Source organism: Lathyrus oleraceus, chromosome 7 (genome assembly GCF_024323335.1).
Source record: "Lathyrus oleraceus cultivar Zhongwan6 chromosome 7, CAAS_Psat_ZW6_1.0, whole genome shotgun sequence".
Lineage (NCBI taxonomy): Eukaryota > Viridiplantae > Streptophyta > Magnoliopsida > Fabales > Fabaceae > Lathyrus > Lathyrus oleraceus.
The window spans coordinates 145,104,564-145,176,652 of record NC_066585.1 but is presented as its reverse complement, the minus strand read 5'-3'; the positions used below and the strand labels follow the sequence as shown (position 1 = coordinate 145,176,652).

Below are 72,089 nucleotides of genomic sequence, written 5' to 3'. Positions count from 1 at the left end.
ATGCTCCACAACGTTGTACTCGCTCCTCTTGATGTGCCTTAGCATCTCATCACCATCCTCTCTCAATATGCCAGACTGGCCAACTAGGATAGGAGCTTTATCAGTTTTGACAACAACAGGGTCAACACCCTTCACAGTAGGAATGGAATGATTTGAAGAAGAAGTCCCCACGGGACCGGCAGAACTAACAACATCCCTCTTCATGACGTTTTCGTGGAATTTCGGCTGAGTCGAGAAAACACGAACACTACGGGTCACTCCACTAACATCGGATATGCTTACAACAGAGGTTGAGGGCAACGATACCTCCTTCCCATCTTCAAGCATAACAGCATTGTAACAGTATGGGACGGCTTTATCTGACACATACGGGACAGAGCCCGCTGGCTTTATCACAAGAGTTGGCATCATCTTCCTTTGGCTTCCATAATACTTGATGACAACAGGATCAGGAATATTGAACACACGGGTAATAACATCAACTTCATCCTCATCACGATTTTGAAGAATCTCGATCATCCCTTGGTCTAGCATCTCTTGGATGTCCTTTCTTATCTTACGACATCCTCTTTCATTGACAGTGCACTCATGGCACCTATCGTGATCGTGCTCATAGTGACTATACTCACACAACCGCCTATGCATTTCCACCAGGGACTGCCTTATATCAGTCACATAAAGGACCTTATACTTGCCAAGGTAACCCTGGACCATGTTGACAGCCGCCTTCCCATGCTCGGGAAATGAGTTATTCTTAACATTAGGGCCTATATCCTCAAAGAATAGTATCCCACTCCTCACAAGGTCTTGCACCTTCGTCTTCAACGGAAAGCAGTTCTCCACATCATGTCTGGGCGCGCCGAAATGATACACACAATGAAGTTTAGGCTTGTACCACCATTGAGGGTTGGTTGGTACAACAGGAGGATCACGTGGAGTTACCAACTTCCTATCAATCAAGGAAGGGTACAGTTCAGTGTAAGTCATAGGAATCGGGTCAAAAGTCACCCTCTTCCTCTCATAATTGTTGGTGTTATTGTTGTTATTATTGCTACGAGGATGGTAAGCCTGTTGTTGTTGACGAGATTGTTGTTGTGGTTGTTGAGCTTCTCTAAAAACAGGTGCTATATGAGCCACCTGGTGCTGGTTGACGACTGGTCAAACTTCCTTCCTCCTCACAGAGGGCCTTATTTTAATATGGGAAGAAACAACACGAGTCTCCCCTTCCTTCTTTCTGGAAAATCCTCCATATTTCTTTGCCAAAGAATTATCATCACGGGACAGACGCCCTTCACGATCTCCCTCTTCTAGCCTCATCCTCATATTTACCATTTCGGTAAAGTCTGAGGGAGCACTAGCAATCATACGCTCATAATAGAAAGAGCTCAAAGTCTTCAAAAAGATCTTTTTCATCTCCTTCTCCTCCAATGGTGGCATTATCTGAGCTGCCAATTCCCTCCATCTCTGGGCATACTCCTTGAAGGTTTCCGTATCTTTTTGGGACATCGCCCTCAATTGATCACTGTCCGGAGCCATATCCATGTTGTACTTGTACTGCCTTACGAAAGCCTCACCGAGGTCATTGAAAGTGCACATAGAGCCACAGTCAAGACTCATATACCATTTCAAGGCAGCGCCAGACAGGTTGTCTTGAAAATAATGGATGAGCAGTTGGTCATTGTCGGTATGCGTAGACATTTTTCTAGCATACATGACCAAATGGCTGAGCGAACAACTATTCCCCTTGTATTTTTCAAAGTCAGGGACCTTGAACTTCATCAGAATCTTTACATTCGGGACAAAACAGAGCTCAGAGGCGCTTTTGCCAAACAAGTCTTTCCCTCGAAGGGCCTTCATTTCCTTCCTCAAGTCAGAGAACTGGTCTCTCATCTCGTCTATTTTTTCATACACATTCGGGTTCTCAAAGGCCTCGGAATGGTAGATAGTCTCGTCAACACGGACTTGAGGAATGGGAGCTGGAATAGGAACAGAATTAACCACCAGGGGTGGCACCACAGGGACCGGGCTAGATGCCGGCTGAGCTTGCACTTGCGGATGATGTCCTTCGGACATGAAATTATGGGGCATCCCCCAAGGGTAACCGGAAGGCATGACATTGACTGATCCCATAGCAGGGGCGAGTATAGAGGTAGGAGCTACTTCCTGTGCTTGATTGGACGCAGACGCTTGCACATTTACAGCTTACTTCTGAGCCTGGAGCAGAGACTCACTAGAGCAGATAACTGGCTGACTTCTTCTTTGAGTTCTCTGTTCTCGTTCTCTAGCTGTTCTGCCATTGCTTTGACGTTTGCGCGAGTGCGGTATGGATGCGTCAGCTTGTCTTCAAAATGGATGAAGAGCAAAGAGTTAGACCACTGTATCAAGAGCTCGGAACCAAAACCTGCTTATGCATATGATGCATGCAATGCTCGTGCATATGCTTTTGTTTTTTTATATCGAAGGAACTTTATAAGGATCTATTTGCAAATATTTTGAAAATATTGAACATTTTTTAGACATATGTGGAATACTCATAGCAATATAATATTTGGAAACTTTTTACACCAAAGAAGTAGTACAGTCTCGGTAACCAAATACAATACAAGAGAAAAGGAGAATAAACATCCTATGGAGCCCTAGAAGCAGTCGTCTAAAGCCTTCGAGATCGGAAAATACGTCTCACGAAGCTTCTTTACCTCTCTCTTATAAGTTGCTTCCATGCTGGCCTTCTCCTTGGCGAGCTGATCATATCTCTTCTTCCAAAACCTAGACGAGTGAGGCAGGAGAGAAGTAACCACATCATCGGGCTCATCAATAACCTGATGCTCTAGAAACTCGATCATTGTATCCTTATCCTTGAGTTGCTGAAGAATCTCCTCACACTCACGAACCCAAGCACGCGAACGGTCTTCGTCTCTCAACTCCTCTACTCCTTGATTAGGGAGGGTTGAAGGCCCAACCATAACCACAGGGGTAAGTCTCGGATACTCATTGACATGTGGTACTCGAGGGCTCTCTTCCTTACCCAAGAGGTGTAAGGCTCCAAAGCAACACAGTTCCTCGGATTAAGCTCATTCCTCCCTTTCCTATGAACCTTGCGCCAGGCGTGAACCATCCTATCCTTCAGGTTTTGGGGATCTTTACCCTCTTGAAAGAATAAGCCTTCCAATGAAATGTTGTTAGGTTTATACTTTAAGGGGAACCCAAGCTGACGGCGAGCCAAAGCAGGGTTGTAGTTAATTCCACCACACGTACCAAGAAGAGGTACATTGGAGATATCATCATTAGTGAGAGACATAAGTCTCGCGGACCACCGTAGACATCCCTTGTTTTCCTTGAAGGCAAGCGTCTGAGGCAAGTACGAAATAAACCACTCGTACAACAGAGGCAGACAACATACAATGGAACCACCACCCTTTGCATTCCTCATATGCAAAGAGAAATAAGTGTCACCCAACAGAGTCGGAACGGGATTAAGAGAAGAGAAAATCCTAATAGCGTTCACATCCACAAAGTTGTCGATGTTGGGAAATAACACTAGCCCATAGATGAGGAGTACAAATATGGCTTCAAAAGCTTCCTTACTCATGGCCTTCCCAAACAAGGTAGCTTTGGCAATCATAAAATTAGACGGGAGACCTTGAATTTCACCCTTGGTAGTCATATTGGCAACAATGTCGGATACCTCCACGTGAAGCATGTCACCAATCTCTTGAGAAGACGGAATCTTCTCCAAACCACTGAACGGTAATCAGTCAAGAATAGGTATATCCACATGATAAGCGTACTCCTCCAATGTAGGCAAAAGCTGGAAATCCGAAAAAGTGAAGCACCGATACAGAGGATCGTAGAACTGCACCAACACACTCATCAGACCCTCATCCACCTTGGTAGAGAGAATATCTAGAAGCTTCCCATGGCGAGCTTTGAACTCCAAGGGCTCTAATACATAAGATGTCAGACGCCTTAACTCTCTCAAGTCGGGTTGTCTGAAACTGTACTTCTTCGTATTCCTCATTTGCTTATCCATGTCTGAAAATTTGCAAATAGACCCTTTTAAGTTCCTTGCAAAAATCTTATTGTTGATGACATGAATTCGGATGAATGCATGGATGCATGGATACAACAAACACACTCAAGGATCAAGCAAGTCACACCACACAAAGGTCACGGGATGGCTCAAGTCATCGCCAATATCAATCATCTATCTTGGTGGATTATATTTTACACCATATCAACACCCAAGATCCATTGATTTTGACGATATACGAGAACGGATCGACCGCGAATCACGTGTTTGTTGTGAGTCACGAGCATGGAGTCTCGGTTAAGAACCACCCAACAGGAGTGTACTACGGTTAAACCTGACAATCATGTTCTAAAAGGTTCCCATAGTCATCATCCCATCTTTCGGATATTATCAGATAAAACGACTACTCGTCCTCCAAAAATATTCTCGAGAGGGACTCTTATGAGTGTAGTATTACGTAACAATCACATCAAGTCTTACACTTGAACGACCTTCACACTACGTCCTAAAATAGGCCAAGATGGGCTAGGTATCTAAGGTCCTTGGTTTCTAGGGTTCATATTGGAAAGAGTAATGCCTAACCACGACTACTCGTGTGACATTAGTGATCCCAATTAGACCTCCACCAAGTGAATGGACTTGCAAGTTAACTTGTTAAGGACTAACTCAACACAAGTCAATAAGACTATTCCATTCTCTTATCATAAGTGCACTCGAGTTTGGGTATAGAACTCATCTCACAAGAAACCATCAAGCATACAAGCAATTAATATATCAAGCAATTCATACATTACAAACAATACATTCATCCCAAATTTGCACAAAAATATGCCACAAACAACTATAAACATATAACACATACAAGCAAAAAGTAGGCTAAACCCACGGGGCTAAAGATCCCCAGCAGAGTTGCCACTTTTCTGTAGCGGGGTTTTCGTTACCTTTAGGTTTATTGACTAAACCAAAAGTCAACATACAATTCGAGTCGCCACCGCACTTTTATTTATCCAAAGGAAAGGCTAAAAAGCGAACAAAAGCCAAGTAAGAAGTTTTTCAAATCAAAAACTAATAAAAATGTCGGAGATCTAGGTAAGGGGGTTAGGTATGAAATGGGAACGTTTTACGCACCCAAAACATCCTTAGTACTCTAAGGGAACCCTTTTTACAAATATGTGTTGTAGGTTGGTATTTGTGAAAAGATTTGTGCAAAAGATTGGAGGGATGAGAAGAGAATAGATTATATTTACAAATTTTGTTGTTTGAATGGATGAACCCATTGTCTACGTACCATCACAAAGGAGGATCAAAACCTCGTAGTTCGTGGTAAAAATTTCAAAGATTGGTGAATTGATTTTAATCAAAAGCCTTAAGGTCTTTTATTATCAAAGGGAGAAAACTCAACCTAAACCAACAATCCACCATGTGAGGAAGACTTCAACATGCTAGTGAGGGGGTAACCCTATAATAAGCATGGAAGGCTTATAACACAACACTAAGGATGAGGTGAGATTTACATCAACCAGTATGATAACTCAAACCTATGACTAATGTTTTTGAAAAGAGTTTAACAAGTGGCCATTGGAACCACAAAATAACTTGAAATGGGTTATATTTACAAGTTAAATTTATTTACAAAATGAGGTCAAAGTTGGATTAAAGTTTATTTACAATGAGTATTTATGAAAATGATTTTGAAAAGTCAAAGGCCTAAGGCCTAGGTTTCTAATTTGAAATAAAGTCAAATTTTTGAAAATGATTTTTTGGCTTGGTTAGAGGGGGGAGAGGAGAGAAAGGCTATTCCTAAATCATACAAAGATAAAAGGGGAGAGATAACCCTTGGAGTTCCTTTTCTTGGAGTCATAGATATGACTCAAGATGCCCCTTTTCCTTTGGATTTAGCATACAAAGAAAGCAATCAATAATTTGAATTCAAGCCCCTAGGATCTCCATTTGGCTTGGCTCTTAACTTGGCTACTCATGGAAATGGTCCTCTTTTCCCAATCTTAAGATGAGATTCCTATCACACAAAAGCACACATTAACAAGCTCAACACATAATAAAGGGAATGGACAAAGAATAAGTTTGAGGAGAAGTCCTTTGAGGTCGACTTTGAATTTTAGCATTCTAAAGGCATGAGGCCTAGTTGCTCTTCAACACATTTTGCATTCTAAAGGCATGAGGCCTAGTTGCTCTTGAACTCCTTTAAGCATGGGTGAATCCTAATTCTAAGTCCTTTCTCCTTTTGTATTTTTGTTCACATCAAAACAAACACAAAAACAACACAAAATAACAATATATTTATATACAATAATGGGCTCAAATGAGCAAAAGAAAAATGACATAAGCATAAAATATGTGCTCATGTGAGCAAAAATGAAAATCAAGATGAATAATGAGCAAGAAATAAATGACATTAAAAGTAAATGACAAGAATTTAAAAGCTCAAAGTAAACTTAGTAGTTAGTAGAGTTATGTTAGCTTGTCATAAGACAATGTAGCGCTATGTTAAGCAATCGTAAGTGAACTAATATAGTAGCCACACCTATCTGAGGCCGGTCAATAAGAAGGTAGGCAAAGAACACAAGTTAGAGGTCATGACTAGTAAGCCAAGCTCCATAAACTTTCCATGCCAAACAAAAGGGGAAGGGCCTTGTATTGACTTTTGGTTATTTTCTTGACCAAGAAGTAACCTATCTTTGACACAAAATAACTCACTTGATCATGAATCAAGTTGAGTTTGGTTTGGATCAAAGAAGATTAAACTTCTCTTTGTCAAGACCAACCTCAAGACTTTAACTCATTGGCCATTGAGGGAAATAAAAGGATGAAGATGAAAGGGAGGGGGTAAGTACACAGAAACCAATCCCAATTGATCAAGGGATAACTCATCCTTGATCAAATTCATTCATCTCTCTAGGTGATGATCCTTAGGGATTCTCAAACCACAAGATCCAATGAATTTGATCAAAGTTGAGTCAATTCAACCTTGATCAACACCAAACAGAAGTGGAATGAATATAACAAGTCAAGAAGTCAATAATATTTTTTTGGTAATTTTTGAATTAAAAGAAAATACAAATAAAGAACAAACAAACAAAGTTTAACCTCAAATTCAATTCAAAGCAACTTCAATAAGTCCAATTAATTTTTCATAGGTTCAACATAGTCAAACAAACTTTGACTAACTTTCTCACAAATTTTTAAAACCAGAAAGCAATTAAAATCAATTAAAATCAACCAAAAATAGCATATTATGAATTAAAATCTCAAATAATTTACAAACAATCAGGAAATTGTTGAGACTATTTTTCATTGACTTATCATGATCCATAGATGCTATGAAAATATTTTTGTATTTTTCTAAAGTCATAAAGCATTTTAAAATGAATTAAAATCATTAAAAACCAAATAATTCATGAAAAATATCAAATGAGGTCACAAAAATAATTAAAAATCATAATATGAAACTAGATTTTTCAAGAAAATTTTTAAAGCTGGTCTCATATTTTCTGACCTCATATGAAGTTTTATGAATTATTGAAAATAGAATGAATTAAAAGAAAATAAAGAGAAAAATGAAATAAGCGAAAAAAGCAGAGCCACCGGATCCATTTCATTAATTGACGTGGCATGTTACACGACCTGGATCTGAGGATGCATGGTGTACTCAAGTCAACAGCGAAACACAATGAATTAAAAAAAGTAATTGGAATGGATGCACGAGATTAGATCGTGAGGGAGGGATCCAATGGTTGAGATCAGCACATGTGGTGGTGGTGGTGGAAACCACCATCTTCTCCGATCAACCAAACAGAATCCGGCCAGAATTGCAGCAAAATGAATCTCATCAAAAATGAAAAGCAAGGGTATGGAAATAAAGCTCATGTGATGTAGATCATCACTGTACCATTAGATTCCTCTCATTCTTCCTATATTGAGAGAAAGATGAAGGAGAAAATCATGGTGTCCACACAGGTTGATCTTGAAATGGAAAATTGAATGCACCAAAAGCTTGCCTCAAGTATGAGGACTTCAGAGAACCACAAAAACACAAGAATACTACATTGAATCATGAGTTTCAGATCCAAACAGTTTGAGCTTATACCTTCAAAATGGTGAGTTTCTGGCCACAAATTCTTCAAGCTTTTTGCTCCTTTTTGATCTCTGAATATAGGGAAGATGATTGGCTAAGGAATCTAGCTTTGAAACTCAACTATTGTTGCTGAATCTCAAGCTCAAAAATATTGAAAAATGGTGAATGATTCCTTTGGTGAGGGTTGTGGTTTCAGTTCATCAGCATGTGGGATCTCCAAAAGGTTATGAAATGAAGGAGAGGAAGCCCTTATTTATAGGTAAATGCATCTGATCATCACACTTTGCTCATGTGCATGGGAATTGTAATTTTGAATGCATGGGCCTTTGTGGACATATGAGAGGCCCATGAATGGTCGAAGGGACATGCTGAGCTCATATGGAAATCATGTGGTCGTGCACATGGAATGGAAAAGGCTTGCATCTCAAGTTTTAACATAAAATGTCAAAAATACACATAAATGAAGAAAAAATCGAATGTCTCAAGTGGTAGATCCAAATGACCATTGTGAGTAATGGTTGGAAAGCACTTGAAATAAGGAATAAAAGTCATGTTGGGCAAAAAACCATTTGACATGTGCAAATTGATCAAAACTGGCTTGGAGAGTTCAAGTGTAAAACATGTTCAAATCACTTTGAAAAAAATCAACCAAAAGTAAGCTTGGTTAAACCCCTTTGTCCTCATGATACATGCTTCAAATGAAAACATCCCCACCATAAATGTTGTAGATATTTTCAAGATAGTAAATTTGGACTCATAGTTTATATCATTTGGATTTTCTATGACAAAGTTATAGGCATTTAAAGTTAGGTACTTTTTCAAATTCAATGAATTAGGTCAAAGATGACCTATAATGTTTTGCAATGGAACATGTATTTCCTTTAGGATTATGAAATTTTGTCCAACATAACATTTTAATTGGACATCTCAAGCTTTCCATTTCCTTTGGTCCCACCTCAAAATCATAAAAAGTGAGAAAGTTATGCATTTGGCAAGTTGACCCAAAATTAGGGTTTCAGCCAAAATGACCTCTAATGTTTTGAAATGAACGATGGCCTTACACGATTCAAATGGATTTTTGATGAACATGAAAGTTGTTCATATGGTTCTTAGGAACATTTTGTCTTTTGGGGTCATCTTCATTTGACAAACATATCAAAAGTTATAGCTCATTGAACCTAAGCTTAGTCAGATGACTTGACTGGTCAACTTTTCAAAGTCAAACTTCCAATCTTGATGAACAAATGATATAGGGGCCTCAAATATGCTCAAATATGCATAAAATGATAAATGAAAGAACTTCCCTTGATTAAATTTGATCAGAGGTTTAGATTGCTTCATGGGCAAGGCACAATCAAAGCATAATGAAATTAGGGTTTCCTTGGGAAACAATCTTCAAGCCCTTTGGGTTATCTTGATAAAATTGGAAAATTGAGATACTTGGGAGACATATATGATGATTAGGAACTTTGTGGACCATTTTCATGCTTTTTCTCATCTTCATCTAGCCATTGCATTGGGCTTAGGAGCCTCCTATGAGCATTGTGGTGCACATGATCACTTGAGCTTCAAAACAAAAAGAGTTAGTGACATATTTTTGTGCTTTCGGTTAGTAATCAAATAAGAAAAGCAATAACATACAATACAAGCATGCTTGGTGATCTCAAATCACTCAAACAAGTCCCAACCCTAGGGTTAAGGAGCCAAACATGTTATGATCCTTGAGGCAATGCACTTGTGCAATAACATGATGCCATGAGGGATCTTAGGGACAAAATTAGGGTCTTATAGAAGTTTATTTACCCTTTTCGAGTGTAATACTTGATTGAAGAAGAAATGGAATCCCATTTGTGGCATACAACCCGAGTCATTGTTGAAGTTTATTATCCGACGACATGTGGCAGTCTCTTATTTAAGAAGCTTGTTTCGTTTTAAATGACAAATGACAGTCTCTTCTCCGAGAAGTTTGTCCATTCCCCAGTTGAAGTTTATCAACTTATCAATCACTCTTCCATCAAATGTCTATCTCTCCGGAAAAACCCCATCAGAGAAGTTTGTTGATAATTTTTTACGAGATTTTTTTATCTTCCCCAAAGTGAAGTTAACTACGGCTAATGGAAATTTCCCCAATAAGTCCGTTATCAAAAATCATCCTCTCATCAAATGGCTATCTCTCCGAAAAACATCTGCTAGATAAGTTTGACGAGATTCCTTTCAGATGATTCTATTTTCTCTTTACTTGAGAAATTTATTTTGAAGATCCCCGGTGGAGTCTTTGGTTCCCATCTCCCATTTAGTGATCACCCCTTTTCTCAAATGAAAGTCCATTAAAGAAGAAACTAGATCCTTTTTCCAATATTAGAAGTTGGTCCTCATTCAATTATCAAAACTTACGTTCTCGTTCCCCAGTGGAGTGTTAATTTTACCCTCATTAATTTAAACACTCTCCCCAGTTTGTTAGCCTTCAGTGTTATTCCCTGGTGTTAGTCCCTCTTCTCTCTGCTTGGTTTCTCCAGCAATAATGTGTCTCCTGTGGCATCATTACCCACATAATTAAGAGTTTTTCATTCACATCATATCATAAGCATCATTGCGGTATATTAGGGTAAAAAATTATGCATTTTAATATTTAAGTCTCTCTAATCTCGTCGAGACGAAGATTTCAACCTTCATATCTCCGGATGGAGGAAACTTAAATAGGGGCAGCTATAATACCCTAATTTTAACACCTAAGATATATTATCATTTGTATCATTTTCATAACATCAAGGTCATCAAATACTTTTGTGTATATCCTTATGCTTTGCTAACCCCACAAAAATACAAAAAATATGTATGTCTTGTTTTGCTTTGTTTGCATGTTAGGATTTTGGCATCAAGAAGTTCAATGGATGGATCAATCAAGGCTTATATCTCAAGGTGATCAATAGTCTCTCTCCATAAACAATCAAAGTTTGTACTCGCCTCAGTTCAAGTTCATCAAGCCACAATTCATCTGGCACACCAAATTAAGGTTTCTTGCTCAAAGTCAACTTAATGTTGACTCTTTGACCAAGGCATGATCCTATGGCTTAGGGCATGACCCAATGTCCTCAAATATGTCCTCATAAACCACTCATGCAATTCAAATGGCTCAATAAGTTAGGTTCATGGACAGATGAAAGTTTTAAACACAATTGATGAAAAGTCAACAAATGCCTAAAGTTAAAGTTTGACTTTTAAGATTTTTGGTCAACTATGGACTTTTCGAGTCAAGGATCATGAAAATATTATCAATGAAGTCATTTGATCAAATTCAATCAAGAAAATCAAGGTTACTTGCATTAGGGGCAAAGATGGAGAATTTGGAATTTTCACTAAGTCCCTAAAAATCATGTCCAAGTACCCAACTTTTCAAGGCCATAACTTGTGATCCAAGCCACCATTTTCTTTGCTCTAATGATAAAATTAAAGTTTTTGCTTCACACTTCAACTTTTTCCTATGTAATGAAACCCAAATGCATGGATGAGGAGATATGAGGCTATGAAATGGAGGATTTATTTGCTTTTTAAGTAATAAAACACTTGGTGAAATTTTCAGCATGCTGACCAAATCAAATGACTAACGTTATGCCAATTTTTCACCAAGATCCCAACTGATTTAAGAAAAATTCTCAACATGAAAGTTATGGATCATGATTCCATCTTTCCAAAATGTCTAAGAGCAAGAAATTCCAATGCTTGAGCTAAGATAATCGAATTTGGAAGACAACATCATGAATTGGTTCATAGGTCAATTACAAGCCCAAGTTGCATTGCAAACTCAAGCAAATCTGCAAGATCTTCAAGTACATGTCCTTCTTTCTTCTAAATCTCACTCTAATCAGAATATTACACAAACTTTTGAGCCATTATCCAAGCAACTAAGCCCTTACACATTGAATCATTCCATTTTAGGCATAAAGGTCACACTTCCACTCATGTAAAGTGACTTTAGTCCAACAATTATTACCATTGAGCTCTCAAATGGATTTGGTTAAGATACACACCAACTCTAAACCTCAAGTCAACCCCTATGCTTCAGAAAAAGCAATGCAAAACACTCCATGCACTTCACATTTTTGCCATGCTTTACACTTGGTGTTTTGTGCAAAACCCAACCAACCAACCAAGCCAGCAAAGGACACAATTATTTTATGATATGTGAGACTTCTCAGACCCTTAAGGATCACTATAAATAGAGGGCAAGTCCTCAACTATCCACACACCAAGCTTTCCAAAAAAAACTTCATTCTTGAGAGCTTTTCAACCTTAACCCTCATTCTCTCATTTTGCTCGTGCATTCTGTAAACCAAGGGTTCCAATCATCTTCTGGGAACTCATAAGCATTAGGATAAGCATCAAACTGTAGCTGAAAGTAGTGTTGGAGAGGCATTGGACCTTGCTCCAATAGGTATATTCTTTATTTCGAAACTCACTATGCATGCATCATTTTCATTTGATTTTTGAAGCAAACATGTAGCATTTATTATGTTAAGAATGATCATTAGCTTACATGTCATTTATATCGTTGTTTATATGAGTTTCTGTTTGCACGAAACCTAGGGTTTTAGGTCTGGTTTTTACCTTTGTGCATCCTTAACTTTGCGTATTAGCTGAAACCTATCGTACCATTGTGTTCCTTACATTTTTTTGAGCAACTTTGGTCTTTATTTCGTGAAAAATGATTGAAAATGAGAGAGATATAATTGATAGAAAATATGGAAAAAAATGAAAGAATGAAAGAGAAGCGCGAGGTTGATGATGATGTTGAGGTGGCGTTAAAAATTCAAATGAAACACATTTTATAATATATTTCATATTTTGTGTTTTAATTCATGGATGTATCACCACCCTAGAGGTAGAAGCGCGCACCATAGTCACTTGTAACCAAAAGGTCTGGGGTTCGAATCCCCCTCGCCCCAGTCTTTTTGTTTTTTTAATTTTTAACAAGCAACGCATGGAATCCCAAGGGTGTGGATTCGAACCTAGCCAAGGCAATATGCATGTTTTATCACTTGTTAATTTTCATTTTTTCTTCATAACTTTAAAAACCCATAACTTTATGATCCCTTAACATTTTTGACTCCTTTATTTTGCCATGTGTTCATGAGAGTGTCTATTTTATGATGATACAAAAAAATATAAAAAAAAAAATATTTATTTCACCACTTTTTGTTTGATGGAAAACATTTACCTTTTAAGTGTTTTTTAAGGTTCCTAATTGTTTCCTTTCATTTATTTCTTGGTTGTTCTTGATGTTGAAGGCTTGTATGCGCATAGCACACTCTTTTAAGTATTGGTTGTTATCCTTAATATGTTTAAACTTGATTATTTTCATACCATGTATCAATTGATTCACCTTTAAAACATGTTTGAATGAATGGTTAGGAGGTGATTAGGGTTTCCACTTGCTTGTTTCTTTTTCATGCCATGATTAGGGTTTAGGTCTAAACTTGTCTCTAACATGTTTTTGCCAATTGTTTGACTTGCATGCATAGTGATCCACTTAGGGTTTTGCTTTGTCCATACCATGTTCATATGGTCTATGTTTTGAATATTTTTCTTTTGTCACAACTGTGCTTGGTAACTATATATCATGATACTTGTCTTGTGATACTCCATTTGTATTCTATCTCAATTTGTGATGTTATATCCATGTCCTGTAATTATTTATAAATTCATTCAAGTATTTCCTTCATAAACTTCCATAATGTTGAACATGCATCTCATACTTGTTCATGTGTTATCTCTTTTGGTGTTATATAAACCTTTGTCATGTCTTGTTTATATTCATCATACCTCAAAAACATATAAATAGCTTGTTCACGTCTTACTAATTTATGTATCTTTATGTATCTAAATACAAGGGAAAGTATATTATGTTGACTTCCTAGTCATGTACTATTTGTTTTTTTGTTGACTTTGTTTGTCCATTCATGAATTTACCCTAAACCAAATCCTACCCCTCTTTCAAGCTAAAACACCCACACAAACCTTGACTTACTTTTAGTCAATGTACTTTCAATTACACTTTCAAAAATACTTTAGTACACATGAGGCATTTCAAACACAAACCTTGACTTACTTTTAGTCAATGGATTTTTTTAATTACACTTTCGAATGCTTTAGTACACATGAAGCATCTCAAACTCAAACTTTGACCTACGTTTAGTCAAGTAACACTTTCCAAAACATTTTTACCCCTTTTATTGCCCCATTAAAAAATGCAAACAACTTTTAAAACAAAACATAGATAAATTCAAAAGGTTCCTGTAGAGTACTACAGATGCTTAGGATGTTAATACATTCCCTTTGCATAATCAACCCCCGTACCTTTGATCTCTACTTGCTTTGCTTCTAGTTTTACTACTTGCTATGCATGTTTTTTGGGTTTATTTTAAATATTTTCCCATTCCTTTGGAAAAATAAAAGTTCGGTGGTGATAAAAATGATTTGCGAGTCAACTTAATCCAATAGCTTGATCTTCGATTCTCACCGTGACAGATCCCATTTAGTACAATGAATGTGGGGGGTGCTAATACATCCCCCTTGCATAACCAACTCCTGAACCTAATTTGGTTGCAGCGACCATCTCTTTTTGTTTTTTATGGGTTTTATCGATATTTTCCCTTCCCCTCTTTGAGAATAAATAAAGTTTGGTGGCGAATCTGTTTTGTTTATATTTTGAGAGTTCCTTACGCTCGGGTATTTTTCTTACCGCGACATTGTTGATATTCAAACTCCCATTCTTCATCAGACACAAAATTTTGGCTTTGCGGAACTAAAAACTGAATAATGCAATTTCTTCACAAAGAGTAAGTCTTTCATCTTGACCTTCCATAAATGGTAATTAGAAGCATTCAACAATATCATCTTCATCTTTGTATTTGACTTCATCATTCAAACGAGTAAAATAGCCCTTAAACAAGAGCTATGATACCACCCTGATGGAAAACTAAGACACAATAACAAACCAATACATGGGATATATAATTCCCACACTTGTAGGAACCTTGAGGATCAATAACAAATATAAGACGACAAATCGAACAAATAAAGGCATAAAAGAACACCGATATTTTAACGTGGAAAACCCCATAATATTAGAGTAAAAACCACAAGTCTTCCATACCAAAGAAATAGCTCCACCATAGTTAATTAAGGGTACAAGAGAGTCTTAAAGTGATTCATAAACTAGTGCTAACAACCGCAAATCACAAAGAAAACTAGCTTACAAATAAGAATAAAAAATATGAAAATTTACCAAAATCTATCGCTTCAGTGCGAAGTAATTTTCTCTCAGCTCAGTCCTTGTTTTGAAATTATGAATGGTCAAAAGTTAGATACAAGTGTTGTGAACCTTCCCTTCAAATTAAAGTTCGATATGAGAGTTAACGAATCCGAGATCGTTGATTTAGTGAGACTGCTTGTAGAAAAACGGGAATAGGTTTCTCTCATCTTTTCTCTCTTTTTTGAATCCATATTTTCTCTTTGTCTCTCTCAACCTTAAATTATCATCTCCACTTAAATAAATGAGACAAATGAGTTAATCATATTTGGATCTTTCTCCACACAGGAAGGAAGCCCCAAACCTAACAATTATGATAATAGAGAGATGAAAAAGTATTAAAGGAAAAGAGAAAAAAAAGATTAATTTGGATTGTATTAGAAGATGAATAACTTAAATTTGAAATACGGAATTTAATGGCGAGAGGGAAGAAAAATTTAAATAGAAAAGGGAAAAAAAACAAGAGAAAGAAGAAAAATGAAAAGTGAAAAAAGATAATAATGAAATAAAATAAAATATTAATACAACTATTTTGTTTTTTATTCTTTACTAACATAGTAGTCTAACACATACTCATATGAACACTTGCAGAATAAAACAAAGGTGATTCGAATTTAAACTCCAAATTGTACATAAATCTTATTCGGTCAAAACACTATGAAGATAAAATTTAATTATTTGAGTGAAAAGTTGATTTATAAATGCATTTCTATTTATAATTTTAAAATAAAGGTTTTGTAATATTTGATTCTCCTTGTAATATCTAGATTCTATGTGTGAAATTTTTACTCAACTAACCCACTTTTCAGATTAATTCCCAAACTACCACATTTTTAAGAGGTGATGCTAGATGAATTGACGCCTGCTCTCTAAATTAAAGAGGTGGAGTCAATTGGATTGGCTTATGCACATGGTGTTGCCAATCAAATTGGTGCCCATGTGTAAAAAAGGAGAGGAGACGTCAATTGGTCTGACACCTATGTGTGTCGTCTATTTTCTTTTGAAAAACAATGTACATTTTAGATAAAAGTCAAAATCGAACAAATTGATATTAATATTAAAATGCGTTTACATACGAATACTATAAAGACTAATATCGTTGACCGGGATGACCTAATCGACCTCCGGTACCACATCCCGTAGCTACCCGAACATCATCACCACTTACAATGAAGCGCTACCGCCATAGCTGAGTTCGTGACCCATGCCAGAGTAGTTGGGCTTTGTTTGAGTTATTGGAGGGTGACCAGGACGATTGAAGGGAGACATTAGTGTGAATGATGCGTCGAGGAAAGGTTGAAATGATTATTGTGATGTTTGGTAGCCATATGGTTGTTGCATCATCCATTGTGTATGTTTCACTTGCCTAGTCAATATCAATTCAAGGCCCACTTGTTCATGGTCTATTATGGAGGTTTCTTTGGTCTATTTAGCATTCACTTCATGGCTTTATATGTTCATATTTTGCTTGTCTATGTTCATTGGTTCAAGCCCATTTCCATGGCATCATAACTTCTACTTGATTCAATTCATCCCTAGCATTGCATTTGATCATATCCTCATGCCTAGTCCATGTCTAACCTATTTCATCTGGCCAATGTCATTCATGCCATTTTCATTTTCATTGTTGTTTGGTCCATGAATCTTTGATTATGACCTAGTTCATTGTACATCTTAGGCCTTGCTAGAGTTTTTCTTTCAAGCTTGGCATTGTTCATCCAAGTTATGGTCAGGTCCATTGATCTATGATTAGGTATTCATAAAGTTCATCACTTAGTCTATTCCATGCCATTTTCATTGGTGTTTGGTCCATGAATCGTTGGATAGGTCCTAATCATTGTCCATTTTGGTCCTTGGGTCTTGATTTATTCAAAATTCGTGTCCATTGATTCATGTTATCATGTTCATTCATTTCAATATCTTTCATATCCATACAATTCATTTCAAATAGTCAATGCATTCAAATATCAAATATCAAATATCAAATATCATTTCATACAATCACATGCAAAGTCCATACATGTACAAAGGCTATAAAATTGACCATTTATACAACAGTTGACTTTTTGCGCGACAACCACAACATTTCTAGCAGATTACAACAATCAAACTGATATCATTTGGTCCAAACATCACTTCCCTAGCATCCTTATCATTTTTTACTCACACCCATCCACGCAAGGCATCGAGTCTCTCAATACTTCTAATTTTCCGCCTTCATGTATGTTTCCGTCTAACCAACGAACAAACTCACTCTGTTGTTGCTCGAAACGACAGATGCTCGAGAAGAGCATCTCCATCGGAGGTTTGTCTCTCGAATAAATTACCTTTCCATAGCGGCGACGAAGACGAACCATGTTTGCAATATAATGAAAAGAGATGTGGAAAAATGAATCACACAACACCTCTATTTATACAAAAAAAAAATTACGCAATACATAGAAGCGTCATACCAATTAGCGCCTCCTCTCATTTTTTACGCATGGGCGCCAATTGGATCGACAACACCATGTGCATAAACCAATCCAATTGGCATCACCTCTTTAATTTAGAGAGCATACGCCAATTCATCTGATGTCACCTCTTAAAAGTGGGGTAGTTTGAGAGTTAATCTGAAAAATGAGTTATTTTGATTTTTTTTTTGAAAAGTGGGTTAATTGAGTAAAAATTTCTCTATATATTTGGAATGAATCAAAAGTCAGGATTTGAACTTAGTATCTAAATTTATTAGACAAAATTCTTAACCGACAAACTAATTTTGTTTTTGTTTATAATAATGACATAATAAATATATATGTATCAATAGTATTTTCACAAAAGTCTTTCATATAATTAGTCTGGATATTGGACATTTTAATAACTTTTTTCGGATACTAATAGATGCCTTAATTTTTTTGACACTTTAAACAATTGTGTTGGTATGATTTTGTTTAGAATACAATATTGAGTTCTCTTATCAATAGTCAAGGAACGAACTTTTTCTTAATAATTTTTTCAAAACAAAATTGATACCTCAGAGTTCGTTTTTTTTAAGAGGCAAAAGAAAAATATATTAACATGAAATTGCTAGATGGTTCACAATTTTAAATCCATGGGATGTTTATAAAAAGCCACACAAATTAATTCAACAAGACTTTAGATGTACTTAATATCTAAAAAACACAAAATATTTAATTATTTAATCTTGATCTACAATCAGTGTATATAGTTTCTTAAATTATCATCCAGTCATGCATTAACAAATAACCAAAAGAGATTTAAAACTGCACCACTACTAGGAAGTCTAACTTTTTAAAGATGCTCTCAGACATTGAAATTGAAATTGAATACCTAATCTAAGATATGTTACATACACAAAAAAATAAGGGCGCCAAGTTTGAATACTGTGACTCTTAATTCTCAAGAGGACTTAAACATCACAAAAAACTAAGGAATTTTTGGCTAATTTTTGGGTTGCTATGGATGACCAGACAGATTCAGATGATCATGAAGGTGAAAAGGATGATGAAGTGAAGGTACTAAAGAAGACTTTCTTACTTTCATGTTAGCCTTGTCAAACTCCCAAAAGAAAAAGCTTAGAAAGAAGCATAAATCCATATCAGCCTATGCAACCAGATCAAAAGTTGGTGCTATTAGAACTTCCTCATAAAATGTCTCTATTGGAATGCTAGGGGTCTAGCTAATGCCCCAACTATACTTGCTCTGAAGTCTTTCCGTACTACTTAGAGGTTAGAATTTTGCTTTCTGTGTGAACCTTGGATGTTTATTACTAATTTCCCTCATTCTTTTTTCCATAACTTAGGTTACAAGTTATTTGCCCTAAACTTTAGACCCAACAAGCTCCCCAACCTTTTCGTGTTTTTGTCTTAAAACTTTGAATCCTCTGTTGATTACCTCCACTGGCCTATTGGCATCTTTTAGTGTAATCTTTGATGAAAATATTTTCTCTATTGATATGGTTTATGCTTCCACTAATCAGAGGCAAAAAAGGTTTTTATGGAATGATCTCTCTTTGATTCAGAATAACCATCCTTCTCGTTGGTGTTTTTTGGGAGACTTTAACACTATTTTGGGACCCCATGGACATGTAGGAAGGAATATCCTAAATAATAACACTTACTCTAATTTTGCTGACTAGATTAATCTTCACAATCTAGTAGATCTTAATTGCTCAAAAGCCTTATATACTTGGAGTAATGGTAAAACTGACGCAGGTCTGGTTGAAAGAAGACTAGACAGGGTGTTATGTCACTAAAATTGGCTCACTGACTGTTTCAGAATGACTGTTTTTACCCTCCCTAGAATCAAATCCGGCCACTTTCCTGTTGTTTTTGAGTTCACTTTAAATAACCACAAAATTGCTTCACAATTCAAATTTCATTGAATGTGGACTTTGAATGATTCTTGCCACAATATGGTTTAATCCTGATGGAATTCTAATATTGTGGGGTGCCTCATGTATGTTCTCAACAAAAAGCTTCAGCTTCTCAAAGGTAAGTTAATGACCTGGAATAGTGAGATCTTTGGTAATTTTCAAGCTCAAATAAAAGATAAAATTGAAAACCTCGATGAGATTCAAAGAATTATTCACTCAGAGGGATCTTATGACACTCTTCAAGCCGATGAAAAGAAAGCCATATTGGAGTTAGAAAATGCCATTGAGATTGAGGAGTGTTTCTGGAGGGACAAATCAAATGTGATATGGCCTCTAGAGGGAGATATGAATATTGCCTACTTTCACAAGATGGTCAAGATTAAGAGTGCTAGAAACATGATTTCCCACTTGAAGGATGGGGATAATATCATGTTGGATACCCCGAGTATAGCAAAACATGCTACTAATTATTTCTCTAACTTTTTTTCTAATGCAGCTGCAGGGCAAGATTTTGATAATCTTAGTAACATAATCCCTTGTCTTCTCACTGACCACATGAACTCTGTTCTTACTGCTTGTCCCTCCATGAAGGAAATTAAATGTGGAATCTTCAACCTTAACAAAAATAATTCTCCAGGCCTGAATGGTTTTGGGGGAATTTTTTACCACACCTAATGGGACATTATGAAGGTGGATGTTAATAATGGTGTTCTTAATTCTTCAACCAATGATAGATCATGCATAACTTTAATGTTAGCACTATTTTTCTAATTCCTAAGATTCATGATGCTGACTATTTGGACAAATTCAAGTCGATAGCTATGTCTAACTTTAAGTTTAAAGTCATTACCAAAATTCTACCAGACAGGTTAGCCTCTTTCATTCCCCTTCTCATTTCCAATCAACAAAAGGGTAAAGGGCTTTATTAGAGGTAGGAATATTATGGATTTCAACCTATTAGATAGGAAATTTTTTGGTGGTAATTTGGCTATTAAGGTGGTTGTCAATAAAGCCTTTGACACTATAGATTGAGGGTTTCTTTTTCAAGTTCTTCATTGCTTTGGCTTAAGTATCTTTCGTGATAATAAGGGTTATTTAATTTTGGCATTTATGGAATTTTTAAGTTGGTCTCAACCCATCTTGGCAGAGTTTTGTGGAGTTTTCTGAGGGATTGAGATTGCTAAGGATAAAGGTTGGAAGAGGTTATGGTTTGAATCTGACTCCCTCATTGTTGTCAAAGCTTTCTCCTTGCTTGATTTGACATATGTCCGCTGGAAACTCAGACACATAAGGGATAGATGCATCAATATCATCTCCAATTTGAATTTATCACTTTGCACATATACAAAGAAAGAAGTAGTTGTGCAAATATTTTTGCTCATATAGGTCACGCATCTACCTCCTTCACTTTTATTTGATATTTTACCTCCTGATATTAGGAAGGATTATGTAAAGAATATGTTAGGTTTGTCTTTTTTAGGATCATATAGATCTTTGTGAGTTTTACCTCCTGATATTAGGAAGGATTATGTAAAAAACAATAAGTTGTGAATAATTTAAAATATCAATTAAATACAAAGAAGATCATTGATGAGACAAACTAATCATTTTTTCCACTAGGATATTAGGTAACTCTTCTTATGTACGGTGGTTGAGACAAAGATGTGACCAAGTGATTTCAAATACAAGATGAGGAAGAGTGAGTATTGATAAAAAATGTTTTTTTTTAACTTTTATGTAAACGCTTGATTTAACTTGATTGAATTTAAGAAAAGAGATGAAACAAAAATTAAATAAGAAAAAATATATAACTGAAAATTAAAGAGATGAGGAAAACGAAAGAATACACAAGAGTTTATACTAGTTTGTCGTTAAAATACACGACCTACCACAACTCTCAAAGATTTCTCATCGAGAGTTCCACTAACAACTTGAATTTTTATTATAGAATCAACCAACAACCTGTTACATAAGTTTTTACCTAGGTTAAAATTATAACCATTATAGTTATTTCATATTTACAAGATAATAAGACTATTGATTTAAAATTACAACTAAAATAGTTTTCAACAACAATTACACAACCATAACTCTAATAAAATATTTTGATCTCTTAACACTAAAACATTTATGTGTATAAGAAGTCTCTAAGAAGACGGTGTGTTACGAATAAGGATAATATCTCGCTTTTCATGTGTTTTGAAGTGAACACGAGTCCTCCTTATATAGTAAAAAAATTAGTTAAGAAAAGAATTTTTTGGGGTTGGGACCGTATCATAATAGATTAAATGCGGATTTATTCGATTATGGCTTAGAAAATTAGGAAAAAACTTTTAAATTTTGAAACCTAATTGATTAAAAGGGTTTTTAATTGAGTATACTGCGAGTTCGCTCCATAATCCATTAGACAAGTATCTTAATTTATTAAGAGAGAAAATTTGTTTCTTAATTGATTAAATAAGCTTCTTATTTGATTAGTCTTTGGCCAAGAATATTTTTTATGAATATTTTTAAACATGCAAAGTTTAAGATTTAAGTGTGTGTTAGCATCACCTCATTACTTTGAAAGCTACTAAGAATTAATGTTACAAAATAATGACCCTAAAAAGATAAAAAGTAACTAAAGCGCAAGATCACTTGCTAGCTTGAAAAATACTTCAAATTCTTTGTGAAGGTGTGAAAAACACAAGAAATGGGGGTGGTGGGGAGGGGTGAATTGGTTTTAAAAACAAAAGTTTTTTACCAACTCAAAAAAACACCACACAATACTAAGAACAAAGAGATAAAAAGCACATGTATTTTTATCCTGGTTCCCTTAGAACTCAAAGCTACTCCAGTCCATCCGCCAAGGTGATTTTGCCTTATTATACACAAGGACTTAATCAACTTATTACAAAAGTCACAAAGAATAACCTTCTTTGTCTTCTCCAGGATCCGACTATACCCTAGTCTCTTTAAGGAAACTCACAAAGAACAACTTTTTTTGTCTTCTCAAGGATCCGATTAAAACCTAGTCTCCTCCAGGAAAATCACAAAGAACAACTTTCTTTGTCTTCTCAAGGATCCGACTAAAACCTAGTCTCCTTAAGGAAAATCACAAAGAAAAACTTTCTTTGTCTTCTCAAGGATCCAACTAAAACCTAGTCTCCTCAAGGAAATACAAACAAACAGTTTGAATAAGATTTTGTGTGTTACAAGTTGCTTCTACACAAGCAAATTTTACACAAATGAAATACAAACACTTAAAGAAAAACTATGCACAAAGTTGATATCTTTTCACGAAGAAACAGACTTGTCAAATTGTTGTTGAGCTTACATTTTCTTCAAGTCTCAAAGTCCCACTTATACAACATAAGAAAAGAGACTGTTGGAGGGAAAATGGGGATATCAATAGAGCGACTTTTCACTTTTGGATTGGTGACATCAATGATGCATCGTACAGTCCTTCACCCACGATTTGAGTGACAGGTATGATGTATAATAATGTCCTTCGGCCACGAAATAAGGAGTGGAAGGACTATTTGATTTGTATTATGTAATATTTGATCACATATCCACTTGATCTTATCTTCAAATTCACTGACTTCTAAGAAACAATTGATGAAGCATGAAAAGAAGAAACACACAACTGGATTCAAAAACTTCAGAATCTTTAGTCAGAACATTGACAGTGTTAGTAGTCTCGCTTAACATCTTCAGAATCTTCAGTATCTTCAGACTCTTCATTCAGAACCTTGATAACCTCAAAGTCTGGCTTGAGATCTTCAGAATCTTAAGTTACAAAACTTTAGAAGCTTGGCATTCTTCAGAAGCTTGACAATCAGACTCACATCCAGAAGTAAAAAGTGGGAAGAACATTGCAGCAACAACACAACTTCTTTCTGAAACTTCTCAGGAGTGAATCAGTACAAAAGCAGAAAGAGCATTGCAGCAACAACTTGGCGTCTTTCATAACTTCTCATGATTAGCGCAAAAGCGGAATTCATAACACAATGTTCAGAAACTGAGGATGTTACACCTCATAAACTCAGAATCAGGATTGGTTGTTAAAGCTACAAATTAGCAAATCATTAGGGTACCAAAATTATTCTCACACAAATACAATATTATTATCATCAAAACTCAAGGTATAGATGCAGAACCAAAACTTGTTTTAACACTTTGATGTTGTTCTTGGCATTTAATTCTCTTACACCAAGCATCATAACCTTCTCTCTTTTTGATTTAATTCAATACTTTTTCTTACTTGGTGATTCTTATGACAATTTTTATTTTTTCCTTTATAATCATCAAAACCACGATTACATGTACATTACATAGAACAAGATTCTATTCATTTTTTATTATGACAACACATCTCTTAGGAATGTGGTAAAAATATAACTTAATACGAGAAAGATTGGAGATTTTTAACTCCCATTTATAAGTAAATAAAGTATATTCTACTTCCCCTAAGAGTATACTTCTCCATGTCTGACATAATAAAAAAGCAGTGGAAAACAAATAAGCATATAAACAACCCATAGAACATCAAATTTGAGATGAAAGAAAAGAGTAGCATAAGAAACACAATAAACAATTTAATTAATGCATGATCTGGGTAATGAGCTTAACAAGAGTAGAGTAGTGTCCTCACCATCAATCTTCACCTCAATATTCTCCAAATCATAAATTTCTTGTGAAAATGTATAAATTTATCCACTATAAATTTGTTCTCAACCATTTGCAATGAGTAGAGTTGTTATTTCTTATACAACTTTTGAGCCAAAAGATTTATTTGGTCTAATTGGTGCTTAAAATCAGATGTGTAACACCAAAGTTGGGCCTGAGAAAATGGGGAAGAATGTCCTTGCTACAGTAAACTACAACTAGGTTAGAGCTCATTCTAGATGAGTATGGACAAGAATAGTAAATATTTTTCTGATGTGAACTACAAATGAATCAAATACATAATTTTATACAAGTTTATGTGCATTCTAGTACACCTAAAGTGTTGATGAAATCTATACCACACAAAGTGAATTCAATGATATGTTTCAGATTACTAATTCTGCACACATGCCAAAAGCCCCCACTTTATGCGTACGAATTCTAAAACTCAGGCTGCCATAAAAATCCTTTTCAAGGATCGAGATTATAGAACTTGAAATTGTTTGTTACAATATATAATTTTATTTATTTGATAAAAACACATATTAAATAAACATAAATAATGATTGAAAAAACTTCAAAAGAGTACAAATTGAAGAAAAAAATAAAAAATAAAATTATATTGTAACATATAAAGATGAATACATAATAATATTCTACACAAAATATAACCAAATCCAAGTGAAACAAAGCAACTATAAAAAATATACATTACATATCAAGAACTAACCCCTCAAACACACACACACACACACACACATACTCCTCGAACTACTCAACCTCATGCTTCTAGACCTTAGGATGAGGTTGTACCTCAAATTATTCCAACACAATCATCTTGTATCTTAAACGCATGCTCCTGTTTAGCAGAGACGATGTTTTTGTTTCATATGGTACAAAACCTCCAAATGTTGTTATTTCTGTTACTAATAAAAAAGATGACGGAATAATAGAGCAATTTGACAAGAAGATAACAAAAACATGAAATTTGAAGGCATGCCTGGGAGCATGTCCATTTTCTACAATCCAAAATCAAGTGTGAGGCGTGTCCAAATTCTATAATCCTAACAATATCAATATCTAAAAGAAAGAGGAGAAGACACACATTGTTTTAATCATGTAATCAAGTAAGGGTGTACTCTAACCAATTTTGAAATTGGAAGGCAATGATAGTTTTGAATAAGATTTGGTCTTAAAATAAGACAATGCTTCGTAATTTTGATTTGTGCATTTAAGATGTTGGAACAAAATTGGTTAATACCATATCTCTTGGGTTATGATGATAACAAAGTATTTAAAGAACAATTGGGTATTCTAAAATTTGTTCAAGTTTGCAGAAATATAATCACTAAGAACAGAAGAAGAAATGCTTGAGGAATTTGAATATGATCATCAGAATCTGGCCCTAAAGATCACTTCTAAAATTTGCCTCTGATGGAGATCCAGACTTTGAAGAAGCCAACTCTAAAGATAGTCAGCCTTTCGTAACTCAGACTCTGAAGCTTTAGAAGCCAAGAAGTGGACTCTGATGTGATCAACCTCTTTTTTACCGTGAAAATTAGTAAACAACCGCTGATCTTCCAAATTAAAATATTTTGGTTACTTAAAAGATCGACCAGATTGATCCTAGGACATGTGCTAATTATTTTTAGGGTGAAGTCTGATGAGTGATAAACACTTCGACAAGGTTCATACTTAAATGACTTGTTAAAGAATATAAAGGAAATACAACGTAAGGAAAGCAAGGAAAGTACTAGACAATAAATGGCGAAGAAGATAAATTTATGAAAAGAAAAGAAAAGATTGATTAAATTGCTTTGAATAAAAACATGGTGCCACAACAAACATACATTTTCTCAATTTACACTTTCTCTACACACGAATACTATGGGTAATTTGATGAATTTGTACAATTTTGAACACCCCTTATCCCAACACTAAGACTCCCTATTTATACTAATCGAAATAACCGCTTCTAACGATCTATTCACCAGATTGAGACAAGTGGCACTCTACATATGCACGACTGCCCATCATGCCCCACGTATGCCCAGAAGTTTAGATAAGAACAAAGAATTCCCTCCCTTATTTGAATTCAAATCCTTTGTCGAACTGTCGTTAATGATGCTTCTTTCCCTAGTCTTGGAAATATTTCTAAGTCCACAAAACACCTTTACCCTTGTATCAAGGTATTTTCGACTAGAATTCCAAACTGTATAATGTTGTCGAAATATTCAATTTCTTCACAGGAACTTATTTACTTATTTACTTCCCTTAATCCATATTAGGCGTCGAAATTGGAGCTAACAAATCGCCCCCCAAAAATGTCACTTTCGACACCTCGAAGATAAAGGCATTTTTTGAGACTATGGTTCCACGCCTTTGAACAATCCTTGCATAGCTTTGATGCCATTAATGCTCCAACATTGCAAAAACTATCCATCTTTTCCCACCTGGCATATAACGTCAGAATCATCATTACCCTTTTCCAACATGTCTTTTCAACCCATGCATGAATCTTTTTAATCATCAGGTTTCCTAGACCCTATGAGATCATGGGATTTAGGCCTTAATTACCACCGTCCCACTATGAAATCCTGGAGAGACATGTGTCCCACTTGTTTGTCAACCATTAATGCTGATTTGAGCCGTTTTTTCTCCCATAAACCCCTATAAAAAGCGCATTCCTCATTACCTCCACTCTTTTACGCTTTCTGAAACTCTCAAATCCTCCAGCTCTTCATCTTCTTCAAAACAACCTAAAAAACCCAGATTTTCTCTCTTCAGACATTTAACAAAAAAATGACCACTTCAAGAAAAACCTCCAAAGAAACTGAAGCTAGCGGAAATATACCCGAACGTATCACACACTCGAACATACAACAGAGTCGTCATCAAACTTTATTTATTCTTGAAGGAAAGGGAAAACATCGATAAAACCCGGGGGGAAAGAGATATGCTAGGTAAGGAGGTCGGGTATGCAAGGGGAAGGTATTATCACCCCAAACATCCATGGTACTCCATGGGAACCGTTTTTATTGTTTTCGCTCGAATATGTGTTATATCTAAATATTACTCACAAAAGAATGGTAAAAGGAAAGAAAATAGATAGAATGCTCGGTGAGGATTGAGGCCCTCATGTCTACGTATCCTCATAGTGTAATGAGGAATTCAGAGCTCCGTAGTTCAAAGAACTAGTGGTAGGAGGTGAAAAGAAGTGTGATAAAAGTATGGTCTGAACCAAAGGGTAATGTTGTTTGAACTCCAAAAAAGGGTGAAATATGAACCCAAGAGTAAGGTGGCTTTTACCAGTATGTGGGCTAGCATGGCTTCCGCTATAAGGTAATGCCAAAAATACGAAGAAATAAGTGTTTGGGGGTATGACCCAAAGATCTCTTGGTTCACAAGGGGGCACAAGAAGGAGAACAAAGAGGTAGTGTATTTGGCTCAAAGATAACTAATATATCACATGGAGTGAATGAAGGTAGAATAGGAGTGCATCATGGAGATGAACAGAATGAAGTGAACAAAGTCACAGAATTGAATAGTTGGTGACAAGTGACTGAATAAGTGTAGTTTGAAACTGAAGTTGACGGTGTATTGGAATCCATAGGAGAAATGAGATTTGTACCATAGAGGGAAATGACGTTAAACGACATATGGAACAACATGGTTGCCACTATCTGATATTTAGAAGAAAAAAAGAATAAATTAAATATTTGGGTACGAGCCAAACAACTCTAGGTAGAAATGCGGACTTTTCGCTAGGCGTCCTAAAAGGGTGTATATGGAATTCCAAAGAAAGTTGTGTTTTGATGTCAAAGGAATGATATGTCACTGAGTGAATGATTTATGATCGATTGTAGGTAATGGATAGTGAAAGATATGAATGATTCCCTAAGGCAGAAGGAAAAATTAGGAGTATGCTCGCCAAGGATTCGCATCCTCGTGCCTACGTATTCTCATTGTGCAATGAGAAAGTCAAAGCAATCGTAGTTCGTAGAACCACGAGAATAGAGAGAGATATAAGTGATAAAAAGTGTAACTTGTACCAACAGAATGGTATCAAGAGAACCCACAAATGTATGGGACTTGGAATCAAAGAGTAAACAGACATTTACCAGTACGTGGGCTAGCATGGCTGCCGCTATAGGGTAAAGCCAAAAACAAAGACTAAATTTAGTTTCTGGATGCCAACCAAACAACTCTTGATTCACAAGATGGACTGCCGTTATATCGTCCTAAAAGGGTATAGGCGGGGCCCAAGAGAAAGTATTGTTGTGTACAAGGAACAATATACCACTGGATGGGGAACAAACAGTTCGAGATCAAAAGAGAATTGTCTTGGATCCAAGAAAGAGATAGACTCTGAATCGAAGAGCAAGGTGGTGTCTAAACCCAAAAATACTGAATTAAATGTTTGGAGGAACTCCAAATAACTCTCGATTGATAAGGTGGATTGCCGCTAAATCGTCCTAAAAGGATGTACAAGGAGTCCAAGGAGAAGTATATTTGATCTCAAAAGTATGATATTGATTGAATGAATGGAGAATGATTGATTAATAAATAGGGTAGCTCGCGAAGAAATTGGGTTCTCCTGCCTACGTATCCTTATAGTGCAATAAGGAAATCAGAGCTTTCGTAGTTTAGCCCATTAGGGATGAAAGCAAGATGATTAAGGAGGCAAGAGGAGATGATAGATTGAATGAAGAATGGAATAGACTTGATATTTATTTTGTAAGAACCACACTAAAGTCTATGAGTAAAGGTGGATACGATGAGCAACGGGTCAAACGTCCCGCACCCAAAGATATCCAAAATGAGTGTAGGAAAACTTCAGTCTCATCTCTTCTTAACTACTTAAGGCTCGTGGTTTGTAATTCTCATCCTAACTTTCAAGTTGCTGGAGAAGAGTCTTTGTTGTTATTTCTTATAATGATGATGACCTTATCAATCGTTTGATTCGAATTGCACTAAAGTCTATGAATAGAGGTGAATACAATGAGCACTAGATCATTCGTCCCATACCCAAAGATATTCAGAATGGGGGTAGGAGTTCTCCAGTCTAATTCCTTCTCTATTGCTTAAGGATCGTACCGTACAACTTGAATCATGATTGATAAGTTGTTGATGTAATCCTTTGCTTGTTGCATTACTTTGTAAGGAGAAAGACTTGACAATCGTATGGTTTGAATTGTGCTAAAGTCTATGAATATGGGTGAATACGATGAGCACTGGGTCATTCGTCCCATACCCAAAGATATTCAGAACGGGGGTAGGAATTCTCTAGTCTCATTCCTTCTCCATTACTTAAGGCTCATGCCACACAATTCTAACTTTGACTTAACAAGCTCTTGAAGATGCCACCTTCGATGTGCTTTGTATTATCCACTGCTTGGTATGACTGAGGATGCCTTGATCGAGAATCTGACTTGAGGCTTCGAGCTCCACAACTTACAAAAAAAGTCTTATTAAGTGACCAAGGGTCTTTTGATCACTCCAATTAGACTGTGGGATTATACAATATCAAAGGATTTAATTGATCAAAATTGCTTTTGATCAATTTGAATCAAAGGGTTTGATCTGATTGGAAATTAAGATTAATCATAATTTAATGGTTAGAACTTGTTAGAAACTATCCTAAAGGAACATGTATTAGGTTAGTCATGGTTTGATTAAAATTCTAAGTCACAAGGGAATATGTCAAGATATATTAATCACATGGTATTCTTTAATTAAAAAGCTAAGGTCATCAAAAATTAAGATTAATATGCATGAATCCTAATCTCCAATTTTTCATTAATCAAATTAAAGGAAAATCTAATAAGCCTAAATTTAACTAAAGTCTAATAATCTACCCTAATACGAGTTATACATTTTAATGTATATTTTTAACTAGATAACTAATGCATATATTTTCTAAACTAAGTGAATTAATGTACATATGTCTAAACTAAGTGCGAATAAATATTAGACTAAGTAGCTAATATATATTGACTATCAGTAACTAAAAAGAAAAGTTGCTCACCAAAAGAAAATTTCAAACATTGCCATCAGTCCCACAAAATACCTTCCAACCGACACTGAGCTATCACATGGCCGCATGCTGCACGGGTCTAAACAAGATTTTGAATTTCAAGCCGCTTCATTAAGTGATCTGTATATTCTCCTTCACACGTTGTAACTCCTAGAACAATATCCAGCATAATTTTCATTGCAGCCAAAAAAACAAGGGATCCAACATATTTGTGCTTAACTCCTACCGGGATTGTTAGCAAAGCTCTTGCCGCATTTAATACCTAGGTTTGCATTGGCAACAGAATTGTCTTCGAGATGCTTTACATTTTCTTCATCCCCATTTTAGAATCACAGAAGAATGAATAGGTTGCTAGGTTTCGGTCATTTTCGGGAGTCGGTGATGGATTATTTCATTTGTGGTTCAGGTTTTCGTTGTGATTCGGTTTTACGGATTCGATGCTTGTGGTTTTTTCTGTTCAACATTATGCTTTCAATTCTGTTTTCGACTCATAATTGTTGTTCGGATTCAAAGTTCTGTTTTCCAGTGTGAATTGGTCAACATTTCTGACATTTTGCAACTGCACACCAAGTGTTCCGAAAAAATCTTGAATCAATTTTTTTCTCTTTTTGTCTTGTTTCTGTTCCATTACGGATTCTCCCTTCTCACTATTTTTGGATTATGAATCTGTTGTCAAGTTTGGTAATGGTTTTTTGAATGGATTTTTTTGTAGTTTCAAGTTGATAAATAGAGTTTTAGACTTACCGATCGGAGACCCTCCGATGGTTCTTCAATGGCGGCGCAAATTCAATACGGTAAACAATTCTTCAGTTTTTCTTCATTTCTTCTTCATCCCCCTTCTTTTCTTCCATTTGTCTTCTTGTTGTTGTTGATTCTTTTGCCACTTTTCAATGCTTGAAACATGAAAACTATGGTGTCAAGTGTACTGAAGGTTATGCTCAAGTTTATTGAAGCTTTAATGTGAAGCTTCAACAACCATGTATTTGAGCTCTAGTGAGGGAAGGTTGAAGAATGGAAAATAGAGAGTGAATACTTGAGAGAAAGTGAAAAATGAGTGGAATCAAAAAGTGAAGAAGAAGAAGAAACCCTTTAGTGAGTGAATGATGAATGCTTATATAGAAAAAGGTGAGGGATGATTAGAGGTTGCAAATTGGTTAGAAATTAGTTGGGGCTGTTTTGGACACTTTGGGCAATTGCCCAAAGTAGTTAGAAGTTAGTTTGTGGAAGTTTAAGGTAGTTAAGGCATGGATGTATGTGAATTTACATGCATGTGCATATTCTGAATTTTTTTAGTGAATGTGAGGGAAATTGAATGAATTTACATGACATCACTTGAATATATGCTTGGCCATTTACATGGTATGAATGAATGAATTATAGATGCATTTGGATTGATGTTCATGGGTGAAATAATGTATTACATGCATGCTGAATTTTTCTTTTAATGTCCATGATTTATGAGGTTTTGCTTGTTGTATAGAAGTGGAATAATAATTATACATAGCATGGACTTTATTCATGGTACTTGCATAACATGCAGATTTTTTTATTGAATTTAACTTGTTTTAATGATTTTGTATATGATTTTGTATATGATTTTGTATATGATGTGAATGTATATGCATGTGTTGAATTTTAGAGATGAATGACATGAATTTAAAATGACTTTTCATGTGTATTTTGTAAATGCTCATGATGCTGTATTTTGTAAATGCTCATGATGCTGTATTTTGTTATATAAGTGCTGAATTTTTAAAAATGAATGTAATTTCTAACTTGTTTTTATTGTTTCCTTTGTAACATGGTACATAATAATGAAGCATGAATAAGCATGGTCAAGAATGGAGTATGAATGAAGACCATTGAAGAGGTTGGAATTATTTTTATTCTTTTGTGTATGACTATTATGTATTATGCTTGTAATGGCATAAGGTGATGTGAAGTGAAGTCATGTAAATGTAGAAATGATATTTAGTGACTTTTGAATTTTATGTACATGGATTGAAATACCATGAATAAAAAAAGGGGAATTATAGCTCAAAATGCATGTATGGAAATGAATTCCGATGAATGCTTAGGGAATTTACCCACGAAGGGGAAAGTGTATTAGTGAATCACTTAGAAATTGAAAATGTATCAAAAATAAAAAATACAGGTTAGATTGAATAGTTTACAATACAGCTTATGCAAAAATGAAAAATGCGTGCTTGATGGATATGTCGTGCACATGGTACATTATTTTTTAATATGATGTGATGAATTAAATAAGGAGGATGAATAGGTTTAGGAATGTCTATGATAGTGGTCAAACGTCTGGTCAACAGTGTCGACCCTGTTGACCAAAAGTCAACCACTTCTTTACTTTCCATTTTCCAAATTCAAGATACTTCCTGATTTAAGCAAAACATAATCACCAAAGAGCCTTTGAACTAACTTTTCCAAATGAAGATTGAATGATGATATGTAGATGAAATGAATGCTTCATAAATGCATGTAGATGAATAAAGTCGTAAGTCGGGTAAAAAAGAAAAAGTATGGCAAATTTTGGGGTATGATAGAAACAACCAAAGTTGTCAAGGTTTCTATCAAACACACGAGGGGCCCTTAAAAGATCTCGGATCTCCCTCCTTTTGCCACACTTCCTGGTCTAGTGATGATGGGTAACCAACAATACATTCCTGAACCAAAGACTGAAGAACATCGAAGAATCTATGAATCTCAAGTACTCATTCCCATAACTGTTTCTGGAAAAAATCATGCTTTTTTTGGCCCTTTACCTAATCTGAATATTGAGCCTAGAAGATTTAGGAACTTTTTTCCCACTTATCATAAACGCAAACCAATAGGCCAAGCAAAAAGACTTAGGGCTGAAAAAACTGCTACTGCTGAGGAATCCCAACCTTTAGCAGATGAAACTATAGACTTAAGGTTTATGAACAATGGCTTTAGAGTCTTTCGAGTGACCCCTTCATTTAAAGACCCAACTGACTATCTAAATTGGTTAAACAAGATAGAAAAAGCTAAATCTCAAACCTGGAAGGACATGGGAATTTATGACTTAATCATGTTGTCGAAGGTAAAACTGGATTACAGTTCGACCTTACTAGTTTCCTCATTGTATTTCTGGGACATCACTCACTATACCTTCCACCTCCCTTATGGGATGGTAACACCCACTCTTTTTGACATAGCCGCTATCACAGGGCTAAAACCAACTGGGAATACTTACGACCCAAATATAGAATCTGATGACTCCATAGCCTTCACCACCTCTAGGGCTGCTTACTCGACCCACATAACACACTATCATGGCAAAGATACTGACACCGTCTCCGACGTAGAACACATCGCCTTCTTGGCTTTATGGTTATCCCACTGCATCTTCTGCTCGAAGTCACTCCAGGTTGCTAAGAAGTATATCACTTTGGCGAACCAACTTCACTCTGGTCACGACGTCTGTCTGAGCGAAATGATCATGGCCAGCCTTTACGAATCGTTGAGTGACGGTGTTACTTAACTCAAGAATCTGGGAGAGAAGGAAATCTCCTCCTTTCTGGTCCTTTCTAGTTGTTGCAACTTTGGATAAATGTCACCTTCAAGGCAAGTATTCCCAACAAAAACCCCATCGACGAAGAAGCTGAGGAAGTCAGAAATAGGAGGGTCGAAGGAATCCGTTTGGCTCAGTTAACCCCAATTGACGAAGGAAAAGCCATTCGACCAACATTCATGAGCTATGTCATGATGTTTGCAAGACGTCATGATTTTACGTCGAACATGGCCCCTTTCGCCACTAGAAAATATGGTCCAAAATGGTTCACAAGACCCTTCCCATCTCCCACCAAAAACCAGGAAACAAAGTCTCTTTTAATCTGGGAAGCTTTTCTAACCCCAAAACTAATAACCCTTAGGTTATATCCGTCGAAGAGTCAGGTTATCCTAATTGCTTATCAACCCAACCTCGTGGCTCGACAATTTGGGTTGATTCAGATTCTCCCAAAATGCCTTTATGACAAAAAAAGCACCCTCTTTCTCTATAACGCAAATCAAAACAAAACCACCACTCTCAAACAAATAGCTCGATATACTGGCAGGACGCACCTCACTCCAATTAGCTTCGAGCCAAGTTTCCTTTGTACTCCAGAATTTGGGAAGTGGTGGTCACAATACTATGCTGAAGAATTTTATGATGCTCCTTCATTCACTCAGCACTTTAATAAAGCTTTCTTCTTTGTGCAGGAAAAAATCAAGAAAGGTACTTACACACACATCAAAGAAATCCAGGCATTCCAAAACTACTTTCAAACTTCCTATAGACCTGATGATCTTAGTCAAACCATTCGTGAGGCAGTTGTCACGCTAAAGGAAAAATTTTCAAAGAAAATGGAGAATTTAAAGATCCCTTCGTATGTTCCTCCTGAGAAACGATACGAAATGGCTTTCAAAATGTTTCCTCTTACATTTCCTCGTCTGTCAAACGCTGATTTTGGAGTGTCCCTTGCCCCTTCATTCCCAAACTGGTTTATATGTGGGGATTCTATAAAAATCCTTCGACAACAATCACATAAAAAAGCTCAGCGGGTGGTTGCGACTAAGTACACTTTAGACAGTTTCAAAGGCCATCTTCATATAGGGATCGAAGATGTTCACATCGAATCAGAAATATATGAAGGTGTGGAGGGAGAGGCTTTTCGAACCACATGTCTCTATTAGGATATTTGCTCTTGACTCTTAATAACTTTTTTTGTTCTTTTTCTTTTAGCTACCAGAGTTCCACCCAAAGTACAAACGGTCAAGTAGTCAGTCGAAGCAAAGGCTGAGGGAAGTAGCATGACTATAAAGGTACACCTTTACTTTTGCCCATTACTTTTGTTATTCATAATGATAATACTAACACTTCGATTTTTTGATTCATGATGCTCGATAACCTCCCCCTACTCCTCAAAAAATCAAAACGAAAGTAGCTGGAGTTCCTGTGGGGATAGAGTCAGACGAAGAGGATCTATCTCCCATCCTAGATCTGACTCTTAGTAAAAGGAAGAAACAACCAAAGGTTGTTGAAGCCTCCAGTCAACCTCAGGCAAAAATCTCCAGAGTTATAAAGCAACCTATTGCCCTTTCCATTCTGGAGCCTACTCCTGAAGAACCGTCGAAGATAGCAGCAACACAAGTTGAAAGTGATAACTCCATCCCTGGAGTTGAAGGGGACAAGGTAAAAGCCTACATGAATTTGCTTCTTTCGATTTTATTGTCCTATAATACTTTGACTAACTTATCTTTCAATTTTGGCTTTCAGAGCGCTACAACACAAACGGCGGCCAAATCTCCCTACGTACCAGTCCTTCTTAATAGGGCTGGCAAACCCACCTACCATCCAACATCTGCAAGAGGTTCGGAGAAAAGCTCAATGAGCGAAATTAACCAACCGATTATTGAGGAGCATGAGACTTCGCTGTAACACCCCCAAAATTTCCCTCCTTATTCACGCATTCATTTTTAGGTCATTTAACATTAGATACATTGCATTTCATCATGTCAATCGGGATTAGCTCCAAGAAGCTTGAACATCATCCAGGATACTTTGTGGGTTCTATTTAGATGATCAGTCAACACAAGGAAAAGACTTGAGTTACTTCCAACAGGGGTCTATTCGTCAGTCAAAACGTTAATCTTGAAAGAGCAAAGGTTTGTTCATGAGTTGTCATGCTCGCTAGGCGAAGCCCACGTGTTTTGAAAAAAAATTAAAAAAAATATAAAAAGATATATCTATAAACAAATAAATAAATAAATAAATAAATAAAAGAAAAAATCTTGGACTTGGACCTCTCTCATTTAAGCCCACAGGTCCACAAAAATTAGGTTATAAATTCAGAGTTTCAGTGAAACAAAAGGCCATTCTATTCCTATTACCCTGGCTGGAAAAAGATAGTGAGAGAAGAGCTAACAGAGTTCAGAGCAACCTCCAGAGACTGAAGGGAACTCATCTGCAAAGAACCAATTCCCTCTCATATAAACCCTAAGAGTGCTTTGCAAATCCAGCCGTGCCATTTGATTTCAACCGATCTCTCCAATCAGGTTTGCCCTTATTCCCATTACCTTTGTGCTTTGAATTTGAATACTCTGAATGTTTGAGGTATGATGGATGAATTTCATTAGGGTTTTGCCCACGGGTTCATAATTATGTATGAATGTATAAATAATGCCTTGAATGCTTAATCGTTTAATTTCTGAAGTGTATGCCACAGGGTTTGAGGTTTCTGAAACCATACTGTTATCCATGAAAAATCCAAAACCCGCAGGCGCTCGCTAGCACCTTCGCTAGGCGAGCACGCAGCGACGCTTCGCCAAGCCTTCGCTAGGCGAGACAGTAGCGATCGCGACAGTAGCATTTGCTTTTTTCTGTTTTGCTCTAATCTGACTTACGCTTGTCGTAGCATGTTTTCTCCTAAGCCTTATTTTGTTTCACTAACCCTTTTGTTGAGTTTTTGTGAAGGCTCACATGACTTTTGCAGGGATAGCTCGCTGGATATTCCACTTTACTTGTGGGATACCATTTGGGAGATTTATTCTGATTGCCTTGTTGGCACCTTTACTTTATACATGTTTGTTTTGTATGTGTTCGTATCCCCGCAGGTAGCGCGGTTCCTTCGTCAAGGACTGCCTTTTTGCATGAGCATCCCTAACCCTACCAACTCATTGATTTTTCTTCTCCTAAGAACATGTTTACTCCTTCTACTACAGGGGAGTAAGTCTCCAAAGATCGAGCATCCGGTAGATTGCGTAGTAACGTCGTTCGTCCAAAACCCAATCCATAACCCTGTAGTTAGCCGAACTACGGCTTGCTCTGATTCTCATTCCAGATGAGATACGTAGGCATAAGACGCGATGTCTTACCGAGCACACTTCCCTTTAACCCCTAGGTAGCCGAGCTACGAAGACTCTGATTCTCATATTCAAATGAGATACGTATGCAGTGGATGCGACATCCGTGCGAGTCATTTTCTTTTGACCCTCCCTTTAGTACATAGTGTATTAGATAAACATACACACTTTTCTCATCCCTTCAGTCATGTTTGCATAAATAATTTTTCAAAAAAAAAACAACAATCTTACAACAAATGTGAAAAGGGCTCCCTAGGAGTACCTAGGATGTTTTGGGTGTCTAACACCTTCCCATTGCATAACCAACCCCCTTACCCAGATCTCTGACATTTTTACTAGTTTTTTATTCGATAAAACTTTTAGGTTTTTGTTCGCTTTCTAACCATTCCTTTGGATAAATAGAAGTGCGGTGGCGACTCGACTTTTGTATGATTTACCTTGGATCTGAGGATGCATGGTGTACTCAAGTCAACAGCGAAACACAATGAATTAAAAAAAGTAATTGGAATGGATGCACGAGATTAGATCGTGAGGGAGGGATCCAATGGTTGAGATCAGCACATGTGGTGGTGGTGGTGGAAACCACCATCTTCTCCGATCAACCAAACAGAATCCGGCCAGAATTGCAGCAAAATGAATCTCATCAAAAATGAAAAGCAAGGGTATGGAAATGAAGCTCATGTGATGTAGATCATCACTGTACCATTAGATTGCTCTCATTCTTCCTATATTGAGAGAAAGATGAAGGAGAAAATCATGGTGTCCACACAGGTTGATCTTGAAATGGAAAATTGAATGCACCAAAAGCTTGCCTCAAGTATGAGGACTTCAGAGAACCACAAAAACACAAGAATACTACATTGAATCATGAGTTTCAGATCCAAACAGTTTGAGCTTATACCTTCAAAATGGTGAGTTTCTGGCCATAAATTCTTCAAGCTTTTTGCTCCTTTTTGATCTCTGAATATAGGGAAGATGATTGGCTAAGGAATCTAGCTTTGAAACTCAACTATTGTTGTTGAATCTCAAGCTCAAAAATATTGAAAAATGGTGAATGATTCCTTTGGTGAGGGTTGTGGTTTCAGTTCATCAGCATGTGGGATCTCCAAAAGGTTATGAAATGAAGGAGAGGAAGCCCTTATTTATAGGTAAATGCATCTGATCATCACACTTTGCTCATGTGCATGGGAATTGTAATTTTGAATGCATGGGCCTTTGTGGACATATGAGAGGCCCATGAATGGTCGAAGGGACATGCTGAGCTCATATGGAAAGCATGTGGTCGTGCACATGGAATGGAAAAGGCTTGCATCTCAAGTTTTAACATAAAATGTCAAAAATACACATAAATGAAGAAAAAATCGAATGTCTCAAGTGGTAGATCCAAATGACCATTGTGAGTAATGGTTGGAAAGCACTTGAAATAAGGAATAAAAGTCATGTTGGGCAAAAAACCATTTGACATGTGCAAATTGATCAAAACTGGCTTGGAGAGTTCAAGTGTAAAACATGTTCAAATCACTTTGAAAAAAATCAACCAAAAGTAAGCTTGGTTAAACCCCTTTGTCCTCATGATACATGCTTCAAATGAAAACATCCCCACCATAAATGTTGTAGATATTTTCAAGATAGTAAATTTGGACTCATAGTTTATATCATTTGGATTTTCTATGACAAAGTTATAGGCATTTAAAGTTAGGTACTTTTTCAAATTCAATGAATTAGGTCAAAGATGACCTATAATGTTTTGCAATGGAACATGTATTTCCTTTAGGATTATGAAATTTTGTCCAACATAACATTTTAATTGGACATCTCAAGCTTTCCATTTCCTTTGGTCCCACCTCAAAATCATAAAAAGTGAGAAAGTTATGCATTTGGCAAGTTGACCCAAAATTAGGGTTTCAGCCAAAATGACCTCTAATGTTTTGAAATGAACGATGGCCTTACACGATTCAAATGGATTTTTGATGAACATGAAAGTTGTTCATATGGTTCTTAGGAACATTTTGTCTTTTGGGGTCATCTTCATTTGACAAACATATCAAAAGTTATAGCTCATTGAACCTAAGCTTAGTCAGATGACTTGACTGGTCAACTTTTCAAAGTCAAACTTCCAATCTTGATGAACAAATGATTGAGGGGCCTCAAATATGCTCAAATATGCATAAAATGATAAATTAAAGAACTTCCCTTGATTAAATTTGATCAGAGGTTTAGATTGCTTCATGGGCAAGGCACAATCAAAGCATAATGAAATTAGGGTTTCCTTGGGAAACAATCTTCAAGCCCTTTGGGTTATCTTGATAAAATTGGAAAATTGAGATACTTGGGAGACATATATGATGATTAGGAACTTTGTGGACCATTTTCATGCTTTTTCTCATCTTCATCTAGCCATTGCATTGGGCTTAGGAGCCTCCTATGAGCATTGTGGTGCACATGATCACTTGAGCTTCAAAACAAAAAGAGTTAGTGACATATTTTTGTGCTTTCGGTTAGTAATCAAATAAGAAAAGCAATAACATACAATACAAGCATGCTTGGTGATCTCAAATCACTCAAACAAGTCCCAACCCTAGGGTTAAGGAGCCAAACATGTTATGATCCTTGAGGCAATGCACTTGTGCAATAACATGATGCCATGAGGGATCTTAGGGACAAAATTAGGGTCTTACAGAAGTTTATTTACCCTTTTCGAGTGTAATACTTGATTGAAGAAGAAATGGAATCCCATTTGTGGCATACAACCCGAGTCATTGTTGAAGTTTATTATCCGACGACATGTGGCAGTCTCTTATTTAAGAAGCTTGTTTCGTTTTAAATGACAAATGACAGTCTCTTCTCCGAGAAGTTTGTCCATTCCCCAGTTGAAGTTTATCAACTTATCAATCACTCTTCCATCAAATGTCTATCTCTCCGGAAAACCCCATCAGAGAAGTTTGTTGATAATTTTTTACGAGATTTTTTTATCTTCCCCAAAGTGAAGTTAACTACGGCTAATGGAAATTTCCCCAATAAGTCCGTTATCAAAAATCATCCTCTCATCAAATGGCTATCTCTCCGAAAAACATCTGCTAGATAAGTTTGACGAGATTCCTTTTAGATGATTCTATTTTCTCTTTACTTGAGAAATTTATTTTGAAGATCCCCGGTGGAGTCTTTGGTTCCCATCTCCCATTTAGTGATCACCCCTTTTCTCAAATGAAAGTCCATTAAAGAAGAAACTAGATCCTTTTTCCAATATTAGAAGTTGGTCCTCATTCAATTATCAAAACTTACGTTCTCGTTCCCCAGTGGAGTGTTAATTTTACCCTCATTAATTTAAACACTCTCCCCAGTTTGTTAGCCTTCAGTGTTATTCCCTGGTGTTAGTCCCTCTTCTCTCTGCTTGGTTTCTCCAGCAATAATGTGTCTCCTGTGGCATCATTACCCACATAATTAAGAGTTTTTCATTCACATCATATCATAAGCATCATTGCGGTATATTAGGGTAAAAAATTATGCATTTTAATATTTAAGTCTCTCTAATCTCGTCGAGACGAAGATTTCAACCTTCATATCTCCGGATGGAGGAAACTTAAATAGGGGCAGCTATAATACCCTAATTTTAACACCTAAGATATATTATCATTTGTATCATTTTCATAACATCAAGGTCATCAAATACTTTTGTGTATATCCTTATGCTTTGCTAACCCCACAAAAATACAAAAAATATGTATGTCTTGTTTTGCTTTGTTTGCAAGTTAGGATTTTGGCATCAAGAAGTTCAATGGATGGATCAATCAAGGCTTATATATCAAGGTGATCAATAGTCTCTCTCCATAAACAATCAAAGTTTGTACTCGCCTCAGTTCAAGTTCATCAAGCCACAATTCATCTGGCACACCAAATTAAGGTTTCTTGCTCAAAGTCAACTTAATGTTGACTCTTTGACCAAGGCATGATCCTATGGCTTAGGGCATGACCCAATGTCCTCAAATATGTCCTCATAAACCACTCATGCAATTCAAATGGCTCAATAAGTTAGGTTCATGGACAGATGAAAGTTTTAAACACAATTGATGAAAAGTCAACAAATGCCTAAAGTTAAAGTTTGACTTTTAAGATTTTTGGTCAACTATGGACTTTTCGAGTCAAGGATCATGAAAATATTATCAATGAAGTCATTTGATCAAATTCAATCAAGAAAATCAAGGTTACTTGCATTAGGGGCAAAGATGGAGAATTTGGAATTTTCACTAAGTCCCTAAAAATCATGTCCAAGTACCCAACTTTTCAAGGCCATAACTTGTGATCCAAGCCACCATTTTCTTTGCTCTAATGATAAAATTAAAGTTTTTGCTTCACACTTCAACTTTTTCCTATGTAATGAAACCCAAATGCATGGATGAGGAGATATGAGGCTATGAAATGGAGGATTTATTTGCTTTTTAAGTAATAAAACACTTGGTGAAATTTTCAGCATGCTGACCAAATCAAATGACTAACGTTATGCCAATTTTTCACCAAGATCCCAACTGATTTAAGAAAAATTCTCAACATGAAAGTTATGGATCATGATTCCATCTTTCCAAAATGTCTAAGAGCAAGAAATTCCAATGCTTGAGCTAAGATAATCGAATTTGGAAGACAACATCATGAATTGGTTCATAGGTCAATTACAAGCCCAAGTTGCATTGCAAACTCAAGCAAATCTGCAAGATCTTCAAGTACATGTCCTTCTTTCTTCTAAATCTCACTCTAATCAGAATATTACACAAACTTTTGAGCCATTATCCAAGCAACTAAGCCCTTACACATTGAATCATTCCATTTTAGGCATAAAGGTCACACTTCCACTCATGTAAAGTGACTTTAGTCCAACAATTATTACCATTGAGCTCTCAAATGGATTTGGTTAAGATACACACCAACTCTAAACCTCAAGTCAACCCCTATGCTTCAGAAAAAGCAATGCAAAACACTCCATGCACTTCACATTTTTGCCATGCTTTACACTTGGTGTTTTGTGCAAAACCCAACCAACCAACCAAGCCAGCAAAGGACACAATTATTTTATGATATGTGAGACTTCTCAGACCCTTAAGGATCACTATAAATAGAGGGCAAGTCCTCAACTATCCACACACCAAGCTTTCCAAAAAAAACTTCATTCTTGAGAGCTTTTCAACCTTAACCCTCATTCTCTCATTTTGCTCGTGCATTCTGTAAACCAAGGGTTCCAATCATCTTCTGGGAACTCATAAGCATTAGGATAAGCATCAAACTGTAGCTGAAAGTAGTGTTGGAGAGGCATTGGACCTTGCTCCAATAGGTATATTCTTTATTTCGAAACTCACTATGCATGCATCATTTTCATTTGATTTTTGAAGCAAACATGTAGCATTTATTATGTTAAGAATGATCATTAGCTTACATGTCATTTATATCGTTGTTTATATGAGTTTCTGTTTGCACGAAACCTAGGGTTTTAGGTCTGGTTTTTACCTTTGTGCATCCTTAACTTTGCGTATTAGCTGAAACCTATCGTACCATTGTGTTCCTTACATTTTTTTGAGCAACTTTGGTCTTTATTTCGTGAAAAATGATTGAAAATGAGAGAGATATAATTGATAGAAAATATGGAAAAAAATGAAAGAATGAAAGAGAAGCGCGAGGTTGATGATGATGTTGAGGTGGCGTTAAAAATTCAAATGAAACACATTTTATAATATATTTCATATTTTGTGTTTTAATTCATGGATGTATCACCACCCTAGAGGTAGAAGCGCGCACCATAGTCACTTGTAACCAAAAGGTCTGGGGTTCGAATCCCCCTCGCCCTAGTCTTTTTGTTTTTTTAATTTTTAACAAGCAACGCATGGAATCCCAAGGGTGTGGATTCGAACCTAGCCAAGGCAATATGCATGTTTTATCACTTGTTAATTTTCATTTTTTCTTCATAACTTTAAAAACCCATAACTTTATGATCCCTTAACATTTTTGACTCCTTTATTTTGCCATGTGTTCATGAGAGTGTCTATTTTATGATGATACAAAAAAATATCAAAAAAAAATATTTATTTCACCACTTTTTGTTTGATGGAAAACATTTACCTTTTAAGTGTTTTTTAAGGTTCCTAATTGTTTCCTTTCATTTATTTCTTGGTTGTTCTTGATGTTGAAGGCTTGTATGCGCATAGCACACTCTTTTAAGTATTGGTTGTTATCCTTAACATGTTTAAACTTGATTATTTTCATACCATGTATCAATTGATTCACCTTTAAAACATGTTTGAATGAATGGTTAGGAGGTGATTAGGGTTTCCACTTGCTTGTTTCTTTTTCATGCCATGATTAGGGTTTAGGTCTAAACTTGTCTCTAACATGTTTTTGCCAATTGTTTGACTTGCATGCATAGTGATCCACTTAGGGTTTTGCTTTGTCCATACCATGTTCATATGGTCTATGTTTTGAATATTTTTCTTTTGTCACAACTGTGCTTGGTAACTATATATCATGATACTTGTCTTGTGATACTCCATTTGTATTCTATCTCAATTTGTGATGTTATATCCATGTCCTGTAATTATTTATAAATTCATTCAAGTATTTCCTTCATAAACTTCCATAATGTTGAACATGCATCTCATACTTGTTCATGTGTTATCTCTTTTGGTGTTATATAAACCTTTGTCATGTCTTGTTTATATTCATCATACCTCAAAAACATATAAATAGCTTGTTCACGTCTTACTAATTTATGTATCTTTATGTATCTAAATACAAGGGAAAGTATATTATGTTGACTTCCTAGTCATGTACTATTTGTTTTTTTGTTGACTTTGTTTGTCCATTCATGAATTTACCCTAAACCAAATCCTACCCCTCTTTCAAGCTAAAACACCCACACAAACCTTGACTTACTTTTAGTCAATGTACTTTCAATTACACTTTCAAAAATACTTTAGTACACATGAGGCATTTCAAACACAAACCTTGACTTACTTTTAGTCAATGGATTTTTTTAATTACACTTTCGAATGCTTTAGTACACATGAAGCATCTCAAACTCAAACTTTGACCTACGTTTAGTCAAGTAACACTTTCCAAAACATTTTTACCCCTTTTATTGCCCCATTAAAAAATGCAAACAACTTTTAAAACAAAACATAGATAAATTCAAAAGGTTCCTGTAGAGTACTACAGATGCTTAGGATGTTAATACATTCCCTTTGCATAATCAACCCCCGTACCTTTGATCTCTACTTGCTTTGCTTAGGATGTTTTTTGGGTTTATTTTAAATATTTTCCCATTCCTTTGGAAAAATAAAAGTTCGGTGGTGATAAAAATGATTTGCGAGTCAACTTAATCCAATAGCTTGATCTTCGATTCTCACCGTGACAGATCCCATTTAGTACAATGAATGTGGGGGGTGCTAATACATCCCCCTTGCATAACCAACTCTTGAACCTAATTTGGTTGCAGCGACCATCTCTTTTTGTTTTTTATGGGTTTTATCGATATTTTCCCTTCCCCTCTTTGAGAATAAATAAAGTTTGGTGGCGAATCTGTTTTGTTTATATTTTGAGAGTTCCTTACGCTCGGGTATTTTTCTTACCGCGACATTGTTGATATTCAAACTCCCATTCTTCATCAGACACAAAATTTTGGCTTTGCGGAACTAAAAACTGAATAATGCAATTTCTTCACAAAGAGTAAGTCTTTCATCTTGACCTTCCATAAATGGTAATTAGAAGCATTCAACAATATCATCTTCATCTTTGTATTTGACTTCATCATTCAAACGAGTAAAATAGCCCTTAAACAAGAGCTATGATACCACCCTGATGGAAAACTAAGACACAATAACAAACCAATACATGGGATATATAATTCCCACACTTGTAGGAACCTTGAGGATCAATAACAAATATAAGACGACAAATCGAACAAATAAAGGCATAAAAGAACACCGATATTTTAACGTGGAAAACCCCATAATATTAGAGTAAAAACCACAAGTCTTCCATACCAAAGAAATAGCTCCACCATAGTTAATTAAGGGTACAAGAGAGTCTTAAAGTGATTCATAAACTAGTGCTAACAACCGCAAATCACAAAGAAAACTAGCTTACAAATAAGAATAAAAAATATGAAAATTTACCAAAATCTATCGCTTCAGTGCGAAGTAATTTTCTCTCAGCTAAGTCCTTGTTTTGAAATTATGAATGGTCAAAAGTTAGATACAAGTGTTGTGAACCTTCCCTTCAAATTAAAGTTCGATATGACAGTTAACGAATCCGAGATCGTTGATTTAGTGAGACTGCTTGTAGAAAAACGGGAATAGGTTTCTCTCATCTTTTCTCTCTTTTTTGAATCCATATTTTCTCTTTGTCTCTCTCAACCTTAAATTATCATCTCCACTTAAATAAATGAGACAAATGAGTTAATCATATTTGGATCTTTCTCCACACAGGAAGGAAGCCCCAAACCTAACAATTATGATAATAGAGAGATGAAAAAGTATTAAAGGAAAAGAAAAAAAAAAGATTAATTTGGATTGTATTAGAAGATGAATAACTTAAATTTGAAATACGGAATTTAATGGCGAGAGGGAAGAAAAATTTAAATAGAAAAGGGAAAAAAAACAAGAGAAAGAAGAAAAATGAAAAGTGAAAAAAGATAATAATGAAATAAAATAAAATATTAATACAACTATTTTGTTTTTTATTCTTTACTAACATAGTAGTCTAACACATACTCATATAAACACTTGCAGAATAAAACAAAGGTGATTCGAATTTAAACTCCAAATTGTACATAAATCTTATTCGGTCAAAACACTATGAAGATAAAATTTAATTATTTGAGTGAAAAGTTGATTTATAAATGCATTTCTATTTATAATTTTAAAATAAAGGTTTTGTAATATTTGATTCTCCTTGTAATATCTAGATTCTATGTGTGAAATTTTTACTCAACTAACCCACTTTTCAGATTAATTCCCAAACTACCACATTTTTAAGAGGTGATGCTAGATGAATTGACGCCTGCTCTCTAAATTAAAGAGGTGGAGTCAATTGGATTGGCTTATGCACATGGTGTTGCCAATCAAATTGGTGCCCATGTGTAAAAAAGGAGAGGAGACGTCAATTGGTCTGACACCTATGTGTGTCGTCTATTTTCTTTTGAAAAACAATGTACATTTTAGATAAAAGTCAAAATCGAACAAATTGATATTAATATTAAAATGCGTTTACATACGAATACTATAAAGACTAATATCGTTGACCGGGATGACCTAATCGACCTCCGGTACCACATCCCGTAGCTACCCGAACATCATCACCACTTACAATGAAGCGCTACCGCCATAGCTGAGTTCGTGACCCATGCCAGAGTAGTTGGGCTTTGTTTGAGTTATTGGAGGGCGACCAGGACGATTGAAGGGAGACATTAGTGTGAATGATGCGTCGAGGAAAGGTTGAAATGATTATTGTGATGTTTGGTAGCCATATGGTTGTTGCATCATCCATTGTGTATGTTTCACTTGCCTAGTCAATATCAATTCAAGGCCCACTTGTTCATGGTCTATTATGGAGGTTTCTTTGGTCTATTTAGCATTCACTTCATGGCTTTACATGTTCATATTTTGCTTGTCTATGTTCATTGGTTCAAGCCCATTTCCATGGCATCATAACTTCTACTTGATTCAATTCATCCCTAGCATTGCATTTGATCATATCCTCATGCCTAGTCCATGTCTAACCTATTTCATCTGGCCAATGTCATTCATGCCATTTTCATTTTCATTGTTGTTTGGTCCATGAATCTTTGATTATGACCTAGTTCATTGTACATCTTAGGCCTTGCTAGAGTTTTTCTTTCAAGCTTGGCATTGTTCATCCAAGTTATGGTCAGGTCCATTGATCTATGATTAGGTATTCATAAAGTTCATCACTTAGTCTATTCCATGCCATTTTCATTGGTGTTTGGTCCATGAATCGTTGGATAGGTCCTAATCATTGTCCATTTTGGTCCTTGGGTCTTGATTCATTCAAAATTCGTGTCCATTGATTCATGTTATCATGTTCATTCATTTCAATATCTTTCATATCCATACAATTCATTTCAAATAGTCAATGCATTCAAATATCAAATATCAAATATCAAATATCATTTCATACAATCACATGCAAAGTCCATACATGTACAAAGGCTATAAAATTGGCCATTTATACAACAGTTGACTTTTTGCGCGACAACCACAACATTTCTAGCAGATTACAACAATCAAACTGATATCATTTGGTCCAAATATCACTTCCCTAGCATCCTTATCATTTTTTACTCACACCCATCCACGCAAGGCATCGAGTCTCTCAATACTTCTAATTTTCCGCCTTCATGTATGTTTCCGTCTAACCAACGAACAAACTCACTCTGTTGTTGCTCGAAACGACAGATGCTCGAGAAGAGCATCTCCATCGGAGGTTTGTCTCTCGAATAAATTACCTTTCCATAGCGGCGACGAAGACGAACCATGTTTGCAATATAATGAAAAGAGATGTGGAAAAATGAATCACACAACACCTCTATTTATACAAAAAAAAAATTACGCAATACATAGAAGCGCCATACCAATTAGCGCCTCCTCTCATTTTTTACGCATGGGCGCCAATTGGATCGACAACACCATGTGCATAAACCAATCCAATTGGCATCACCTCTTTAATTTAGAGAGCATACGCCAATTCATCTGATGTCACCTCTTAAAAGTGGGGTAGTTTGAGAGTTAATCTGAAAAATGAGTTATTTTGATTTTTTTTTTGAAAAGTGGGTTAATTGAGTAAAAATTTCTCTATATATTTGGAATGAATCAAAAGTCAGGATTTGAACTTAGTATCTAAATTTATTAGACAAAATTCTTAACCGACAAACTAATTTTGTTTTTGTTTATAATAATGACATAATAAAATATATGTATCAATAGTATTTTCACAAAAGTCTTTCATATAATTAGTCTGGATATTGGACATTTTAATAACTTTTTTCGGATACTAATAGATGCCTTAATTTTTTTGACACTTTAAACAATTGTGTTGGTATGATTTTGTTTAGAATACAATATTGAGTTCTCTTATCAATAGTCAAGGAACGAACTTTTTCTTAATAATTTTTTCAAAACAAAATTGATACCTCAGAGTTCGTTTTTTTTAAGAGGCAAAAGAAAAATATATTAACATGAAATTGCTAGATGGTTCACAATTTTAAATCCATGGGATGTTTATAAAAAGCCACACAAATTAATTCAACAAGACTTTAGATGTACTTAATATCTAAAAAACACAAAATATTTAATTATTTAATCTTGATCTACAATCAGTGTATATAGTTTCTTAAATTATCATCCAGTCATGCATTAACAAATAACAAAAGAGATTTAAAACTGCACCACTACTAGGAAGTCTAACTTTTTAAAGATGCTCTCAGACATTGAAATTGAAATTGAATACCTAATCTAAGATATGTTACATACACAAAAAATAAGGGCGCCAAGTTTGAATACTGTGACTCTTAATTCTCAAGAGGACTTAAACATCACAAAAAACTAAGGAATTTTTGGCTAATTTTTGGGTTGCTATGGATGACCAGACAGATTCAGATGATCATGAAGGTGAAAAGGATGATGAAGTGAAGGTACTAAAGAAGACTTTCTTACTTTCATGTTAGCCTTGTCAAACTCCCAAAAGAAAAAGCTTAGAAAGAAGCATAAATCCATATCAGCCTATGCAACCAGATCAAAAGTTGGTGCTATTAGAACTTCCTCATAAAATGTCTCTATTGGAATGCTAGGGGTCTAGCTAATGCCCCAACTATACTTGCTCTGAAGTCTTTCCGTACTACTTAGAGGTTAGAATTTTGCTTTCTGTGTGAACCTTGGATGTTTATTACTAATTTCCCTCATTCTTTTTTCCATAACTTAGGTTACAAGTTATTTGCCCTAAACTTTAGACCCAACAAGCTCCCCAACCTTTTCGTGTTTTTGTCTTAAAACTTTGAATCCTCTGTTGATTACCTCCACTGGCCTATTGGCATCTTTTAGTGTAATCTTTGATGAAAATATTTTCTCTATTGATGTGGTTTATGCTTCCACTAATCAGAGGCAAAAAAAGGTTTTTATGGAATGATCTCTCTTTGATTCAGAATAACCATCCTTCTCGTTGGTGTTTTTTGGGAGACTTTAACACTATTTTGGGACCCCATGGACATGTAGGAAGGAATATCCTAAATAATAACACTTACTCTAATTTTGCTGACTAGATTAATCTTCACAATCTAGTAGATCTTAATTGCTCAAAAGCCTTATATACTTGGAGTAATGGTAAAACTGACGCAGGTCTGGTTGAAAGAAGACTAGACAGGGTGTTATGTCACTAAAATTGGCTCACTGACTGTTTCAGAATGACTGTTTTTACCCTCCCTAGAATCAAATCCGACCACTTTCCTGTTGTTTTTGAGTTCACTTTAAATAACCACAAAATTGCTTCACAATTCAAATTTCATTGAATGTGGACTTTGAATGATTCTTGCCACAATATGGTTTAATCCTGATGGAATTCTAATATTGTGGGGTGCCTCATGTATGTTCTCAACAAAAAGCTTCAGCTTCTCAAAGGTAAGTTAATGACCTGGAATAGTGAGATCTTTGGTAATTTTCAAGCTCAAATAAAAGATAAAATTGAAAACCTCGATGAGATTCAAAGAATTATTCACTCAGAGGGATCTTATGACACTCTTCAAGCCGATGAAAAGAAAGCCATATTGGAGTTAGAAAATGCCATTGAGATTGAGGAGTGTTTCTGGAGGGACAAATCAAATGTGATATGGCCTCTAGAGGGAGATATGAATATTGCCTACTTTCACAAGATGGTCAAGATTAAGAGTGCTAGAAACATGATTTCCCACTTGAAGGATGGGGATAATATCATGTTGGATACCCCGAGTATAGCAAAACATGCTACTAATTATTTCTCTAACTTTTTTTCTAATGCAGCTGCAGGGCAAGATTTTGATAATCTTAGTAACATAATCCCTTGTCTTCTCACTGACCACATGAACTCTGTTCTTACTGCTTGTCCCTCCATGAAGGAAATTAAATGTGGAATCTTCAACCTTAACAAAAATAATTCTCCAGGCCTGAATGGTTTTGGGGGAATTTTTTACCACACCTAATGGGACATTATGAAGGTGGATGTTAATAATGGTGTTCTTAATTCTTCAACCAATGATAGATCATGCATAACTTTAATGTTAGCACTATTTTTCTAATTCCTAAGATTCATGATGCTGACTATTTGGACAAATTCAAGTCGATAGCTATGTCTAACTTTAAGTTTAAAGTCATTACCAAAATTCTACCAGACATGTTAGCCTCTTTCATTCCCCTTCTCATTTCCAATCAACAAAAGGGTAAAGGGTTTTATTAGAGGTAGGAATATTATGGATTTCAACCTATTAGATAGGAAATTTTTTGGTGGTAATTTGGCTATTAAGGTGGTTGTCAATAAAGCCTTTGACACTATAGATTGAGGGTTTCTTTTTCAAGTTCTTCATTGCTTTGGCTTAAGTATCTTTCGTGATAATAAGGGTTATTTAATTTTGGCATTTATGGAATTTTTAAGTTGGTCTCAACCCATCTTGGCAGAGTTTTGTGGAGTTTTCAGAGGGATTGAGATTGCTAAGGATAAAGGTTGGAAGAGGTTATGGTTTGAATCTGACTCCCTCATTGTTGTCAAAGCTTTCTCCTTGCTTGATTTGACATATGTCCGCTGGAAACTCAGACACATAAGGGATAGATGCATCAATATCATCTCCAATTTGAATTTATCACTTTGCACATATACAAAGAAAGAAATAGTTGTGCAAATATTTTTGCTCATATAGGTCACGCATCTACCTCCTTCACTTTTATTTGATATTTTACCTCCTGATATTAGGAAGGATTATGTAAAGAATATGTTAGGTTTGTCTTTTTTAGGATCATATAGATCTTTGTGAGTTTTACCTCCTGATATTAGGAAGGATTATGTAAAAAACAATAAGTTGTGAATAATTTAAAATATCAATTAAATACAAAGAAGATCATTGATGAGACAAACTAATCATTTTTTCCACTAGGATATTAGGTAACTCTTCTTATGTACGGTGGTTGAGACAAAGATGTGACCAAGTGATTTCAAATACAAGATGAGGAAGAGTGAGTATTGATAAAAAATGTTTTTTTTTAACTTTTATGTAAACGCTTGATTTAACTTGATTGAATTTAAGAAAAGAGATGAAACAAAAAATTAAATAAGAAAAAATATATAACTGAAAATTAAAGAGATGAGGAAAACGAAAGAATACACAAGAGTTTATACTAGTTTGTCGTTAAAATACACGACCTACCACAACTCTCAAAGATTTCTCATCGAGAGTTCCACTAACAACTTGAATTTTTATTATAGAATCAACCAACAACCTGTTACATAAGTTTTTACCTAGGTTAAAATTATAACCATTATAGTTATTTCATATTTACAAGATAATAAGACTATTGATTTAAAATTACAACTAAAATAGATTTCAACAACAATTACACAACCATAACTCTAATAAAATATTTTGATCTCTTAACACTAAAACATTTATGTGTATAAGAAGTCTCTAAGAAGACGGTGTGTTACGAATAAGGATAATATCTCGCTTTTCATGTGTTTTGAAGTGAACACGAGTCCTCCTTATATAGTAAAAAAATTAGTTAAGAAAAGAATTTTTTGGGTTGGGACCGTATCATAATAGATTAAATGCGGATTTATTCGATTATGGCTTAGAAAATTAGGAAAAAACTTTTAAATTTTGAAACCTAATTGATTAAAAGGGTTTTTAATTGAGTATAATGCGAGTTCGCTCCATAATCCATTAGACAAGTATCTTAATTTATTAAGAGAGAAAATTTGTTTCTTAATTGATTAAATAAGCTTCTTATTTGATTAGTCTTTGGCCAAGAATATTTTTTATGAATATTTTTAAACATGCAAAGTTTAAGATTTAAGTGTGTGTTAGCATCACCTCATTACTTTGAAAGCTACTAAGAATTAATGTTACAAAATAATGACCCTAAAAAGATAAAAAGTAACTAAAGCGCAAGATCACTTGCTAGCTTGAAAAATACTTCAAATTCTTTGTGAAGGTGTGAAAAACACAAGAAATGGGGGTGGTGGGGAGGGGTGAATTGGTTTTAAAAACAAAAGTTTTTTACCAACTCAAAAAAACACCACACAATACTAAGAACAAAGAGATAAAAAGCACATGTATTTTTATCCTGGTTCCCTTAGAACTCAAAGCTACTCCAGTCCATCCGCCAAGGTGATTTTGCCTTATACACAAGGACTTAATCAACTTATTACAAAAGTCACAAAGAATAACCTTCTTTGTCTTCTCCAGGATCCGACTATACCCTAGTCTCTTTAAGGAAACTCACAAAGAACAACTTTTTTTGTCTTCTCAAGGATCCGATTAAAACCTAGTCTCCTCCAGGAAAATCACAAAGAACAACTTTCTTTGTCTTCTCAAGGATCCGACTAAAACCTAGTCTCCTTAAGGAAAATCACAAAGAAAAACTTTCTTTGTCTTCTCAAGGATCCAACTAAAACCTAGTCTCCTCAAGGAAATACAAACAAACAGTTTGAATAAGATTTTGTGTGTTACAAGTTGCTTCTACACAAGCAAATTTTACACAAATGAAATACAAACACTTAAAGAAAAACTATGCACAAAGTTGATATCTTTTCACGAAGAAACAGACTTGTCAAATTGTTGTTGAGCTTGCATTTTCTTCAAGTCTCAAAGTCCCACTTATACAACATAAGAAAAGAGACTGTTGGAGGGAAAATGGGGATATCAATAGAGCGACTTTTCACTTTTGGATTGGTGACATCAATGATGCATCGTACAGTCCTTCACCCACGATTTGAGTGACAAGTATGATGTATAATAATGTCCTTCGGCCACGAAATAAGGAGTGGAAGGACTATTTGATTTGTATTATGTAATATTTGATCACATATCCACTTGATCTTATCTTCAAATTCACTGACTTCTAAGAAACAATTGATGAAGCATGAAAAGAAGAAACACACAACTGGATTCAAAAACTTCAGAATCTTTAGTCAGAACATTGACAGTGTTAGTAGTCTCGCTTAACATCTTCAGAATCTTCAGTATCTTCAGACTCTTCATTCAGAACCTTGATAACCTCAAAGTCTGGCTTGAGATCTTCAGAATCTTAAGTTACAAAACTTTAGAAGCTTGGCATTCTTCAGAAGCTTGACAATCAGACTCACATCCAGAAGTAAAAAGTGGGAAGAACATTGCAGCAACAACACAACTTCTTTCTGAAACTTCTCAGGAGTGAATCAGTACAAAAGCAGAAAGAGCATTGCAGCAACAACTTGGCGTCTTTCATAACTTCTCATGATTAGCGCAAAAGCGGAATTCATAACACAATGTTCAGAAACTGAGGATGTTACACCTCATAAACTCAGAATCAGGATTGGTTGTTAAAGCTACAAATTAGCAAATCATTAGGGTACCAAAATTATTCTCACACAAATACAATATTATTATCATCAAAACTCAAGGTATAGATGCAGAACCAAAACTTGTTTTAACACTTTGATGTTGTTCTTGGCATTTAATTCTCTTACACCAAGCATCATAACCTTCTCTCTTTTTGATTTAATTCAATACTTTTTCTTACTTGGTGATTCTTATGACAATTTTTATTTTTTCCTTTATAATCATCAAAACCACGATTACATGTACATTACATAGAACAAGATTCTATTCATTTTTTATTATGACAACACATCTCTTAGGAATGTGGTAAAAATATAACTTAATACGAGAAAGATTGGAGATTTTTAACTCCCATTTATAAGTAAATAAAGTATATTCTACTTCCCCTAAGAGTATACTTCTCCATGTCTGACATAATAAAAAAGCAGTGGAAAACAAATAAGCATATAAACAACCCATAGAACATCAAATTTGAGATGAAAGAAAAGAGTAGCATAAGAAACACAATAAACAATTTAATTAATGCATGATCTGGGTAATGAGCTTAACAAGAGTAGAGTAGTGTCCTCACCATCAATCTTCACCTCAATATTCTCCAAATCATAAATTTCTTGTGAAAATGTATAAATTTATCCACTATAAATTTGTTCTCTACCATTTGCAATGAGTAGAGTTGTTATTTCTTATACAACTTTTGAGCCAAAAGATTTATTTGGTCTAATTGGTGCTTAAAATCAGATGTGTAACACCAAAGTTGGGCCTGAGAAAATGGGGAAGAATGTCCTTGCTACAGTAAACTACAACTAGGTTAGAGCTCATTCTAGATGAGTATGGACAAGAATAGTAAATATTTTTCTGATGTGAACTATAAATGAATCAAATACATAATTTTATACAAGTTTATGTGCATTCTAGTACACCTAAAGTGTTGATGAAATCTATACCACACAAAGTGAATTCAATGATATGTTTCAGATTACTAATTCTGCACACATGCCAAAAGCCCCCACTTTATGCGTACGAATTCTAAAACTCAGGCTGCCATAAAAATCCTTTTCAAGGATCGAGATTATAGAACTTGAAATTGTTTGTTACAATATATAATTTTATTTATTTGATAAAAACACATATTAAATAAACATAAATAATGATTGAAAAAACTTCAAAAGAGTACAAATTGAAGAAAAAAATAAAAAATAAAATTATATTGTAACATATAAAGATGAATACATAATAATATTCTACACAAAATATAACCAAATCCAAGTGAAACAAAGCAACTATAAAAAATATACATTACATATCAAGAACTAACCCCTCAACACACACACACACACACATACTCCTCGAACTACTCAACCTCATGCTTCTAGACCTTAGGATGAGGTTGTACCTCAAATTATTCCAACACAATCATCTTGTATCTTAAACGCATGCTCCTGTTTAGCAGAGACGATGTTTTTGTTTCATATGGTACAAAACCTCCAAATGTTGTTATTTCTGTTACTAATAAAAAAGATGACGGAATAATAGAGCAATTTGACAAGAAGATAACAAAAACATGAAATTTGAAGGCATGCCTGGGAGCATGTCCATTTTCTACAATCCAAAATCAAGTGTGAGGCGTGTCCAAATTCTATAATCCTAACAATATCAATATCTAAAAGAAAGAGGAGAAGACACACATTGTTTTAATCATGTAATCAAGTAAGGGTGTACTCTAACCAATTTTGAAATTGGAAGGCAATGATAGTTTTGAATAAGATTTGGTCTTAAAATAAGACAATGCTTCGTAATTTTGATTTGTGCATTTAAGATGTTGGAACAAAATTGGTTAATACCATATCTCTTGGGTTATGATGATAACAAAGTATTTAAAGAACAATTGGGTATTCTAAAATTTGTTCAAGTTTGCAGAAATATAATCACTAAGAACAGAAGAAGAAATGCTTGAGGAATTTGAATATGATCATCAGAATCTGGCCCTAAAGATCACTTCTTAAATTTGCCTCTGATGGAGATCCAGACTTTGAAGAAGCCAACTCTAAAGATAGTCAGCCTTTCGTAACTCAGACTCTGAAGCTTTAGAAGCCAAGAAGTGGACTCCGATGTGATCAACCTCTTTTTTACCGTGAAAATTAGTAAACAACCGCTGATCTTCCAAATTAAAATATTTTGGTTACTTAAAAGATCGACCAGATTGATCCTAGGACATGTGCTAATTATTTTTAGGGTGAAGTCTGATGAGTGATAAACACTTCGACAAGGTTCATACTTAAATGACTTGTTAAAGAATATAAAGGAAATACAACGTAAGGAAAGCAAGGAAAGTACTAGACAATAAATGGCGAAGAAGATAAATTTATGAAAAGAAAAGAAAAGATTGATTAAATTGCTTTGAATAAAAACATGGTGCCACAACAAACATACATTTTCTCAATTTACACTTTCTCTACACACGAATACTATGGGTAATTTGATGAATTTGTACAATTTTGAACACCCCTTATCCCAACACTAAGACTCCCTATTTATACTAATCGAAATAACCGCTTCTAACGATCTATTCACCAGATTGAGACAAGTGGCACTCTGCATATGCACGACTGCCCATCATGCCCCACGTATGCCCAGAAGTTTAGATAAGAACAAAGAATTCCCTCCCTTATTTGAATTCAAATCCTTTGTCGAACTGTCGTTAATGATGCTTCTTTCCCTAGTCTTGGAAATATTTCTAAGTCCACAAAACACCTTTACCCTTGTATCAAGGTATTTTCGACTAGAATTCCAAACTATATAATGTTGTCGAAATATTCAATTTCTTCACAGGAACTTATTTACTTATTTACTTCCCTTAATCCATATTAGGCGTCGAAATTGGAGCTAACAAATCGCCCCCCAAAAATGTCACTTTCGACACCTCGAAGATAAAGGCATTTTTTGAGACTATGGTTCCACGCCTTTGAACAATCCTTGCATAGCTTTGATGCCATTAATGCTCCAACATTGCAAAAACTATCCATCTTTTCCCACCTGGCATATAACGTCAGAATCATCATTACCCTTTTCCAACATGTCTTTTCAACCCATGCATGAATCTTTTTAATCATCAGGTTTCCTAGACCCTATGAGATCATGGGATTTAGGCCTTAATTACCACCGTCCCACTATGAAATCCTGGAGAGACATGTGTCCCACTTGTTTGTCAACCATTAATGCTGATTTGAGCCGTTTTTTCTCCCATAAACCCCTATAAAAAGCGCATTCCTCATTACCTCCACTCTTTTACACTTTCTGAAACTCTCAAATCCTCCAGCTCTTCATCTTCTTCAAAACAACCTAAAAAACCCAGATTTTCTCTCTTCAGACATTTAACAAAAAAATGACCACTTCAAGAAAAACCTCCAAAGAAACTGAAGCTAGCGGAAATATACCCGAACGTATCACACACTCGAACATACAACAGAGTCGTCATCGAACTTTATTTATTCTTGAAGGAAAGGGAAAACATCGATAAAACCCGGGGGGAAAGAGATATGCTAGGTAAGGAGGTCGGGTATGCAAGGGGAAGGTATTATCACCCCAAACATCCATGGTACTCCATGGGAACCGTTTTTATTGTTTTCGCTCGAATATGTGTTATATCTAAATATTACTCACAAAAGAATGGTAAAAGGAAAGAAAATAGATAGAATGCTCGGTGAGGATTGAGGCCCTCATGTCTACGTATCCTCATAGTGTAATGAGGAATTCAGAGCTCCGTAGTTCAAAGAACTAGTGGTAGGAGGTGAAAAGAAGTGTGATAAAAGTATGGTCTGAACCAAAGGGTAATGTTGTTTGAACTCCAAAAAAGGGTGAAATATGAACCCAAGAGTAAGGTGGCTTTTACCAGTATGTGGGCTAGCATGGCTTCCGCTATAAGGTAATGCCAAAAATACGAAGAAATAAGTGTTTGGGGGTATGACCCAAAGATCTCTTGGTTCACAAGGGGGCACAAGAAGGAGAACAAAGAGGTAGTGTATTTGGCTCAAAGATAACTAATATATCACATGGAGTGAATGAAGGTAGAATAGGAGTGCATCATGGAGATGAACAGAATGAAGTGAACAAAGTCACAGAATTGAATAGTTGGTGACAAGTGACTGAATAAGTGTAGTTTGAAACTGAAGTTGACGGTGTATTGGAATCCATAGGAGAAATGAGATTTGTACCATAGAGGGAAATGACGTTAAACGACATATGGAACAACATGGTTGCCACTATCTGATATTTAGAAGAAAAAAAAGAATAAATTAAATATTTGGTTACGAGCCAAACAACTCTAGGTAGAAATGCGGACTTTTCGCTAGGCGTCCTAAAAGGGTGTATATGGAATTCCAAAGAAAGTTGTGTTTTGATGTCAAAGGAATGATATGTCACTGAGTGAATGATTTATGATCGATTGTAGGTAATGGATAGTGAAAGATATGAATGATTCCCTAAGGCAGAAGGAAAAATTAGGAGTATGCTCGCCAAGGATTCGCATCCTCGTGCCTACGTATTCTCATTGTGCAATGAGAAAGTCAAAGCAATCGTAGTTCGTAGAACCACGAGAATAGAGAGAGATATAAGTGATAAAAAGTGTAACTTGTACCAACAGAATGGTATCAAGAGAACCCACAAATGTATGGGACTTGGAATCAAAGAGTAAACAGACATTTACCAGTACGTGGGCTAGCATGGCTGCCGCTATAGGGTAAAGCCAAAAACAAAGACTAAATTTAGTTTCTGGATGCCAACCAAACAACTCTTGATTCACAAGATGGACTGCCGTTATATCGTCCTTAAAGGGTATAGGCGGGGCCCAAGAGAAAGTATTGTTGTGTACAAGGAACAATATACCACTGGATGGGGAACAAACAGTTCGAGATCAAAAGAGAATTGTCTTGGATCCAAGAAAGAGATAGACTCTGAATCGAAGAGCAAGGTGGTGTCTAAACCCAAAAATACTGAATTAAATGTTTGGAGGAACTCCAAATAACTCTCGATTGATAAGGTGGATTGCCGCTAAATCGTCCTAAAAGGATGTACAAGGAGTCCAAGGAGAAGTATATTTGATCTCAAAAGTATGATATTGATTGAATGAATGGAGAATGATTGATTAATAAATAGGGTAGCTCGCGAAGAAATTGGGTTCTCCTGCCTACGTATCCTTATAGTGCAATAAGGAAATCAGAGCTTTCGTAGTTCAGCCCATTAGGGATGAAAGCAAGATGATTAAGGAGGCAAGAGGAGATGATAGATTGAATGAAGAATGGAATAGACTTGATATTTATTTTGTAAGAACCACACTAAAGTCTATGAGTAAAGGTGGATACGATGAGCAACGGGTCAAACGTCCCGCACCCAAAGATATCCAAAATGAGTGTAGGAAAACTTCAGTCTCATCTCTTCTTAACTACTTAAGGCTCGTGGTTTGTAATTCTCATCCTAACTTTCAAGTTGCTGGAGAAGAGTCTTTGTTGTTATTTCTTATAATGATGATGACCTTATCAATCGTTTGATTCGAATTGCACTAAAGTCTATGAATAGAGGTGAATACAATGAGCACTAGATCATTCGTCCCATACCCAAAGATATTCAGAATGGGGGTAGGAGTTCTCCAGTCTCATTCCTTCTCTATTGCTTAAGGATCGTACCGTACAACTTGAATCATGATTGATAAGTTGTTGATGTAATCCTTTGCTTGTTGCATTACTTTGTAAGGAGAAAGACTTGACAATCGTATGGTTTGAATTGTGCTAAAGTCTATGAATATGGGTGAATACGATGAGCACTGGGTCATTCGTCCCATACCCAAAGATATTCAGAACGGGGGTAGGAATTCTCTAGTCTCATTCCTTCTCCATTACTTAAGGCTCATGCCACACAATTCTAACTTTGACTTAACAAGCTCTTGAAGATGCCACCTTCGATGTGCTTTGTATTATCCACTGCTTGGTATGACTGAGGATGGCTTGATCGAGAATCTGACTTGAGGCTTCGAGCTCCACAACTTACAAAAAAAGTCTTATTAAGTGACCAAGGGTCTTTTGATCACTCCAATTAGACTGTGGGATTATACAATATCAAAGGATTTAATTGATCAAAATTGCTTTTGATCAATTTGAATCAAAGGGTTTGATCTGATTGGAAATTAAGATTAATCATAATTTAATGGTTAGAACTTGTTAGAAACTATCCTAAAGGAACATGTATTAGGTTAGTCATGGTTTGATTAAAATTCTAAGTCACAAGGGAATATGTCAAGATATATTAATCACATGGTATTCTTTAATTAAAAAGCTAAGGTCATCAAAAATTAAGATTAATATGCATGAATCCTAATCTCCAATTTTTCATTAATCAAATTAAAGGAAAATCTAATAAGCCTAAATTTAACTAAAGTCTAATAATCTACCCTAATACGAGTTATACATTTTAATGTATATTTTTAACTAGATAACTAATGCATATATTTTCTAAACTAAGTGAATTAATGTACATATGTCTAAACTAAGTGCGAATAAATATTAGACTAAGTAGCTAATATATATTGACTATCAGTAACTAAAAAGAAAAGTTGCTCACCAAAAGAAAATTTCAAACATTGCCATCAGTCCCACAAAATACCTTCCAACCGACACTGAGCTATCACATGGCCGCATGCTGCACGGGTCTAAACAAGATTTTGAATTTCAAGCCGCTTCATTAAGTGATCTGTATATTCTCCTTCACACGTTGTAACTCCTAGAACAATATCCAGCATAATTTTCATTGCAGCCAAAAAAACAAGGGATCCAACATATTTGTGCTTAACTCCTACCGGGATTGTTAGCAAAGCTCTTGCCGCATTTAATACCTAGGTTTGCATTGGCAACGGAATTGTCTTCGAGATGCTTTACATTTTCTTCATCCCCATTTTAGAATCACAGAAGAATGAATAGGTTGCTAGGTTTCGGTCATTTTCGGGAGTCGGTGATGGATTATTTCATTTGTGGTTCAGGTTTTCGTTGTGATTCGGTTTTACGGATTCGATGCTTGTGGTTTTTTCTGTTCAACATTATGCTTTCAATTCTGTTTTCGACTCATAATTGTTGTTCGGATTCAAAGTTCTGTTTTCCAGTGTGAATTGGTCAACATTTCTGACATTTTGCAACTGCACACCAAGTGTTCCGAAAAAATCTTGAATCAATTTTTTCTCTTTTTGTCTTGTTTCTGTTCCATTACGGATTCTCCCTTCTCACTATTTTTGGATTATGAATCTGTTGTCAAGTTTGGTAATGGTTTTTTGAATGGATTTTTTTGTAGTTTCAAGTTGATAAATAGAGTTTTAGACTTACTGATCGGAGACCCTCCGATGGTTCTTCAATGGCGGCGCAAATTCAATACGGTAAACAATTCTTCAGTTTTTCTTCATTTCTTCTTCATCCCCCTTCTTTTCTTCCATTTGTCTTCTTGTTGTTGTTGATTCTTTTGCCACTTTTCAATGCTTGAAACATGAAAACTATGGTGTCAAGTGTACTGAAGGTTATGCTCAAGTTTATTGAAGCTTTAATGTGAAGCTTCAACAACCATGTATTTGAGCTCTAGTGAGGGAAGGTTGAAGAATGGAAAATAGAGAGTGAATACTTGAGAGAAAGTGAAAAATGAGTGGAATCAAAAAGTGAAGAAGAAGAAGAAACCCTTTAGTGAGTGAATGATGAATGCTTATATAGAAAAAGGTGAGGGATGATTAGAGGTTGCAAATTGGTTAGAAATTAGTTGGGGCTGTTTTGGACACTTTGGGCAATTGCCCAAAGTAGTTAGAAGTTAGTTTGTGGAAGTTTAAGGTAGTTAAGGCATGGATGTATGTGAATTTACATGCATGTGCATATTCTGAATTTTTTTAGTGAATGTGAGGGAAATTGAATGAATTTACATGACATCACTTGAATATATGCTTGGCCATTTACATGGTATGAATGAATGAATTATAGATGCATTTGGATTGATGTTCATGGGTGAAATAATGTATTACATGCATGCTGAATTTTTCTTTTAATGTCCATGATTTATGAGGTTTTGCTTGTTGTATAGAAGTGGAATAATAATTATACATAGCATGGACTTTATTCATGGTACTTGCATAACATGCAGATTTTTTTATTGAATTTAACTTGTTTTAATGATTTTGTATATGATTTTGTATATGATGTGAATGTATATGCATGTGTTGAATTTTAGAGATGAATGACATGAATTTAAAATGACTTTTCATGTGTATTTTGTAAATGCTCATGATGTTGTATTTTGTAAATGCTCATGATGCTGTATTTTGTTATATAAGTGCTGAATTTTTAAAAATGAATGTAATTTCTAACTTGTTTTTATTGTTTCCTTTGTAACATGGTACATAATAATGAAGCATGAATAAGCATGGTCAAGAATGGAGTATGAATGAAGACCATTGAAGAGGTTGGAATTATTTTTATTCTTTTGTGTATGACTATTATGTATTATGCTTGTAATGGCATAAGGTGATGTGAAGTGAAGTCATGTAAATGTAGAAATGATATTTAGTGACTTTTGAATTTTATGTACATGGATTGAAATACCATGAATAAAAAAAGGGGAATTATAGCTCAAAATGCATGTATGGAAATGAATTCCGATGAATGCTTAGGGAATTTACCCACGAAGGGGAAAGTGTATTAGTGAATCACTTAGAAATTGAAAATGTATCAAAAAAAAAATACAGGTTAGATTGAATAGTTTACAATACAGCTTATGCAAAAATGAAAAATGCGTGCTTGATGGATATGTCGTGCACATGGTACATTATTTTTTAATATGATGTGATGAATTAAATAAGGAGGATGAATAGGTTTAGGAATGTCTATGATAGTGGTCAAACGTCTGGTCAACAGTGTCGACCCTGTTGACCAAAAGTCAACCACTTCTTTACTTTCCATTTTCCAAATTCAAGATACTTCCTGATTTAAGCAAAACATAATCACCAAAGAGCCTTTGAACTAACTTTTCCAAATGAAGATTGAATGATGATATGTAGATGAAATGAATGCTTCATAAATGCATGTAGATGAATAAAGTCGTAAGTCGGGTAAAAAAAAAAGTATGGCAAATTTGGGGTATGATAGAAACAACCAAAGTTGTCAAGGTTTCTATCAAACACACGAGGGGCCCTTAAAAGATCTCGGATCTCCCTCCTTTTGCCACACTTCCTGGTCTAGTGATGATGGGTAACCAACAATACATTCCTGAACCAAAGACTGAAGAACATCGAAGAATCTATGAATCTCAAGTACTCATTCCCATAACTGTTTCTGGAAAAAATCATGCTTTTTTTGGCCCTTTACCTAATCTGAATATTGAGCCTAGAAGATTTAGGAACTTTTTTCCCACTTATCATAAACGCAAACCAATAGGCCAAGCAAAAAGACTTAGGGCTGAAAAAACTGCTACTGCTGAGGAATCCCAACCTTTAGCAGATGAAACTATAGACTTAAGGTTTATGAACAATGGCTTTAGAGTCTTTCGAGTGACCCCTTCATTTAAAGACCCAACTGACTATCTAAATTGGTTAAACAAGATAGAAAAAGCTAAATCTCAAACCTGGAAGGACATGGGAATTTATGACTTAATCATGTTGTCGAAGGTAAAACTGGATTACAGTTCGACCTTACTAGTTTCCTCATTGTATTTCTGGGACATCACTCACTATACCTTCCACCTCCCTTATGGGATGGTAACACCCACTCTTTTTGACATAGCCGCTATCACAGGGCTAAAACCAACTGGGAATACTTACGACCCAAATATAGAATCTGATGACTCCATAGCCTTCACCACCTCTAGGGCTGCTTACTCGACCCACATAACACACTATCATGGCAAAGATACTGACACCGTCTCCGACGTAGAACACATCGCCTTCTTGGCTTTATGGTTATCCCACTGCATCTTCTGCTCGAAGTCACTCCAGGTTGCTAAGAAGTATATCACTTTGGCGAACCAACTTCACTCTGGTCACGACGTCTGTCTGAGCGAAATGATCATGGCCAGCCTTTACGAATCGTTGAGTGACGGTGTTACTTAACTCAAGAATCTGGGAGAGAAGGAAATCTCCTCCTTTCTGGTCCTTTCTAGTTGTTGCAACTTTGGATAAATGTCACCTTCAAGGCAAGTATTCCCAACAAAAACCCCATCGACGAAGAAGCTGAGGAAGTCAGAAATAGGAGGGTCGAAGGAATCCGTTTGGCTCAGTTAACCCCAATTGACGAAGGAAAAGCCATTCGACCAACATTCATGAGCTATGTCATGATGTTTGCAAGACGTCATGATTTTACGTCGAACATGGCCCCTTTCGCCACTAGAAAATATGGTCCAAAATGGTTCACAAGACCCTTCCCATCTCCCACCAAAAACCAGGAAACAAAGTCTCTTTTAATCTGGGAAGCTTTTCTAACCCCAAAACTAATAACCCTTAGGTTATATCCGTCGAAGAGTCAGGTTATCCTAATTGCTTATCAACCCAACCTCGTGGCTCGACAATTTGGGTTGATTCAGATTCTCCCAAAATGCCTTTATGACAAAAAAAGCACCCTCTTTCTCTATAACGCAAATCAAAACAAAACCACCACTCTCAAACAAATAGCTCGATATACTGGCAGGACGCACCTCACTCCAATTAGCTTCGAGCCAAGTTTCCTTTGTACTCCAGAATTTGGGAAGTGGTGGTCACAATACTATGCTGAAGAATTTTATGATGCTCCTTCATTCACTCAGCACTTTAATAAAGCTTTCTTCTTTGTGCAGGAAAAAATCAAGAAAGGTACTTACACACACATCAAAGAAATCCAGGCATTCCAAAACTACTTTCAAACTTCCTATAGACCTGATGATCTTAGTCAAACCATTCGTGAGGCAGCTGTCACGCTAAAGGAAAAATTTTCAAAGAAAATGGAGAATTTAAAGATCCCTTCGTATGTTCCTCCTGAGAAACGATACGAAATGGCTTTCAAAATGTTTCCTCTTACATTTCCTCGTCTGTCAAACGCTGATTTTGGAGTGTCCCTTGCCCCTTCATTCCCAGACTGGTTTATATGTGGGGATTCTATAAAAATCCTTCGAGAACAATCACATAAAAAAGCTCAGCGGGTGGTTGCGACTAAGTACACTTTAGACAGTTTCAAAGGCCATCTTCATATAGGGATCGAAGATGTTCACATCGAATCAGAAATATATGAAGGTGTGGAGGGAGAGGCTTTTCGAACCACATCTCTCTATTAGGATATTTGCTCTTGACTCTTAATAACTTTTTTTTGTTCTTTTTCTTTTAGCTACCAGAGTTCCACCCAAAGTACAAACGGTCAAGTAGTCAGTCGAAGCAAAGGCTGAGGGAAGTAGCATGACTATAAAGGTACACCTTTACTTTTGCCCATTACTTTTGTTATTCATAATGATAATACTAACACTTCGATTTTTTGATTCATGATGCTCGATAACCTCCCCCTACTCCTCAAAAAATCAAAACGAAAGTAGCTGGAGTTCCTGTGGGGATAGAGTCAGACGAAGAGGATCTATCTCCCATCCTAGATCTGACTCTTAGTAAAAGGAAGAAACAACCAAAGGTTGTTGAAGCCTCCAGTCAACCTCAGGCAAAAATCTCCAGAGTTATAAAGCAACCTATTGCCCTTTCCATTCTGGAGCCTACTCCTGAAGAACCGTCGAAGATAGCAGCAACACAAGTTGAAAGTGATAACTCCATCCCTGGAGTTGAAGGGGACAAGGTAAAAGCCTACATGAATTTGCTTCTTTCGATTTTATTGTCCTATAATACTTTGACTAACTTATCTTTCAATTTTGGCTTTCAGAGCGCTACAACACAAACGGCGGCCAAATCTCCCTACGTACCAGTCCTTCTTAATAGGGCTGGCAAACCCACCTACCATCCAACATCTGCAAGAGGTTCGGAGAAAAGCTCAATGAGCGAAATTAACCAACCGATTATTGAGGAGCATGAGACTTCGCTGTAACACCCCAAAAATTTCCCTCCTTATTCACGCATTCATTTTTAGGTCATTTAACATTAGATACATTGCATTTCATCATGTCAATCGGGATTAGCTCCAAGAAGCTTGAACATCATCCAGGATACTTTGTGGGTTCTATTTAGATGATCAGTCAACACAAGGAAAAGACTTGAGTTACTTCCAACAGGGGTCTATTCGTCAGTCAAAACGTTAATCTTGAAAGAGCAAAGGTTTGTTCATGAGTTGTCATGCTCGCTAGGCGAAGCCCACGTGTTTTGAAAAAAAAAAAAATATAAAAAGATATATCTATAAACAAATAAATAAATAAATAAATAAATAAAAGAAAAAATCTTGGACTTGGACCTCTCTCATTTGAGCCCACAGGTCCACAAAAATTAGGTTATAAATTCAGAGTTTCAGTGAAACAAAAGGCCATTCTATTCCTATTACCCTGGCTGGAAAAAGATAGTGAGAGAAGAGCTAACAGAGTTCAGAGCAACCTCCAGAGACTGAAGGGAACTCATCTGCAAAGAACCAATTCCCTCTCATATAAACCCTAAGAGTGCTTTGCAAATCCAGTCGTGCCATTTGATTTCAACCGATCTCTCCAATCAGGTTTGCCCTTATTCCCATTACCTTTGTGCTTTGAATTTGAATACTCTGAATGTTTGAGGTATGATGGATGAATTTCATTAGGGTTTTGCCCACGGCTTCATAATTATGTATGAATGTATAAATAATGCCTTGAATGCTTAATCGTTTAATTTCTGAAGTGTATGCCACAGGGTTTGAGGTTTCTGAAACCATATTGTTATCCATGAAAAATCCAAAACCCGCAGGCGCTCGCTAGCACCTTCGCTAGGCGAGCACGCAGCGACGCTTCGCCAAGCCTTCGCTAGGCGAGACAGTAGCGATCGCGACAGTAGCATTTGCTTTTTTCTGTTTTGCTCTAATCTGACTTACGCTTGTCGTAGCATGTTTTCTCCTAATCCTTATTTTGTTTCACTAACCCTTTTGTTGAGTTTTTGTGAAGGCTCACATGACTTTTGCAGGGATAGCTCGCTGGATATTCCACTTTACTTGTGGGATACCATTTGGGAGATTTATTCTGATTGCCTTGTTGGCACCTTTACTTTATACATGTTTGTTTTGTATGTGTTCGTATCCCCGCAGGTAGCGCGGTTCCTTCGTCAAGGACTGCCTTTTTGCATGAGCATCCCTAACCCTACCAACTCATTGATTTTTCTTCTCCTAAGAACACGTTTACTCCTTCTACTACAGGGGAGTAAGTCTCCAAAGATCGAGCATCCGGTAGATTGCGTAGTAACGTCGTTCGTCCAAAACCCAATCCATAACCCTGTAGTTAGCCGAACTACGGCTTGCTCTGATTCTCATTCCAGATGAGATACGTAGGCATAAGACGCGATGTCTTACCGAGCACACTTCCCTTTAACCCCTAGGTAGCCGAGCTACGAAGACTCTGATTCTCATATTCAAATGAGATACGTATGCAGTGGATGCGACATCCGTGCGAGTCATTTTCTTTTGACCCTCCCTTTAGTACATAGTGTATTAGATAAACATACACACTTTTCTCATCCCTTCAGTCATGTTTGCATAAATAATTTTTCAAAAAAAAACAACAATCTTACAACAAATGTGAAAAGGGCTCCCTAGGAGTACCTAGGATGTTTTGGGTGTCTAACACCTTCCCATTGCATAACCAACCCCCTTACCCAGATCTCTGACATTTTTACTAGTTTTTTATTCGATAAAACTTTTAGGTTTTTGTTCGCTTTCTAACCATTCCTTTGGATAAATAGAAGTGCGGTGGCGACTCGACTTTTGTATGATTTACCTTGGATTTAGTCAATATCTCCAATGGTAACGAATACCCCGCTACAGAAAAATGGCGACTCTGCTGGGGATCGATTCTCTAGTGGGTTTTGCCTACTTTTCATATTTGTTGTATTGTTGTGTATATTTTGTGTGACATATTTTTGTGCAAATTTGGGATTACTGTATTGTATGTAATGATTGAATTGCTTGAATATTAATTCCTTGTATGCTTGGCGATCTTTGTGAGATGAGTTTTATACCCGGACTCGAGTGCAATTAAGATAGGAGAATGGCATAGTCTTGTTGACTTGTGTGGAGTTATTCCTTAGCAAGTTGACTTGCAAGCTCGTTCACTTGGTGGAGGTCATGTTGGGATCAATAATGTCACACAAGTAAGTTGTGGTTAGACATTACTTTTTCCAATATAGACCTTAGAAGCCAAGGACCTTAGTTTACCAAACCCATCTTGGCCTATTCGTAGGACGTAGTGCGAAAGTCGTTCAAGTGTAAGATTTGATACGATTGTTACGCGATACTACACTCATAAGAGTCTCTCTTGAGAATATTTTTGGAATACGAGTAGTCGTTCCTCCGATAATATCCGAAAGATGGGATTATGACTATGGGAACCTTTTGTAGAACATGTTTGGCAGGTTTAAACCTTAGTACACTCCCTTTTGGTGGTTCTTAACCTAAACTCCATGCTCGTGACTTGCAACAAACCCTTGATTCATGGTTGATTCGTTCAGGTATCCTTAATATCAATGAAACTTGGGTGTTGATAAGGTGTAAACCATAATCCACCAAAATGGATGGTTGATATTAAGGATAACATGATCCATCCCATGACCTTTGTTTGGTGTGCTTTGCTTGATCCTCTTAATTTCTCTCCAGGCAGTGCAACCTGACAGATGTTCAAGCGGATCCAGCCATCCTGATTGACATGCCATTGCATTGCATAACATCATTCGCATATTTGCATCCAACATCTCATGCTTATTCATTTGCAGGGTATTCCCTTTTTAAGGGGGGGCCTTAAAATTGAATAAGCAGTGCATCGCATACCATGCATACTAACCCTTGTTTTTTTTTGCAGGTGTCACCGTAGTGTCTAATGTTTGTTCCCAATCAGGCAGTTATTGGTCCCAAGCGAGTTCACAGGTACCCGACAAAGGAAAACCGTCCACGACTAGCAATGGACCAGATACAGAAAGAACTGGTTGATATGCGTGAAAGGATGGATCAGTTCATGACATTGATGACTGGTATGGCAGAAGGCCAGGCAAAGCTGAAGGAATTGGTTGAGCAACCGAGGCCCGATCCAGAGGTGGAAATACCAAGTGCTGAGGGGAACCCTGGTAACCCTGGGAACACTGGTAACCATGGTAACACAAATGCTGATGGAAACCCGGGTAATGTTGGCAACACGGGAAATGTTGGGAATGGTATTGGTGGAAGATACAATGTGAATCAAGGGATTCGGATTAACGGGCGCCCCGTTACTGAAGATTATCAGTATGATCAATTCTCTTTGCACGACGAAGCCCTTGAGACCACTCGCCGTATGGATGAGCTTGTTGAGAAGCTCAAATCTTTGGAGTCTCAAAATTCCTTAGGTTTTGATGTCACCAATCTTGGTCTGGTTCAGGGAGTAAGGATCCCTCACAAGTTCAAACCCCCTACTTTTGAGAAATACAACGGTACTTCTTGCCCACGCACTCATCTCCAATCTTATTTGGGAAGTTTGGGAGCTCACACTGAAGATGAAAAACTGTGGATGTACTATTTTCAGGACAGTCTAACTGGAGCTTCTCGTGAATGGTATTCTCATTTGTCTCGTACTACCATCAAGAGCTGGAAAGACTTGGCAGAGGCTTTTGTCAAGCAATATCAATACAACTTGGACATGGCTCCAAACCGGACCTTGTTGCAAGGAATGTCTCAGACTGCCAAGGAGACCTTTAGAGAATATGCTCAGCGTTGGAGACAAATTGTTGCGTCCGTCCAACCCCCTATGTCTGAAAGGGAGATGGCGGACATGTTCATGAACACTCTTCAAGGCAATTATATCGAGAGATTGGCTGCTTGCCCGTCAATCAGCTTTGTAGAGATAGTGATTGCTAGAGAAAGAATCGAGAGTTTGTTGAAGATGGGCCGAATTCAGGACAACAGTGCTTCCAACTCATCAGTTCCCAAGAAACCGTTTGCTGGTAACAGTCAGCGAAGAAAACAAGGTGAGACAAGCGCTGTGTATGCCGGCAGAGGCAGGGGCAGAGGACGCCCTAATTATTATCAAGATCAAGTGGCCGCAGTAACTATTCCAACACCTGTTCCTCAACCGCAGTATCATCCGTAACAGCAACCCAGGTACAACAATCAACAACAAGGAGGTAATCCGGGTCAGCAAAGACACTATCAACAACGTCCAAGGCAGGCAGACCGGGTCATTGAGGTAATCCCAATGCCTTATTCAGTATTGCTTCCCAAGCTGATTGACATGAACCTGGTTACGTTGAGAACTCTGGCCCCACCAATCGATCCCAATAATTTGCCTAGAGGTTATGATGTCAACGCCAAATGTGCTTTTCACTCCAACGCACCTGGCCATACTACAGATAATTGCAAAGCCCTCCAGCTAAAGGTACAAGATTTGAGAGATGCCCAGGCTATCAATTTTTCTCCAGTGCCTAATATTGTCCAGAACCCGATGCCAGCCCACTGCGGGCAGAGGATTAATGCTGTTGATAGTGGGGAAACTTTGAATTTGGTTTCTGATGTGACTAAAGTGAAGACTTCGCTATCGGTGGTCAAAGACAGACTCTTGAAAGGACAGATTTTCCCGGGCTGTGGGGAAGAGTGCAGAAATTGTCAAGACGCCGAGAACGGATGTGATAGTTTGAGAAGGGGTATTCAGCAACTGATAGATGAAGGTTGTCTTCAGTTCGACCAGACCCGTCCAGTGAAGAATGATGTGTCGACAGTAACGTTTTATTTCACTCCTGAAGAAATATATGTTCCTGAGAGACCCGCTCCGACAACAATATATTTCCCAGAAAGTCCAGCACCAATTTACTCTGACAACCCTCAACCGACTTTGGTTAGTTCGGTCACCATCACGGTACCAGGACCTGTTCCGTATGAGAAAGACAGTGTTATCCCGTGGCACTATGGGGTTGATATCTACTGCTAGGGGCATAAATTTAACGAAGAAGACATTGACATTGGTAGCTCCGCTGTAGACAATGTTGGAGGAATTGGTGGCTTCACTCGCAGTGGACGCCTATTTGCACCATCAACATTGCGCACAAATGCTGAAGCTGAGGCAGCTGCCAAGGCTAAAGGAAAACAGGTATCCACCGAAGAGGTTACTACCGAGGAAGCTCCTCCTGAGACCGCATTCGAGAAGGAAGTGGATGAGTTTATGAGGATTATCAAGAAAAGTGACTACAAGGTAGTCGACCAGCTAAATCAGACACCCTCAAAGATCTTCATTCTCTCACTATTGATGTGCTCTGAGGCACACAGAGCAGCCTTGTTGAAAGTACTGAATATGGCTTATGTTCCCCCAGAGATAACTGTTGACCAGCTGGAGTCAGTAGTTTCGAATGTACACACTAGCCATGCGCTAGGTTTCACCGATTATGACCTGACGTCTGAGGGCAGGAATCACAACAAAGCCTTGCATATCACAATGGAATGCAAAGGGACGGTGCTTTCCCACGTTTTGGTTGATACAGGCTCTTCTCTGAATGTTCTTCCAAAGAAAGCCTTAACGAAGTTGGATTGCGATGACATCATCCTGAAGCCAAGTAATTTGGTTGTGAGGGCTTTTGATGGCTCTAAGCGAGCTGTCTGTGGTGAAGTTGAGTTGCCAGTTAAGATTGGACCGCAAGTGTTCAAGAGTACCTTTTATGTGATGGATATCCAGCCTGCCTATAGCTGTCTGCTAGGTCGGCCCTGGATTCATGCTGTCGGTGCTGTTACTTCTACTCTCCATCAGAAGCTCAAATATGGACTAGAAGGTCAGGTCGTCACTGTCTGTGGTGAAGAGGATATTTTTGTTAGCCACCTGTCTACATTTAAGTATGTGGAGATGGATGGCGAGATGCATGAGATGCTGTGCCAGGGGTTCGAAGCCATAAACATCAGTGAGGTCGTGCCCGAAGCTGTCTTTTCACCTGAGTCTGAGAAGGTCGGGACTTCTATCTCTTC

The 72,089-nt window shown here is 36.3% G+C and overlaps 1 long non-coding RNA gene across 2 annotated transcripts; it reads left to right on the top strand.

The window, feature by feature from the left end:
• The first annotated feature begins 30,492 nt into the window (after positions 1 to 30,492).
• Positions 30,493 to 62,627, top strand: LOC127105084 (uncharacterized). Of its 2 annotated transcripts, none has more exons than XR_007794899.1 (3): positions 30,493 to 30,760; positions 31,207 to 31,288; positions 62,411 to 62,627. It is a non-coding gene; the product is annotated as an uncharacterized LOC127105084 (long non-coding RNA). The 2 variants fall into 2 exon arrangements; XR_007794898.1 differs by lacking the exon at positions 62,411 to 62,627 and adding an exon at positions 32,315 to 32,531.
• The last annotated feature ends 9,462 nt before the right edge of the window (positions 62,628 to 72,089 follow it).